The sequence below is a fragment of the Miscanthus floridulus genome, chromosome 6 (genome assembly GCF_019320115.1).
Source record: "Miscanthus floridulus cultivar M001 chromosome 6, ASM1932011v1, whole genome shotgun sequence".
NCBI classification, from domain to species: Eukaryota; Viridiplantae; Streptophyta; class Magnoliopsida; order Poales; family Poaceae; genus Miscanthus; species Miscanthus floridulus.
Window position 1 is genome coordinate 53,702,531 of NC_089585.1, and position 72,089 is coordinate 53,774,619.

The following is a 72,089-nucleotide window of genomic DNA, read 5'->3' on the forward strand; positions in this document are numbered from 1 at the left end:
TAAAATGCTAAAAAAATCCTAGGAATGGGCACATTTAGGTGCTCAATCAGGTTTTTTTTATTTTTTTTGTTTCTTCATATCCTTGTTTGGTGTAGCTCCTGTGTCGTGCTTCATATTGGTGTGATTAGTTCTATTACTTGCTGCAATAGTCACGTGCTTATTTTAACAACTAAAATGGAGCATGGTCCAAACACCATCATTCAGGCCTATTGAGTTTGTCATATGTGCTAACAGTAACAGCTTATACAAGTTTTAACCTAGATAACCTTATGTTCAATCCTTGAACATGGACATTAATGAAGGTGTATTTAGCTCAGATGCATTATTGCACCCTCAAGAAGTTCCATGTTATGAATCACATCATATAGTACCTAGATTTACCATTTTAAATTTAACATGTTTCACCACACATTTGGTCTGGAATGGTCAATGTGTTTGCCATAAATTATTTTCTTAAGTTTGTTTTCTCTTTGTGCAGTTAAGAGATTTCTAGAGCATTGTTTACTTTCTTGTGGCCTATGGCCACCCCTGGTCGATTAGTCGATTTGTCGAAAAGGCAAGAGCATCTTTGCAATCAATTAGATATCTTGACCTATAAGCACAGAAGATAGAGGGCTTGATATGGGTTTCCAACCCAAGTTATGAGAATTGTTGAGCAAATGGACATGGCTCCACCTGGTTTCAAGCTATAGACCATGCTATTTTGTGTGACTTTCCTAAAGAAAATCCAGGTTACCTATTCTTTTTGTCTTCTTACCATAACTGTGATGTTAAACCTATGCATTGCATGCATATAAGCATCCATGTATAAAAGTAAAATCTGGTCTTCCTATAATTTGTGGTCCTCATCACACTTTTGTATTGTTTCTTCTTACTGTTATCAAGTGTGACTTACTACCGTCTTCGTTGATTCAGATATGGCATCAGGATTCACGTAGGCTTCATAAGCATTGGCATAGTCTGCAACAAGAGCTTCCTAGCAGGGTGGACTCTTCGAGGACACTTTCACATGTCATGCCATTGGCTCTTTAACAAGCAGCCAAAGAGCACATGTAGCTTATGGATGTTTTGGTTCAGAACTTCTCTGTTTAGTGCATATTTTTTTCAAGAAGGGATTAGTCAGTTGTGTCCACTCATGCTTTTCTATAAGATTGCGCTTTCAACGTAGTTAATTAAGTTTTGCTATTTTCATTCCTCATATATTTTCCATGCTCCTCTTATTGTCTTTGTTTTCTCTACCGCACATCACGAAAATCACACTCAAAGCATCCCTTTTTTTTAGTAAAGGTATAACATTATTAGACTTCAATTGTTATGATTGTATTTGTTTTTTTGTTCCCATAGCAACACACGGGTATGAATCTATATATAGAACTAATAAATCTATTTGTTAAGTTTTGCCATGTTCATTTATCATATGTTTTCCTCTTATTGCCTTTGTTTTCTTTGCTAGGGCACATCACGAAAAACATACCCCGAACATCGTTTTTTCTAAATGTATAACACACATTTAGACTTCGATCATTTAGACTTCGATTGCCGTGGTATTATTTGTTGCATTCCTGTAGCAATGCACGGGCACGAACTTTGTTTTTTTGGATTACATGTCACTTTAATGTTGGTATTTATTTTCATAATATTATTATCTTATCATGTGATCCATGTATTTTCTCTACAACTAAAAAATTCCTACGGTCAACATCTACCCGGCAGGACAATAGGTCATGCGATCTTCGCTTCACCCTCGACGTGTGACTTCCCCCGACGATTCCTGACCGCATGGAACGATCACCTATCTGATTGGCTCGTGCATGCAAGGAACGCTCATGCATGGAAAGCAAACAAATCGATCACCTAGGTGATTGGCTCGTGCATGGCAAGGAAACATTAATCATGCGGTTCTCCTCCCCGCCTCTCTCTCTCGCTCACTCGGTGACCGCATGGAAGCAAGGGGAAAAAAATTGATCATCTGCCTGACTGGCTCGTGCATGAAGGAACGCTCATGCATGGAAGGAAACAAATCCATCGTGACCCAACGGGCACTGGATACCTCTCATCGTAAACCGGATCCTCAATCCACGCCAGGGCCATCATTGATGTGCCCCTCCCATCCTTCCCGTCCGCTCTCACAAATCCACGCCAAGCCATCATCGACGATGTCGGACACCACACCGCCGCCGCGCAGAAACCGGCCCACCACACGTAATGCACTAAGAGGCCCGCCGCACGCAATGCATTACCGCACGCCACGCAGAATCCATTGCAACGCACGCAATGCACGGACACGCAATGCACTAAGAGACCGATAAAGGATATATTCACAAAGAATATTGTATATAAAGAGGTTCTAACTCTATGAAGAGGTAATGCATTACAAGTCGATATATATTTTTTCAAGATATCTCAATAGTACTTTAACTTTAAAAATTAACAAACAACTTATGTGCAGGATACTTCTAACTACAGCTTTAACTATCTGCATGCTTCACCTACAAGAAGTTAGATGCCTGCATCTTAGACTTGAAAATCTTCTGGATTATCTTTGATTGGTGACCAGCTGCAACTTGATGTTCGTGCAAAGCATGTTCTCTTGGTCGAAACATTTCTCTACAACTAAAAAATTCCTATGGTCAACATCTACCCAGCAGGACGATTGGTCATGCGACCTTCACTTCACCCCGACGTATGACTCCCCCGACGATTCCTGACCGCATGGAATGATCACATGCCTGATTGGCTCATGCATGCAAGGAACGCTCATGCATGGAAGCAAACAAATCGATCACCTACTGTGATTGGCTCGTGCATGCAAGGAAACATTAATCATGCGGTTCCCCTCCCCCCTCTCTCTCTCGCTCACTCGGTGACCGCACGGAAGCAAGGGGGAAAATTTGATCAACTGTGTGACTGGCTCGTGCACTGAAGGAACGCTCATGCATGGAAGAAAACAAATCCATGGCGACCCGGGCGGGCACGAATATCTCTCATCGTAAACCGGATCCTCGATCCACGCCAGGCCATCATTGACGTGCCCCTCGTGTCCTTCCCATCCGCTCTCACAAATCCACTGCCAGGCCATCATTGACGACGTCGGAACACCACGCCGCCACCGCTCAGAACTCGGCCCGCCGCACGCAATGCACTAAGAGGCCCACCGCACGCCGCGCAGAACCCGTTGCAACGCACACAATGCACGGACACGCAATGCACTAAGAGACCGACAAAGGATATATTCACAAAGAATATTATATATAAAGAGGTTCTGAAAGAGGTAATCCATTACATGTCGATACATATTTTTTCAAGATATATCAGTAGTACTTTAACTTTAAAAATTAACAAACAACTTATGTGCAGGATACTTCTAACTGTAGCTTTAACTATCTACATGCTTCAGCTGTAAGAAGTTAGATGCCGCATCTTGGACTTAAAAATCTGCTGGATTATCTTTGATTGGTGACCGGCTGCAGCTTGGTGTTCGTGCAAAGTACGTTCTCTTGGACAAAACATTGAGAGATTAGATTCTTAATTGTACAATACGGAGTATATTGTAAAACATGTATTATAAAACACAAACTTGTTATGATTAAGGTGAATGCTCGTGTATTGCAACTTGTAAAATATCACGATTCCAATATCTATTTTAGATATAGTATAACACGCGTTCATATATATGTTATCGTGATATTATGTGTACCCGTTGCAACGCACGAACATTTAACTAGTAAGTATAAAAGTTTAGTTGTTCTGTTACAACGCACAGGCATGCTACCTAGTAAAATAATATATATATATATATATATATAATAAAAAAAGTAAAAGGAAGACAACCTCTTCGTGCGATAAAAGTTTCGCCTCGTTGGTCTGCCGCCCGTGCGATCTCCTCCCTACTCGCTTGCCTCCGCGCGTGATCTCCTCCTCCAATCACGCGATCTACGATGCCTCGCTATGCTTACATGGCGTGCGCTCCTCCCCATGCGAGATCTAGCTTCCCCCTCGCTCCCCGCATCCTCTCCCGGCCCCCACAATCAGCGCTCCGCAAAAAGGAAGCCTCGTCTCCGTCTCCGAGTGCCGCCGTCGCCCTCGAGACTCACTCATACGCCGCCGTCGTGTGCCGCCCTGACTGTACGCCACCGCATTGTCACCCCCACCCTCACTCCATCTCTGACGCCATTGCGCACGCCCCGACCCTGCCCCATTGCGCCACCACCCAGCAGCATCTGCTCCGCCCCATCCTTCGCCTTCCCGTCCCATCCCTGCCACCGCCCCTGCCCCCGTTACATGCCAGTTGCCACAGCCGCACCCTCTTGCTAGCATCGAATGACCAGGGGGCGGCATGGAGGAGAGCGGTCTGGTCGAGTTCTGTTTCGATCTGGAAAGGGCTAGAAGGGCGACACGAAGGAGAGTCGTCCAATCGAGATTCTCCTCGATCCAGCCTGTTCGAGTACTTCGTGGAGTAGGTCGTGCTGCTCTACTCATCTACGCATCCTCCAGCGAGGACGGTGAGTCAACAAAAAGGACGGTGAGTCAACAAAAACACCAATCATCAGTATGTCATCCAGGTCATGACTCTCCATACTGGTCCTGTTATTCAGAAAGTAACCGCAGGTCTGAGCTTTATTTCGGCCATTCATTTGGGTTATTCGGTTCTGAAACCTCATCGGATTGTACCTGCAGCTACTTGTTTTTGTAATTTTTACCATAACACAATGACTTCATTGCTGCAATCTGGCTGGAGTTGACCTCAGCACGTCGATTTAATAGCTGCGCTATCCCCATGCCGTCAGCGTTGTGATATGACCATCTACAACACCCGTGAGTGCGGCACATGTTGGGTGTCATCGGATCATCCCTGTTGACAGATATGTTTAGAGTTTTTGTTTAGTTTTTTCAGTACAAGAAACTAAGCGGCCGGCCATGGCATAGGCGCAGCTGGGCATGCACGCACACAGTTGGCTTAATTATGCCCCATCGTTGGTGTCCAAGGGCCAGCCCCCTCCCTGTTGGGCACAGCCTTGGTGTAACTAGCTTAATTGTATAATCCCTAACTAAATTACAATGACAGAGTCAAAAAATAATTGTTATCACTGATAATCCTGAGTCCCAACAATTGTTGTAATCCTAAATCCTGGTGCTGAAAGATGGAGAAAAATAATTCTTGCCTTACTTCTCAATCGATTTAGTCATGTAAGTCAGACTATGTAGACTGGTTATAGTATACTCCTGAGTTCATGCTAAGCTTGATAATCATGAGACTTACAGAGTGATGCTCAGACATTCCACGGCCAGGAAGATTCAATACATTCGTTTTGGAATTAATGTTTGCTGCCTTCATTTTCAATTTTTGTCAACTGATATTCAGTCGGTCTATGACATTAATATTGGCAGGAACTGGACTGCATGACGAGTAGAGCAGAACAACAAAACTGATTGGCACACAGTTGGACATTGCTACCTAAATCGAGTCATATTTACATTGGTTACTGGTGGTGATCCTCCTTCTGGACGCTTTTACGGTGACATCCACCGCCTCAATAGTATGTGTTGGGTAAACCCCTCTCCCCCCTTCCTGTCTCCCCTTCAGTTGCGCCCAGCACTCCGCTTGCCTTTTGCATGTTCTAGATGTACAGTTCACTGTCCTGTAGAATGCAATAGGACAGAAATGCGGACTATATTATGATGATAACTAAAAAATTTGCTAATTATTTACAGGAGAGCTCCTTGAGTGTATGTTAATCTTTTCACTAGTCAATCAATAACACAATTTCTGAGTCTAACTGAGGATACACAAGGGGGAAGTTTGTTTCAATGGATGCCCATTTGCTTGTTTAGCATTATATATAGCCAAAGGTTGAGCTGTTCCATTTTCCCGGATGTATCCTGACTCTTAACAATAAGAAGTCATGTTTTCTAAATTTATCTGCATTTGAGACATGATAACTAATACATTTTTCAGTTGGACTTTCAAGCACTGAATTGCATGATAGGCATTAAGACAATATGCTGATATCTAGAGTAGTTCTACATGTTTGTTGTTGATTAGTTTGGTATGGACAAAAACAACTGAATTTGGACGCTCTGGCTACATTTTCAGTTGCTGATTAGTATTTGAGTAATATCACAAATATCTGCATGTTTATTATTCTGTTTCTAGGGAATTTGTACATAGCTTCTTTGTCACTTATGTATCAGGTGTCTTTTCTTTCCCTTTCCTTTTTTAATTTTAGTTATGTTTGCTTTGTGCCTCTGCAGTTGCTTGTGATACTAATCTGATGTTGCTACTTTACAATTCATGAGATCTTTTAGGTAATGCATATCATGTTGAGATGGGGAAGCTCCTGGAGTAGGACCAGCTCTCGCTTGCGTGGCATCCAGTGCATCTGGGGCGCGCCATCAGCTTGGTACTGCAGTAGTACAGTGCTCGACCAAGCAAAGCACTTGTGATGAAGGTTGTGTTCTACTACGATTTTGACATGCTCTAACCATTCCCTCGTGTTACTCCTTTTCTCTCTTAGTTCCTTTTTCTTTCTTCTCTTTTGCTCAGATCCGAGTTACTACTTCATTCAAACTAATTTGTCTTCCTTCCAACTAATGTGGTCTTCCATTCATTTTCGATGCGAACTGATGATACATAATCATATCTACCATGCGTTCATGTCAATGCTTCTATCATTAATCGATCTGCCACAGATTTGCATGCTGCAATTTAATTTAATTTGCTGCTTGATTAAGCTCCAGTAATAACCATACATGGTTGAAACCTGAGAGATGCATCCATGAAGGAAGATGTTGGGTAAGAAATTACTCAAGCATCAAAGTCTGAACACAAGACAAAGTTGTTTTCATTTCATGATCGTACTGTACATGTCGGAGGGGGGTATTTATAGGGCCCCAGTCTTCGTATCTTACACAAAATGACTATTTTGCCCCTAACTTAAATATTTACAACCCTTTTCAACTATAAGGGCGAAGTGGTCATTTTACACTACTTCAGTCTTCATTCCCTCTATTTGGCCATCATTCTTCTAGGAAATTCTGCCTTTTGTCTTAGTCGATTTCTGCTCTGCTTTTCTTTGTCTTCGTTAATCAGCGAAGCCAAATCTTTACCCGCAAAGTTAAACTTTTGTCTTTGCTTTGGTCTTGACTTCTTCTTTATCTTGATTTCTCCTTCTTGGCGAAGTCAAATCTTTTCATACGAAGTCGAAATGTTGTCTTTGCTTTCCTTTTTTCAACGAACAGATTTCGTTTCGGAATCTTAAGAATTTAGCTCCAAAGTTTGGGGCTGTGTTTTGTGACGAAGTTAAATTCCCAACAGCAGCCCCTCGCGGACGAAGGCCTACTCTAAAGGTCTGAATTCCTCGAAGTCTGAATTTTAAAACGAAGACAGAAAACACCGTCTCGAACTTTGGAGTTTGCCAATTATATCCGTTAGACTGTGTACTGTCTATTTTTTCGATTGCAACGGTCGAATTTGAGCGCCGGAATTCGAACCATTGGGTTTGACCCGAAGCCGCCTATATATACTGCACCCCTTCCCCCTTTTTTTGTTGCTTCATCGAAGACGGGGAGGTGCTGCTGAATTTTTCTTTTAAGCAAAGTTGAATTCTTGCGAAGCCAAGTTCTTTTGCGAAGACTGCTTTTCTCTTGAAAGCTTTTAAAGTTTGATTGACTAATGTTAGTTTTTACTACTTTGTTTATTTGTATTTAGTTTTCCCCTCCTATTTTTCGTCTTTTGATATATCTCTTTTGTAGATGTCTGAGCAGGAGAAGAATGTTTCTGAGAATTCTCCAGCTAATCAATTTGGATCTGGCGAAGATTTGTCAGATGTCTCTGCGTTAGAGTCAGAATTGGTTGGAGACGACACAAGTCTTTGATGTTTGGTAAAACATTGATGGATGAAGCCGAGTTGGATTGGATGGTTACAAATAGGATGGTGGAAAAGGCTTATGTTCGTTTGTCTAAAAATGAAACAACTCCTAAGCCAGAGCCTCATGAGTGTGTTGTTTTTCGGGATCAATTCTCTGCTGGACTTTGCTTGCCTTGTTAGGATTTTGTTGAAGAAATTTTGAAGGCGTATAACATTGAGATGCATCATTTGACTCCGAATGGGATAGCTAAAATTGCTCTTTTTATCTGGGCTGTGAAATCTCAAATTGTGAACTCAAATATTGGAGCCTTTTGTACTCTTCATGAGATGCATACTCAGTTTAGGAACAAAACAGTGGATGGTAAGAATATTGTTAAGTACTTTGGTTGCCGTAGTTTTAAGCCTGCTCGTGGCGCTAAGCAGATTGCACCAGCTTCCAAGAACAAATGGGTTGAAAATTGGTATCGATATTGGTTTTATCATTCTGTTCCTTTGGTTGAAGAGAAGGATGATTCACGAAAGATTGTGAATAAGTATCCTTTGGCCGCGAAGATGACCAAGAATATTTTTGACTGTAAGCCTGAATTTGCTAGTTCGAAGAATTCTTGAACTTGTGAAAAGGCTTATATGACTGCCAATATGCAAAGTGCTCGTGATCTTTGTGAAGAATATATCGCAACTCGTGTTTGGTCTCTTAAAAAAGGCTAGAGCTTTGTACGTTTTCATAAGAAAGGTGTGAGAGAAAAAGATTATTTGTATCCTAACAAAAAGGCTTTTGGTCCAAAGAAGTATTCGAAAGATGAAGATTTTGTTTCTACTGTTGAAGTCAAGGCAGTTAAAATTTTGGGCAAATTTTTTAAGGAGAAAGATTTGATGGACAAAATTCTGGGGAAGGATTATAAATGTTTGAACATGGTTTTTGAAATTGCTCAAATCACATATAATGAAAGGTCTCCACCAACGTATTCTCGTACGGCGAAGCCATGTATAGAGAATGTTACAAAGAAGAAAAGAGCTGGTGATCAACTTACTAAGAAAACTAGCAAAAAGAAGAAGGTTTCAGCTTCTTTTGATTCAGAAAAAGTTGTAGAAGATGAAGTTTATTTAGGTGTTGATGTTGACAGTCAAGAACTTTATAGTCAGCAAGCTCGTGAAGATGAGGTGAGAATGATTAGTTTAGTTTTTAATTCTAGTGGTTTGACTCTGCCGATGTTGACTTCGCTTGGTGACTATTTCCAGAATTTGGCTTTTGATGAAAATGTTAGTGGAGGTAATTTGTCTTTGCCTCAAAAAAATGTTGGCAAAGACACTTTGCCTTCTTCACCTCCTATTGTTAATGCTGCTGCTACTGTTGCTATTGCTACTGCTGAAGTGAAGATTGAAGAAGGTGAGATTTTGGTTAAGGCTGTGCAGGAAACTGCAGAGCCGTCTTCTCAAAGATTTGTTGCTGAAACTCCACTAGGAACTGCCGGGGATGTTGGTGCTACTCTGCATGTTGCCTCGCCTCCCCAAATTATTTTGCAAGATACTGATTTAGGAGGTGGGCCTATGAAGACCGATGCTCCAAGAGTTAAAGCTCACAAGGGTAAGGGTACTACTACCGTTACGCTTGATTTTGATGATTCTGATGATATCTTTGATGAAGAGACAAAAAATGTTCGTGCTTCTCGTCTTACCGAGTCCATAATTGATGTAAATACTGGTGAAAAAGTTGCATATCAACTCGAGAAGGGTGTTTCTATGGGTAAGTTTGTTTTGTTTTCTTTGCGCCTGTTTTTTTTACTTTTTACTTTGATTATTGACTTACTAACTTTTGACTTGTCCTTTCTGTGCAGAGGAAATTTTCCCGGACCCTTCGTCTCAAAGAGAGACGACTGTGGATGTTGGGAAAATGAAAGAGGTGGCTCAGGAGCCTGCTACTCCAGCTGAAGCTTTAGAAACTATTTCTGATGGAGTGGACCCAGAGGCATACAAACGTTGTTTAGAGTACTACCAAGCTCAAGGTGTGAATTTAGACACTTTCAAATTTATTGGGATTGGCTTGGACAAACTTCGTATTATGTTGAAGAAGCCAGAATTAAAGTTGTCAAGGTGCATTGATGATGCCTTCGCAGTTCCTGACGTGGAGGCTGAACTTGTTGGTAAATCTTCCCTTGAGTTGGCAGATGCTAGTGTTACCATGATTTACAAGGTTTGTATGTTTTTGTTAGATATCGTATGTAACTTTGGCTTAAACTTTTTATGTTGATTTACAAATGTTTCTTTGTATGTTTTGACTATGTGTGTGTGTGTGTCTATATATATATATATATATATATATATATATATATATATATATATATATATATATATATATATATATTGATGTTATATTTTTGTAGAATGCTCTTTTGCAAAGGAGTTTGCGTAAATCTCTTGAAGAAGCTGCGAAGAATGCTGCGCTTCTCGAGAAAAGTTGCTTGAGGAGATCAAATCTTTGAAGTCTCAACTTACTGCTAAAGAAAAAGAGAGACTAGAGACAGTTGAAGCTCTTCATGATATGGAGTCAAAATGTATCTCTGTTAAAGCCAAGCTTGAGGCAAAGACTTAAGATTTTGAGAATTTTAAAAAAGATCTTGATAGGATTGTGAAGGAGAAAAAATATCTTGAGAAGAAGTCTGCTGAGAAAGATTAAAATTTTCATGATAAGTGCAATCGCATGTGGGAACTTTACAAAAAAAATGCTATGACAAGTTTGGAGCGAAGCTACAAGATCCTTGTTGGGAGCTTGGAGAGTTTGATCCATTTTTTGCTTGGTTGTGCCGTCAGTGTGATGATTTGCCAACTGTTATTCAGACTAGTGCTAATTTGAGTTGGGTTTATGCAACTTGCGCACTTTTCACTTAATGAAAGAGGCAAAAGATCCCTTGTATGAACAAATATTGCCGCTGACACCTGCTTCCACGTGAGGCTCCGTGCCCAGCGTGTATACCTGGGCGACCGCGACATCGGCAAGGTGTTCATGCCCATCGATGACCACCTGGCCGGCGCCGACAAGGGTGGCGATCCGAGGCCCATGAGCTACCAGGTGCGCAGGCCGCACTCTGGCGTTCCCACGGTGTCCTCTACTTCTGCTATAAGGTCACTGACGTCCCCGCCGTCGCGTGTCCCGGAACCGGAAGGCAAACAAGGCCTAGTATGCCAAGTACGTGCAGGACTCTGAGAACACGACGGACAAGATGATGGTGCTGCCCACCATGTACCCACCACCGCAGGCCATGTCGTCCGCGTACCCACCACTACAATATGGCTCGCCGTATGCGGCATACCCGCCGGAGCCTTACGCGTACGCTGCTCCGCCACAGTATGCCGAGTGCTCGCCGTCAACGCGGAGGACGCCATCGTCAACCCCAGCTATCGCCCCTGGTCCGAGGTCCCCATCACTTTCAACAGGGCCGACCAGTGGGCAGACATCTCTTACATAGGGCGTTTCCCCCTCATCCTTGATGCAACCGTCCAGAAAGGGTTTTTTAGAAAAGTGTTCATCGATGGCGGGAGCGCTTTGAACCTCCTCTTCGCCGGAGCCCTAAAGGAGCTGGGCCTCAGGATAGGAGATCTCACACCCTCCGACTCCTCCTTCTAGGGTGTGGTACCTGGTAGGGCATCCAAACCACTTGGAGAGGTCACCCTACCAGTACAGTTCGCCACGGCTAGCAACTACCGTGTCGAACACATCAACTTCTACATCGCCGACTTCAACACCGCCTACCACGCCATACTTGGTCGGCCAACTCTGGCCAAGTTCATGGCTATACCGTACTATGCTTATCTGGTGCTGAAGATGCCTTTGCCTGTAGGAGTCCTGGCCCTGCGGGCCAACCTCTCCATCGCCTATGCCTGCAAGACAGAGAGTCTCACCCTCGCTGAAGCCACCGACCTCTCCATCCAGATGGCCAGTGTGGTCACAGATGCCAAGATGGTGGCCTGCCAACGACCTGGAGATCCCATCGCTGGAGCCTCCTCGCGCCTCCGCCAAGTCTAAAGAAACCAACTGAGGTCGGCCTCGGCCTCGACGACCCCTCCAAGACCGTGAAGATTGGGGCTCACCTCGACCCTAAATAGGAAAGCACGCTCGTCTCCTTTCTATGTGCCAACGCCGACGTGTTTGCTTGGAAACCTGCAGACATGCTGGGGGTACCACGGGAGAAGATCGAGCACTCCTGGAATGTCTCGCTGACCGTCAAACCGATCAAGCAGAAACTCCGACGATTCGCGCCAGACAAGAAGGATGCTATTAGGGATAGAAATAAAACGGCTCCTAGCTGCTAGATTTATAAAAGAAATGTATCATCCTGAGTGGTTAGCAAACCCTATCCATAGTACAAGAGGGAGGGAGAACAGAGGGCGCAAACCCATAGTACAAGCATCAGCGTTGGCCGAAGCTCTGCAGATGAGATGACAAAATTGAACTCGCTCTCTTCACTGAGTTGCAGTGCGAAAGCTATATATACAACCCTACCCATCTAATCCTAGTACACAATCATGACTAGGCTGTCATGCTGCTACAGTGACTAGATGTGACAGCAGGGCTGACTTTGGCGTCTACCTCTACTGTGGCTACAGTGCGACAAGGGAGTCTTTCGGCTGCCTGCCCTTGCCGCGGCTACAGTGCAGCAGCAGGGGAGCCTTTTCGGCGCCTGCCCCTGCCGCGCGTACAGGGGAGAGCAGCAGATTACTTTACAATTATTCCCCTAATCCTGTTGCTAACCCTAGAACCTCCACCATGCCGATCATCTTCTTCAGCTCCGTGAACCGAAGACAGCCGACCAGCTTCGACGAACTCGATGACGATCTGCCCTCCATCGACACAGTCCCTGAGGAAGTGGAACTTGACGTCGATGTGCTTGCTCCGGTCGTGGAGAACCGGATTCTTCGCGAGGGCGATGGCGGGCTGGTTGTCCACCATCAGTGCTGGTGGGTGAGCTTTCACACTGGTCAGCTCGTCCAGTAGCCGGCGCAGCCACACAGCATGGCACGCCGCTGTGGCTGCCGCCACGTACTCTGCCTCGCACGTGGACAGCGCCACCGCCTTCTGTTTCAGCGACAGCCATGAGATTAGAGCCGACCCGAGGAAGACGAGCACGCCAGAGGTGCTCTACCGTCCGTCGATGTCCCCCGCCATATCTGCATCGCTGAACACAGTGAGATACTGCCCACTTCCGTCGGTCTTGGGGAAGACGATCACCTGATCCACCGTTCGCTTGACGTCTGAATAGATGACTTTGAGCTGCAGATAAGCAACAGTTGAAATGGGAAGATGAAACAAATGTAGGAGACTAGGCAGCTGCTGGACCTTCTGGAATTAGATGGCTTTTGTGCTTGGTGAAAGAGTAAAGTTCTAGAAACGAAAACTTCAGGTACCTCCTGCCCCTAAAGATTAACCCAGAAATTGCATGTTCAAACATCCTGTATATAGATTGCTGCTAATCCTTTGTAAGAATCTAAAATCTTCAATAAATCTCTCCACCAAAGGGATCCCTTCAACACATGGTTTGACAGTTTGTCAAAGCGATAATACTTTTCCTAAACAAGGTTTACCCAGGGCATGTTCTCCCTATTAAGGAACTTGTGCCAATGCTTTAAGAGCAGAGCTTCATTTTGGGTCTTCAGTTTTAGGATGCGTAGGCTCCTACCTGTCTTTGGTAGGCATACCATCTCCCATGCTGCTTTGGGTGGCTTCTTGGAATTTATATCAACTTCTCTTCAAAGATGATAGTGCTTTCAAAACTTAACAATCTATTTAATGATTGTCTTTTGCAACCAAAACATGCACATGTGAAAAGTGGGAAAAGTAGTTAGCACCGGGTTTCTATGTTAAACGGTCTGCTTGGGATAGAAACAAAGAGGTGCTGGCTAGTCTTGGTTCACAGTGAGATATCGAAGGCCAAGCACTACTCTAGAATTGATAATAACTACCGGGACGGATGCTCCATCGCTCCTGGAATTCATGCTGGCAGAGATTAATGGGTAGTGATGTGGGTGGCCTATCACTGCCAGGTTGGCAACCTAGCAGTGATAATAGGAACATCACTGCTGGATCAAAGCATCACCTAGCAGTGATACTCATAGCTTTCACTGCCTGGTTGTATCATAAACTGGCAGTGATATGTTGAGTGTCATTGCCAGTGTAGGTCATGACCCGACAGTGGCACTCATGGCACCACTGTCGGATCGGTGCACACCCGGCACTGCATTGTTGAGTGCCACTGCAGCAGGTAGAATACATCATATATAACTACACACCAAACAATTCTTATTGCCATCACATTTCTCACAAGGTAGAATACATCATATATAACTACAAAGGTTAAATTAACTTAATAGGTAGCTACATAATGAAGTCCTTACAAATTAAACTAAAGTCTTAGTACTCTTAATTACTCTCTTACACTATTAAACCATTACAATAAAGTGAAGTCTGCTCAGTACTGTGGAGCACACCCACTATTCTTTCACATCAGACTACTCATAGCAACCTCATCAAATGACATAGTCCATTTAGCGAAGATCCCCTATTGTGTAGCCAAGCACATCACTTATTTATATCAACCAATGAATTAGTTCATTCTCCCTTGCCTCAAAGGAACGAGCACACAGACTACCATAGAATGAACAAGCTGGAGGCACTGCAAATAGGCTATCACCTACAGCAAAATTCATATGAGCTGCAATCCTTTTGTCGTGGTTCTTGAACCTGTATAATACCAGTGGCATACGTGTTTCTCTGCCACTTGAGTGAGAATGGCTTTGGAAACTACACAAAGCGTACATCGAATCATGAAACTAACCTGCAAGTGGTGTCATGCAACAAATAGAATGTGAGCAATGTTGAATGGAAAAATAAAATATATACACATGCGAGCACTTCCACTATACCACATATGCGTCGTTGTCCCTAGCAGCCAGCTCAATAACTGCTGCCACATCTCCAATGCCCCTTGTGATGAGATCCTAACATAGGGGCATGTTAAAGCCTCGGGATCAAGGGTTTCTGACCGAGAGACCCTCCGACCGACCCTCCCTGGATCGTCCGGGGGCTTGGGGGCTATACCTATTGGGTACGCTCGTGCGTACCCTCCGGCAAAGGAATCGGGCCAAGCCCAAGCAAGCTCCCGATTGATGGAAGCCTGGACCTGATCCTTGGCTCCCTAGCGGTCTTCGACGCTAGCCAAGGCCCAGGATCAAGAGGGGCACACCGAGACACCAAGGTTCGAGAGGCTCCCCAGCGCTGCCCCGCAGGCACTTCTCTGTCAATCGCTCCTCCGACAAGGTCACGCACGGAGCGTGACGCAAACAGGAAAACTCCTCTGCTGGCTTCAGGGGCTTGGGGACTTCCGGGCGTGCGCGTTAGCCCATCAAGCCGGCCGCCTTCGCCACCAAGAAGCCTCCAGAAGGTGCACCTGGTGGAGGCCGGACCAAGCTGACACAGCCTGATGCCCAACGTGTCAGAACAGAGTAGACGGACGACGACCAGAGCTTCTACAGCTCCACGACGTTGTCACGGACCACACGATGCCACTGCAAGACCCTCCTGGATTCCGGCGCATGTAGACCATAGGCTCAACTCCCTCAAACCGCCATGTAGCCATCCTATCTCGATATATAAGGAGAGGTCGGATCCTAAAAGGGGGAGTATGATTCGAGACAGATCATTCGAGTCCTCACCGTTCAGCTCATGCTCTGCACCGAGAGAAGTGCAACCCAGAGAGGGGCGCTGACAGCTCCTCCACTGCACACATCGTCTTCCTCCACTCTGACAAGGAGAAAGGCTCCACCGGCGGCGAGGCTTACCGAGGATCAACAACGAGCAATCCCCTACCACTGTTCTTGAGTAGGGCCTCGATAGCCCAAACCAGGCTAAACCGTCGCATCCCCTCTGTGATTATTGTGTTCTTGAGTCCACCCAAGCCACCGGAGGCATGCACTCTGACACCTGACAAACAACAATGCTTGCCATAGTTTCGACCCCCACGATAGCTAGCACACTAGGTAGAGGAGCGCGTCAAGTGTGATTCTTGTTTCTACGATGGCCGGAGCAAGCAATTATATGGTTGAGATGGCGGACTAGAGGGGGGTGAATAGTTCTTTCTAAAATTAATCGCATCAGCTAACCGAAAACAAATGCGGAATTAAAATTAACGGTGTAGCCAAGACTACACCTATCTATCTAAGTTCACAAGCACCTTATAAAAATCCTAATTAGACAACAAAGGTGCCGGGCTAGCTAGAGCTCACCTAACCAATCTAGATTGCAAGGTCACAGAAACCTATTCAACTAGTACTTCACACAACCGAGGCAGCTCCTACATAATCTAGTAAGAAAAAGCATAAAGCCACCTAAGCTCACTAGCAATGCTTAATAACAAGGCTACACAAGCCAAATTATAGAGCTCAAGGCACTTAGCTACACAAACTAAGAAATATAACTAACAAGGCTACTCAAGCTAAATTAGTTATGCAAGGGAGCTACTTCTATGCTACACAAGCTAGAAGGTAACTAGCAAGCTACACAAGCCAACTAACTACAAGAGCAACTACACAAGCACACTGTACAAGAAAGTAAATACAAGCTTGTGTAACGGGGACGCAAACCAACGAGAAGAACAAAGTTGACATGGTGATTTTTCTCCTGAGGTTCACGTGCTTATCAACACGCTAGTCCACGTTGTGTCGACCGCTCACTTGGTAGTTCGGCGGCCAATTGGCATCACCCGCCAAGCTCACACATTGGGCACCACAAGAACCGACCCACAAGTGAGGGTAGCTCAATGACACACTCTACTAGTGTTGCTCTTCGCGGCACCCGCGGGGTGTGCACGGTACCCCTCATAAATTCTTCTCCGGAGCACCGCACAATCTTCTTTGCGTGCTTCGACGGAGACCACCACCAAGCCGTCTAGGAGGTGGCAACCTCCAAGAGTAACAAGCATTAACAGCTTGCAACTCGATCACCTAGTACCACTCGATGTAATCTCACAATGTAATACACTAGAATCACTCACTCGTAATGGATTCGCACTTCTCATAAGCATAAGTGAGTTAGAGGCTTCTCAAACCAAGCACACACAAGGGCAACACATCCCCAAGGTGCTCAACCTCAGCCAAGCCCGAGATCCAACTCTATTTATAGCCCCCCCAAACCAAATAGAGTCGTTAGAGCCAAGTAGTACATTTCTGTGTGGTCACCGGACAGCAACGTGCGGGCACCAAACAAGGGGATGGCGGTGCCCAACGATCGAATTGCATCGGACAGGTAGGGGTGGCGGGAAGAAAATAAAAATAAAGATCTGATTGTGGAGCGAGACACTTTCGTTCCAATTATTGGCTCTAATTAAGATATACTCCGTATAGTTTTCTATGAACAACAGATATCCGTTAGCCAGGTGGCCACAAAGTTATAATAATTATTTAATTATTGAAAGTGTGGATGAGCGTGCCGGGGACCTCCACGGACCACGGACCACATGACGAATTTTATATAATTCATTCAATTCACAGTCCAATCCATCGGAAGCATGGATATAGATACATGGACCTTCACTCCACCGTCGAATAATTATTGGCCAAACAACGGTGCGGGGTAAATAATTGGCCAAACTCAGCTCGTTTTGTGTTGCATATCCTTGATCACCACCACCACGTACCAAGCATAGTAGAGCGTTGACCTCTCCTCGATCGCTGCCACGGGCGAAAGCTGAGCCGAGCAAGCAAAGATGGCGCCGGTGAAGGTGTTCGGATCGGCGGTATTCGCCAACGCGGCGAGGGTTATGGCGTGCCTGGAGGAAGTTGGCCTCGAGTACGAGGTCGTTGAGGTCGATTACACGGCCAAGGAGCACAAGGGGCCCCAACACCTCTCCAAAAACGTACGTAATACAGGGTCTCTTGTCAAGATTTCATCTTCGTCGATGCTTTGACTACTCGAACTACAGTGGAACCTGAGGTCGTTATTTATACGGTATACATGCTGATGCTTACTTGCAGCCGTTCGGCCAAATCCCAGCGTTTCAGGATGGGGACACGATGCTCTTCGGTATGCTCGCAATCCAGTTCAATTCTGCCACAGAAACGCTACGTTTCTGCCACAGAAACGCTAGCTTGCTTATTAACTCTTTGAATTTCCAGAGTCCCGAGCAATCGCAAAGTACGTGCTCCGGAAATACTCCAAGCCAGCTCAAGCCGACCTGCTGCGAGAGGGCAACCCGGAGGAAGCCGCGATGGTGGATGTGTGGACGGAGGTTGAGGCGCACACCTACTTGCCCGCCATCGCGCCCATCTTCTACGAGTGGTCGTGTACCCTGCCAGGCTCGGCACCTCGTCCAACCAGAAGGTCGTGGAGGAGAGCCTGGAGAAGCTCAAGAAGGTGCTCGAGGTCTACGAGGCGCACCTGTCGAAGAACAAGTACCTCTATCTCGCTGGAGACTTCTTCAGCTTCGCGGACCTCAACCACTTCCCGTACACCTTCTACTTCATGACGACGTCTCATGCGTCTCTCTTCGACTCGTACCCCAGCGTGAAGGCGTGGTGGAGGCGCCTGATGGCACGGCCGTCGGTGAAGAAGATCAGCGACGGTATGGTGCTCAGGGCCTGATATGGTATAAGCGACGGTATGCATGCGCTTGGTTCGTTCCAATAAACTCAGTTGTAACTGGATTGCATGCCTTTATTTGGCAGAGTTATTTATGTGCATGTGTATTTGATATTCTGATTATATTATATTAGAGGACATTTGCTATTATAGCTAGTGTTGGCGTCTGTGGCTATACTTTGACTGATACATACATGGCTACGAACAAAGCGGGGGAAAGTGTGGTTGATAAACAAGAAACTTTCGTCTTTTCGATGTCTTCTCCCAGTAAATCCATGGTGGTGTTGTGCATCAGTTTGACTTCGTTTCATTTAAGTACTCCATTCTTTCTCGTTTCAAAAAATAGTACTCCATTCTTTCTAAATTATAAGTACTCCATCCATTGAAAATGATAAGTTCTTTTAACTTTTCTAAGTCCGTAGCTTTTTCTATATATATCTAAATATATTGTATATCTAGATGCATAAAAAAATTATACTTAAAAAAACCAAAACGGTTTATAATTTAAAATGAAGAGAGCACTAGTATTGTCCTCTTATTGCATGTTTGCCACATTTACAAGAAATCCACTAGCCAATGAGACATAGGAATCGTGACGTGACGACTAGGCTTTTGCTTTTTGAAAGACTTTATTAAAGACAAGACAAATATAGTTTTCTCCTCTATCTCTAACAATTCACGTGGGTAAATCCACATTTGCATAGACGGACCTAACGCCTGCCTCTGTAAACGAAATACTTTTTTAAAAAAAATCCCCAGCCTTGATAGCCCACCAAGCTCGAGTCATCGCTGACACTCCCCACCAAGCCTATGCCACCATCGATGCTGCTTGGTAGAACTAGCCATGGAGACACTACTGCTCCATAGAAATCACGGTGAAGACGCTGCTCCGTATAAATTAACATGGAGACTCATGGACACCCCTGACGCTGCTGATGAGTTCAATCTAGCTTGAGAGGACGAGACTAAATTGACCGTCGAATCAATGCATTACATCTAGAGATAAAGAAAGAGAGAGATAGAGTGAGTGAGAGAGAGGGTGACACTAGTGGAGAAAGGACTTTCGGTTCAGCACATTAGTCTCGGTTAGAATTGGACCCGGGACTAGTGTAAGCATTACTCTCGGATCCAAGTTTCTTGGGTGTCACCGGGCTAAAGGGTCTACTTTAGTCCCGGTTGATAACACCAACCCGGACTAAAAGTAGACCCTTTAGTCCTGGTTGGTGTTACCAACCCAGACTAAAAGGTCCTTTTAGTCCCCAAAGCCCTCCGACGAGTTAGTTCAAAAGGAAAGTATCCCACCAAAAGTCACATTTGCTGTGTATGTGGAGTGGAAAGGTACGCTCGAGGCAATACATGAGGTCTTGGGTTCGAATCTCACACGAGGCACGAAGGTGGGAGACATTATTTTTTTATTATCCTCAGAGGACCTTTAGTCCTGGTTCAAGGCAACCAGGATTAAAAAGTTATGCTCTTTAGTCCTGGATTCGTAGTCCCGGTTGAAAAACCAGGACTAAAGCCCGTTTCCAACCTAAACTAAAGTACATCTATCCACTAGTGTGAGATCAGAACTGACATCAGTGCCGATCCAATGCTACCATCACTAGTCGGGACAAGTAGCATGCACGCCGATGTCAGAATGGGAGTAGTATGCCAATGCCGCCACCCGCGCCCATGGAAGACGTGCCAAGCTCCCTCATCACCGCCTATGGAAGGGGAGGCTCGGCCGCCACCCCCTACGTAGTTGGAAGTTGAGCATGGCCCCATGCCTCCATGATCCACTCTGCCCCACCTTATCTGATTGTTCAGGTGACACCTCGGCCCAGTAGACGTCCCTAGTGACACAACATCGATGGATCCAAAAGAACCGAAGGGAATGGAGGGAGTAGCGAATAATAATGCTAAGGGTCTCATGTTGGAGTGGTAGATGAGAGGGAGGGGTGCAGGTAAGACTTAAAGGTTACGATTTGGTTATTAGGCCAGCTGTGGGCTTGGTTTTAGTAGTAGAGGTAGGACTGCTTAGAGATCCGTCGTGAAAAATAGGGTTTATTTTCGGATACAGGACTCTTAAGATTTTTCCGTCTTTTTAATTAATTGCCAGAGATATTGCTATCTCCTAAAATGGTCGGCTACCTCTAAAATTTACTACTAGGGATTTTGAAGACATAAATTTTTGGCAAATTTTGCTATGGGACATTAGAGAAACATGTAATTGGTCAATACACACCGCCAGACCGAGAATTACCAAAACACACCGCAGATTTATGGTTGTGTGACAAAAGACACCAGACTAATTATTTTATTTTTTCTTAGTTTTGGGGAGAGAGAAGGTGGTGAAAACGTCTTCTTTGCTCTCATCTTCAACCTCCGTCCCTTAGTTGATTATTTGCCATAACACACTAGCGCCGCTGATTTGGTCGTTCATGGACCGGCGAGATCTCTCGACTTGCTGCCCGGGTCCGCCGCCTCTTACGATCTACACCTTCAACGGTTTCTTGGATCGTACCTTCCCCGTGGTAGCAAAGAGGCCGGAGAGACGGAACAGAGAGGAGGCGCTCCATCCCACCGATGACCCACATGAAGCGGTGGCCGCGCCAAGGAGCACCGCTGCCACGCCGAGCAACCACGAGTTGGTGCGTCCTGTGCCCCGCGCCACCGCGAGCTGCTGTGGCCTGAGCCTGGCTGCACGCCACCACGAGCTGCGGCACCCTTTGCCCCGCGCCGCAATGAGCTGCTGCGGCCTGCGCCTGGCCGCGAGCCCCCACGAGCTGCTGGCCCCGCGCGTCCGCAAGCTGCTATGACGCACGGCGCCGCGGCATGTGCCTAGCTGCCCCCCCCCCCCCCCCCCCCCGTGAGCTACTAGCCCCGCGAGTTGCTGCGCCCTGCACCGCGCTACGCCTGCTCGGCCTGCGCCCTCTCCAAGCCCATCCCCAACTCGTCAGCGGCGGTAATGGGGCTTCCCAGCTCCTGTAGCTCCAGTCATGGTCGCGCGGCGGAGCATGGTGTGGGAAGCGCAGGAAAATGGAGCTGAGGCACCAGCGGCCGGCCACGGTCGAGCGTGGGAAGGAAAAGAAGACATTTCCCCAATCTTTCTTTCCCAAAACTCAGAAATAAATAAAATAATCTGTGCAGTGTCTTTTGACAAACAATCACAAATTTACGGTATGTTTTGGCAAATTCTCAGTATGACATTATGTACTGACCTAATTACATGTTTTTTTAGTGTTTCACGGCAAAATTTACCTAAATTTTTGGGACCATCTGTAAATAATAGATGTTGTCTTCTAAGATCGTTCTTTTAGTGACGTTCAGTTATGGACAAACAAGTCGACGTGTTTCTTTTAAGTCAAACTTCTTACCCTCTTTTTCAGACAATTTAAAGGTCGCTGCCTATACAACATTGATAAGGGTTAAGGTAACCACTCCCACTAAGTTCGCACCTAAATATTCAAGTAGATGACCCAAAATATTGTTAATGTACGGTTTCGTTCCACTGGCTGTCAGACTAGAATATTGACGTTCGAATAAAACAAATGATCCAACGACTCCAGCCTTCCACTATATCGCTCATTTTCTTAACACAGACGTGTGGATTCCTTAAGAGATACAACAAATCAGAAGCTGACTTGATCTGTAGGAATAAAGTATGTATCTGTGTTGTCTAATTTATGATGTTGCTAATCAAATCATTCTAACCTAAACAATCTTCACATAATTATCATGTTCAATCATGGAAACAGATGCAAACAGCAGAGACATACTTCTTATGGGCCGTGAGGTGTGGGAATTTTTGACGTGGCATACTCTCTTTTGTGTATATTTGATTATCTTGTAATAAACTATAGCCATAAAATCATACAACTTGTGAATCTATACGATTCTAATGTTAATATATAAACTAAATACTTTAATCGGTGTTTGAAAACTTTAACAAAATTTGTCCAAAAAGTTAAATTGACTACTATATAGCCGACTTGGCTTGGTGGCGTGACACTTCTTATATCCTGAGTTCAACTACCCATACAATTCTGGGGAACTATCTTTTATCCCAGCGATGCATCTTCGCAAGCCAACGGTTAAGGAGCTCAGTAAATTATCTCAGCTGCTACCATACCGGAATAAACAGGCTATCTGCGCTACCCATCTAGTAAAATCCACAGCGGTTTTCCCCCAATCTACAGTAGTCGTTGTATCCTCCGCCACCTCCTTTTCCGAATCACCCTCCACCACAGAATCAGTTCAATGCTCAATTCAATCAGAGAGGGGGGGTCAGCCAAGAGGGGCACGGCAGGGAAATAGAGGAAGACAACCTCAGCAGCATAGGGGGGCAAACCAGTCTCAGCACCAGATTCAGCAAGAGCAAGCTGAGGGATCCCAAAATCAAACTTAGCAGAAGACTCCCAACTTGCAAAATCAGGGAGAACAGATGGTGGATAATGAAGGTGAGAAAGCTCTGGGGGGCAAGTCCTTGTATATCTGCTATAACTGCGGGAGCCTGGTTAGTTTAATGCTTCATGTACCAAACCCTGAGTTTGCTTTGTGTGCTTTAGAAAGGATCACATTGCAGATAGGTGCCCCAAGTGGAAGGATGCTCATATGGCAGTGCAGTATATGGCAAGTGCAAACAAGGGTTTAGATTTCTTTCATGTTGCAGAGGAAAACGAAGACAGATTCAAACTTTGAACAGGATTTGGCAGCTATGGTATATTCACTATAGAGGAGGTGGAGATGGACCAAGACAACATTGTTAAGAACTTGAGAGCATTGTTTGCTAGAGAATGGAATTGGCAGCCGAAGAAGCTTGATGAGTTTAGGGGGTGTTTGGTTCTATGGACTAAATTTTAGTCCATGTCACATCGGATGTTCGGATGCTATTTAGGAGAACTAAATATGAGTTAATTATAAAACTAATTACATAAATGGAGACTAATTTATGAGACGAATTTATTAATCTGTCATTAGCACATATTTACTGTAGCACCACATTGTCAAATCATGGACTAATTAGGCTTAAAAAAAATCGTCTCGCAAATTAGCCACAATCTGTGCAATTAGTTTTTTTTTTCGTCTATATTTAATACTTCATGCATTTGTCCAAACATCCGATGGGACAGGAACTAAAATTTCCCTGTAGGAACCAAACACCCCCTTAGTTTTCTAGTGAGATTCCCTTCTGAAAAGAAGTGGAGAGCTTTGTCATCAATAAGGTGTCCTATTTCTACTTGTAGAATGGAACTGTCGTGGCATCTCTGAAGGTGTGGAATGGAAGCATTGAGCCTATTGAATATTGGAAAAAGTCTACTTAACCCCACACCTTTTATACTTGGTCTACTTCACCCCATCAACTATGAAACCGTCTATTTTACTCCCTGAACTTTCCAAAACCGTCTATTTTACCTCTGGGCGGGTTTTTTTGACAGCGGTTTACTACAGTAACAGAGGTTGCTACAGTAACAGTGTTTTGAATTTTTTTATTTTCTGTAACTTTTTGAAAAATCATAGTAAATCATAGAAAAATCATAAAATGAAAAATCTAATTTTATTGGACTCCACATGAGTAGATCTACATAGTGAATATATAATATGGTATGCTTTAGTACAAAATTTTTACTGTAGCTTTAGATTAATTGGAAAATCTAATTTTGTCTGTAATTAATTGGAATAATTCATAGCTGCAGCTTCTATGGTCCAATTATGGTGAAAATTTTTATGGTACGCTAATTATTGTATGCTTGAACTATAGTAAAAATTTCGTACTTCATTGGACTATGTATAACTTAGTTATAGATAAATTCTAATTAATTATAGACAAAATTGGATTTTCTAATTAATCTAAAGCTACAAAAAAAAATTGTACTAAAGCATACCGTATTATATATTCACTGTGTAGATCTACTCATGTGGAGTCCAATAAAATTAGATTTTTCATTTTATGTTTTTCTATGATTTACTATGATTTTTCAAAAATTCACCGAAAATAAAAAAGGAAATTCAAAAGCACCGGTACTGTAGCAACCCCATCGTTAGTGTAGCAACAGCTGTCGAAAAACCTCCCCGGGGGTAAAATAGACGGTTTTGGAAAGTTCAGGGGGTAAAACAGATGGTTTCATAGTTCAGGGGGTGAAGTAGACCAAGTATGAAAGGTGGGGGGTTAAGTTGACTTTTTCCATTAAATATCTCAGTGAAGTTTGGGTCTAGTTGAGGGGAATACCACCAAAATGGTGTGACTGGAAAACTTTAAGATAGGTGGCATCAACTTTGGGTAAGCTGGTAGAGATACTGGCGATCTCTGTTTGGAAGGTTTTTTTTTTTTTTGACATGATTAGGATCAATGTCGAGTGCAGTAAAGTACCAAGACAGAGAATTATGGAGATGGCTGATGATATCTACTTGTTTAACTTCAAGAAGGAGAAAATGTCGTAATTTGGAACGTAGGGAGTAACTCTTATCAATTCCTCACCAGAATCCGGTAACATTCTAACTGTTTGGTAAAACTTCGTATAATCCGCTCTAAGGAAGTTAGAAGCTGACTAAACAAGCCCTAAACATCCTTTAACTGCCACCATGTCACATATAATCAGGCATATGACACTCAGGGAATATTTCTCCTAATATCCCTATTCTAGTACACGACAAACGTTATCTACTACAGTCCTATATCATCTATTTTTTTAGCCATCTAGGCGTTTTGCGATAGAGATATAAATGATAACCTGAAATATATGGAGTTTAACCTTTTAAAATCATAGATGTGTTAGTTTTACCTTGCAGGAAATTCAATTTCCGAGTTATGTTATGTCACTGATGAGTTAGCTTTATCTATTAGGAAATTCAATTTCCCAGTCATGTTACTGTCACTGATGTGAGGTATACTATAAACTATGACCCGAGTAACAGATCACGGAAGGCAGGGTCTCCACATGTCCTTTCCTTAGAACTAGATAATGAAGTTGGAAGGTGAGTAGTTTACCTCACTGGTATCATAGAGGCAATCATGATCTGAGTAGGAGACCAACTACAGTGAACTCAACACATACATCTTACCAAGAACAGGTCCTCCGAAAGATCCAATCTCTTTATTTCTTGTGGATTCGTCTCTACCGAAATCGGTACTTTTAATTCAGCTCGGTGCGCGCTAACATTACTTTTAAACTAGAATAGCAGCAGAGTCTTGGTAGTTCACATATGTCCAGTTGTCAAGTCCTTGGTAGTTCACATCTGTCCTCCTCCACTACTTGTATCAGCAGCCACTGCTGGTCTGCTACATGGATTTGCCACTCGCTTATATAGAGCATAGAGGAAGCTTCTGCCCAGCATTCCTCGCAGCCTCTACTGCAGTAGTCATCAGTCATTCATTCATCACCCACAAACCACAATCATCTAAATAAAGGCTAGTGAATTGCATTAAACAAGGCTGACGAGCATGGTGCCGCCGGTGAAGATATTCGGGCACCCGATGTCGACGAACGTGGCGCGGGTGTTGGTGTGCCTAGAGGAGGTCGGCGCTGAGTATGAGCTGGTGACCATCGACTTCCTCACCGGCGAGCACGAAGTTCCTGACCACGTCGCGCGAAATGTAATAACCCGATTCCCTAATTTCCTTTAAAACTCGCATACTTCTTTACTATGTCCAGTGTCTTATTAGTTTGCTCAATATTAGTAGTGGAAATACAGTGTAGTCAAAATAGGATAATAATTACTGTACGTACCTAATTACGAGAACGTTTGCCTGCAGCCGTTTGGGAAGATCCCTGCTCTGCAAGATGGCGACCTTATCCTGTTTGGTAAGTTATTAGCTAGCATCATCAAGCGGTTGCCTGTAGATACTTCGGACTCTCTGCACAGTTTTCACCAATCAAACGATGATCGCTGAACTCGTGAGTTTTCAGAGTCGCGCGCAATTGCGAAGTACATCCTCCGCAAGTTCAAGTCAAGTGAGGTGGATCTCCTGAAGGAGGGGGACATCGCGGCGGCGGCCATGGTAGACGTATGGGCTGAGGTCGAGGCGCAGCAGTATTACCCTGCCCTCTCGCCCGTAGTGTTCGAGTGCATCATCTTCCCCGTCATGCGCGGCACCACCACCGACCAGAAGGTCGTGGACGAGAGCCTGGACAAGCTGAAGAAGCTGCTAGAGGTGTACGAGGCGCGCCTGTCGGAGCACAAGTATTTGGCCGGGGATTTCTTCAGCTTGGCGGACCTCAACCATTTCCCCTTCACCTTCTACTTCATGGCCACGCCGTACGCATCCGTGTTCGACGCGTATCCTCGCGTGAAGGGGTGGTGGCAGAGCATCATGTCCAGGCCGTCCATCAAGAAGATAGCTGCAAATATGCCGACCAAGTTTTAGGTCGGTTTCGCATCTGTTGATCATGAAATAAATCAATTATGCTTCCTGTGGATAAAAGAGTTCTGTGTTCTTCTTCTTCCGTACGTGTATTTAGTATTTAACGTGGCGGGCCTCGTAAATCTGTTGTCGAATCTATACACTATCTGTTGAAATATGTGCCTAAAATACATTCTAGATTTTATTTAGAGGAAAAACTCATAGATAAAAAATAATGCAAGCATATAAAACAAGTAAACAGGCAACATACTGACTAGAATAAGATTGCGCAAGGAAAATTACTCAATGATCCCGCGCAGAACGTAGTCGAACGTGATGAAGTAGATGTTGTAGATCACCAAGAGGTCAGCGTATAGACGCTGCCCAAAAACCTGATTGCCGACCCGTGCAGCAGTCTCGCGGCAGTGGTTTCGGAGATCCCGCTCTCTTCAAGTCCGGTGCACGCCAAACTCAAAGGTCGACGAGGCGCAGCAGCGATAAGCTTAGCACAGTGAGTGGGGAGGTGAGCGTGTAAATGTGTACCCTTCAACCAGGACGTCTCCTAGTTTTATAGGTCTTCATAGTGCATCAATTCCCCTCATCAAGCAGTAAAAACTGCCTAATTGAATGACACAAAATGCTGCAATCAAATATCAGAAACTGACACACCTTATTACTGTTTAAAACGACAGTTTCAATCACATTGAAGCGCCATTACGCTTAGCATAAAAAATAGAAACTGCACAAATAATAGCCTGCTGTACACGTATTTTCACGCGAAAAATACGCGCGAGCTGCGCGTGCGTGTAGCAACAGTCTCTTTCTCTCTCATTTTCACCTATTTTGCATAGAGAGGAGACTCTCATATTTAAGCAAGGCAACCTCTCTTTGAATTAGCAATATGGGACTATAGGATGTGCATGCTTTGGAATTTTTCAGATTGGACCAAATATGGGCCTAAATCCAACAATCCCCCACCAATTCCAACACTGCTGTACTGAACATTCTTTATATATACCAGATTTTCAATATAAGTCCCGTACGGGTTGAACTTACACCTAGATCAACCAGGTCCATCTTCCAGCAGCCTTGTGAATGGACTAAGCCTTGAATTCATAGCTTTTTGCTATCAGATTTCTCTTGAAGATCCAACTGGTACTAAGCTGCAAGAACGCCAAGTCCAAACAGAGCTTTTAAAGGTCTTGCTCCTCGATCTTCTCATAAGCTTTCCAAAGAGTACCCCACTCTCATGAACTGCGACCTAACTAGTTTAGCTCACATAGGTGTATTCATTTTAGGTATCCTGTAGGACGATACATTTTTCCTTGGTGGACACTAGAATATATTAAGGCATAATAGTCAGCCTTCCATACAGAAGAGAGTACATTTCATGGAACATGGGTAAATTTTTTTTAAAAAAAATAGTCTGTACTCCCTATTACAACAGTAACTTATTTTTCTCATTTTCCAAATCAAGGATCCTATCAAAGGAAATGAGTTACCATTACTTTGCAACTAAATGGGTCTCAACCCCATGTCCATGTTTGCAACAGAAATCGCTATCCGTGCAAGCCCTTTTGTAAAGGGATCTGCTAGATTTTTTCTCACTGCGAATATAATTCACAGCAATTACTCCGGAGTTTTTCAGCTTTCTAACAGATTTAAGCCTCCGCTTCACATGTCTCGAGGACTTTGAATTATCCTTAGTACTCATAACTTTGATTAATACCGTTTGGTTGTCACAAAACATAAGGATTGCCGGAACTGGTTTCTCTACCAGTGGCAAGTCCATGAGTAGCTCTCTTAGCCACTCGGCCTCAACAGTAAGCCGTGTCAAGTGCTACAAGCTCAGCTTCCATGGTCGACCACGTCAAAATGGTCTGTTTACATGACCTCCATGTAACTGCAGCACCTGCTAGTGTAAACACATAGCAACTCGTGGCTTTAATTGCATCTACATCAGAAATCTAGTTGGAATCACTATATCCTTCCAATATAGATGGATAACCAGTATAGTGAATTCCATATTCGATTGTACCTCTCAGGTAACGTAGCACTCTCTCTAGTGCATCCCAATGATCCTTCCCTAGATTGGAAGTAAAATGACTTAATTTGCTCACAGCAAAAGATATATCAGGACGTGTTGCACCAGCGAGATACAAGAGGGACCCAATTATTTGTGAATATCTCAAATCGTCCAACCCTTCGCCTTTATTTGTCCTTAGCTTTACACTAGCATCGTAGGGCGTAGGGGATACTTTGGCATTCTCAAAGCCAAAGCGACACAGTATTTTTTCCACATAATGAGATTGATTTAGAATAATCCCATTCTCATTTTTGATCAACTTAATATTTAGGATAACACTTGCTTCTCCTAGATCCTTCATGTCGAAGCACGAAGATAAGAATGATTTGACCTCAGTCAATCACGGCAGTGTTCTTCCCAAATATGAGTATATCATCCACATACAAGTACAAGATCACTGTTTGAGCCCCACCATGGCGATAATATACACACTTATCTGCTTCGTTTACAACAAAACCAGCAGAGGTTAAGGTTTGATCAAATTTTTCATGCCATTGTTTGAGTGCTTGTTTTAGGCCATATAATGATTTTAACAGTCTGCAAACTTTACCCTCCTGTTCCTTAGCCACAAAACCATCAGGTTGCTCCATATAGATTTCTTCCTCCAACTCTCCATTAAGAAAAGCTGTCTTCACATCCATTTGATGAATGTGTAGACCGTAGGAATCATCTAATGCAATGAGCACCCTAATGGTGGTTAACCTGGCCATAGGTGAATAGGTGTCAAAATAATCTTCACCTTCTTTCTAGGTAAAGCCTTTGGCCACAAGCCTCGCTTTATATTTTTCAATCGTGCCATCTGGTCTCATCTTTTTCTTGAAAATCCACTTACATCCAATAGGTTTGCACCTAATAGGACGTTCAATGATTTCCCAAGTCTCATTTATCATGATGGAGTCCATCTCGCTACGGAACTGCCTCTTTCCAATAGTCAGCATCCGAAGACACATAAGCATCAGCCAAAGTCGTAGGCACGTCATTCACAAGGTATACAATAAAGTCATCTCCAAAAGATTTCTGTACCTTTTGTCTCTTACTCCTGCGCGAAGTGATGTCTGAATTGTTATCCTCCTCATTATTCTCTCGCAGAGGTATGTTCTCAACTTGTTCAGAGTTAGGAATGGCTGCATCCAGATTTTCTAAAGTACTACTACTCGGTCTCATAGGAAAGATATCCTCAAAGAAAGTAACATCCTTAGACTCCATTATTGTATCTACTGTAATCTTTGGAGTATCGGATTTAACTACCAAGAATCTATAGGCAGGACTATTCTGAGCGTATCCTATAAAAATGCAATCGACTGTTTTCGGCCCAAGTTTCCTTTTCTTCGGCTCTGGAATGTTGACTTTCGCCAAACATCCCCACGTTCGCAGAAAGTTGACACTGGGTTTTCTGCCCCTCCATGCCTCGTATGGAGTTATGTCACTTCTCTTGGTGATAACTCTATTGAGCACAAAATTTACAGTCAAGATTGCTTCCCCCCACCACATCTTTGGCATGCCGGCACTCTCTAATAAGGCGTTCAACAAATCTATAAGTGACCGGTTTTTCCTCTCAGCTACACCATTTGATTGTGGTGAATAGGGTGGTGTGAATTCATGGATAATCCCATGCTCAGAACAGAAATTAGAAAAATCATTAGAGATATACTCTCCTCCCCGATCATCTCTAAGTCTCTTAATCTTCTTTTCTAACTGGTTCTCAACCTCTGCCTTATATATTCTAAAATAGTTCAGCACTTCATCCTTAGACTTCAGCAAGTAAACATAATAGTAACGTGTTGCATCATCAATAAAAGTAAGAAAATACTTTTTTCCTCCTTTAGTCAAAACACCATTCATCTCACATAAATCAGAATGGATCAAATCTAGTGGTGCCAGATTCTTCTCAAACTCTAATGCCTTAAAAGGTTTTCGAGGTTGTTTTGCTTGCACACAAGTTTGGCACTTAGAATTCTTGACTATATCACATTTAGGAATTAACTCAGATCTGGACATTCTAGCAATTGTATCAAAACTAACATGACAGAACCTTGAATGCCATACATCAGTAGAATTTTTATTCAAACTAGTAGTAATATTCAAACTATAACAAGAATCCATAGTACTTAGGCGGAACAAGCCACCGCTGTCATAGCCTTTTCCTATAAAAGCCCCAAATTTAGACACTACAACTTTATTCGACTCGAATACTAGCTTATAACCACTCCTACACAGGAGAGACCCACTCAGCAGGTTCTTATTTATCACAGGTGCGTGCTGGACATTCTTCAATTGGATGGTTTTCCCTGAAGTGAGCTTCAGATCTACTGTACCAACACTAAGAACAGAAGCACGCGTTCCATTTCCCATTAGGATGCTGGAAGTCCCTGCTGCCTGATATGAAGAAAATAAGGAAGCATCAGAACACACGTGAACATTTGCACCAGTATCAACCCACCAGTTGATAACTGAAATGCAGAATAAACAACAGGAGATTTACCGTACCCTCCTGAAGTCGAGGCCTCGCCAATGGTCACATTAGTGAACTTTTTGCTCAATTTAGTGGTCCTATCCTTGTGGTTAGGACAATCGTTGGCAAAGTGACCAGGATTACCGCACACAAAACAGGTGAGATTCTTTAGATCCTTCTTCTCTGTTTTCTTCTTTTTAAAGCTAGTAACCTTATTCTCCTTGGGACCCTTCTTCTTGTTAAATTGGTTCTTGTTTTGAACAAAATTGGCACTATTCTGCACTGTTCTTCACCTGCACATCTTTTGCCCTTGCCTTCTCTTCCACATCAAGAGCAGCAATGAGATCTTCAATAGAAATCTCTTCTCTTTTGTGCTTTCGAGCTGTAGCAAAATCACACCACTCAGCAGAAAGTTTAGCAACAATCGCTGCTGCAACAAACTTTGGAGGTAAAGCACATCCCAAATGTGCAATCTCGCCAACCAGAAGCTGGAGGTCGTGTGCTTCAGTTACAATTGATTTAGCATTGTCCATGCTGAAATCAAAGAACTTTTCGCACACATACAGCCAGCGACCGGCTTCGGCTTCTGCATATTTTTGCTCCAAATCTTCCCACAGCATGGTGGCCGATGAGTAATTCATATACACATCATAGAGTTGATCCACCAAAATGGTGAGGATGCAGCCCAATGCGGTGTTATTCGCATTCTCAAACTGCATGGTCTATTCCTCTGTGATGGGAAACATAGGGTATATCACCCACCACAGCCCCAATGACATGAGCCAAAACTTGGCCCTTGTCTACCATCTACGGAAGTTCTCACCTCCAAACCTCTCAAGTTTCATGGCATCAGATGCATTATTTGCCATTGCTAGATCACAAAATTAGGCACAATCAGGTTTTTGGAATGTTGGAAATATGTACCTAAAATATATTCCAGATTTTGTTTGGAGGAAAAACTCATAGATAAAAAATGATGCAAGCATATAAAACAAGTAAACAGGCAACATACTGACTAGAATAGGATTGCGCAAGGAAATTACTCAATGATCCCGCGCAGAACATAGTTGAACTGTGATGAAGTAGATGTTGCAGATCACCAAGCGATCGCATGTAGACGCTGCCCAAAAACCTGATTGCTGACCCGTGCAGGAGTCTCACGGCAGTGGTTTCAGAGATCCCACTCTCTTCAAGTCCGGTGCACGCCGAACTCAAAGGTCGACGAGGCGCAGTAGCGAGAAGCTCAGCACCGCGAGTGGGAAGGTGAGCGTGTGAATGCGTACCCTTCAACCAGGACGTCTCTTGGTTTTATAGGCCTTCATAGTGCATCAATTCCCCTCATCAAGCAGTAAAAACTGCCCAATTGAATGACACAAAATGCTGCAATCAAATAGCAGAAACTGACACACCTTATTACTATTTAAAACGGCAGTTTCAATGACATTGAAGCGCCATTACGCTCAGCATAAAAAATAGAAACTACACAAATAATAGCCTGCTGTACACATATTTTCACGCGAAAAATACGCGCGAGCTGCACTGTACGTGTAGCAACAGTCTCTTTCTCTCTCATTTTCACCTATTTTGCATAGAGAGGAGACTCCCATATTTAAGCAAGGCAACCTCTCCTTGAATTAGCAATATGGGACTATAGGCTGTGCATGCTTTGGAATTTTTCAGATTGGGCCAAACATGGGCCTAAATCCAACACTATCTTCTTGTGTCAACAAACTAGCAGTTCATAGAGAGTGAATAGCAGCTTCTGGACCATGAAAAGCCTGATCACGTCAACTTGGCGAATACGCTCCACGGGATGTGGCTGCTTGGGGCAGCCTCTCTGGCCCTGGTGCCACCATCGCTTGCTGATATCCTAGCTGCGGTGATTGCCTCCCCTGCTCATCTCTCCTACTTGTCTCCACTTCTCCCCTGTCCTCGGTTGGTTCTCTTTGATCTCCATTTTGGCTATGGCTCTTCCTAGCCTTGACTTCTCCCTGGGCCCGCCTGGTACGCATGACCATTGACCACCGCCGCTTGTGCCTTCACTGGTGGAACTACCGGACCACTGCCGACCCAAGGCCATTATCCATTTTCTTTAAAGGAATTGGGCAGGAGAGTTGCCAATTATATTAAAAAAAGGAATAAATCTAGACTGGACAACTAGCATAACGACGACAACAACCTGTAACAACTATGAAACCAATGTAAGCCACCTAGAACAACTCCAAAAAAGAATTGGGACCTCTGGGAAACACACAACACAACACCTTCAAAGCACAACTCAAACAACCCAAACAAACAATTACAACTGGGAAAAGTCTAACGAAGAGGTAAAGAGATCCCCAGCACAAGGTCCTAAAAAGCACGTCCTTTCGCATGCACAAATGAGCTGAGGACGTCCGATGGCAGTAGTTGCTTCAAACATTCTGCATATCCCTTGATTACATCCTCATCAAGCTTCGCATCATTCCCGATAATGCCTAAATTCCTTAGTATGTTGTGTTTTGCAAGCCAGGTACTTGGACTAAGTGATGATTTGTCAAAAGATTTATGCCTATGTGTCACGATTGGCAAGACGAGGAGGCAACACCTTAAGTCTAAAGTTAGTGGCTAGTATATAGCAATAGGCCAAATTATTATGTTTTTACTTTAATAGATGGCTAGGCTATTGGGCCAGGCCCATTAGTGATTGTATATATATATATATATATATATATATATATATATATATATATATGAGGGAGACACCTAATGAGAGACTAAGTAGGTTTAGGGTTAATCCCTTATTTCTTCTCCCTTCCCCTCTCTTCCCTGTGCCGCCTCTCTCCCTCTCCTCTCCTCTGCGCCACCCCCTTCTTTGTCCTCTACACCCCCACTGCCTTCCCCTGCTAGGCCATCATCCAGCCAGCCGGGGTAGTGCCCCAGTAGCCGGCCACCGCCGCTAACACTAGCCAAGCCGCCGCCCTACACATCACTGCCACCCTCAGCCACTCCCAGCAGTCGTTGGGAATAACTGACGTGTTACATCTGGTATCCAGAGCCACATCGTGATCAACTCCATGGAGAGGATCCACGATGTCACCGATCGTTGGGCAAAGATATTCAATTTTTTTCTCCAATCAGGTGGAAGAACAGAAGTATGTGCCACCCTCAAAACGGTCCATACTACCGACTCCTCCACTAGACCAAAATTTGCCTTCCCACCTAGAACCGATCAACATAGTGCAGACAACTTCACTAGAGGCACTTCTCCAACGGTAGTTCAGCAAGGATTCCTAGAAAAGAGATCAACAACAATGGAGGCGATCATCAAACTCCCACAAATTATCATTCCTTGAATACAACGGGAACGATGAACTGTCATAAGGGCTCTACAAATGGAACATTTTTTTGCTACCTAGAATACCAAAGAGGAGGAATGAATATAGCTAGTGGCTTTTATCTGCACAACAACGTCCTAACTTGGTTCATTAGATGGGAGCAGGAAATAGGGCATCCAACATGGCCTCAATTTTCTCACGCTATCGACAGGCGCTTCGGTCCACCAATAGACCACAACCACCTCGGCGACCTTACTTGCACCTATCAGACCGGAGCATTTGATGACTATACAAATCAATTCCTCCTCACACTGACCAAGGTAATAGGGTTGTCTACCGCTCAACAAGTCATCATTTATACAACAGGATTGGCATCAACGCTGCAAATAGATATACAACTTCAGCAACCACCAGATCTAGAATCAGCGATAATAATGGCTCGTAAACTCTATATATCATGCAAACAAAAAGAACATTCACACTCCTTATAGCATGAAGCCCAGGACATTCAGATATCACTCAACGCCATCATAGGGATCACCACCAGCCAAACTATCCTAGTATAGATTTCTGTCAATGGCCGTGATTTCCTAGCATTACTGGATTCTGGGTCTACACACTTCATTGACTCAGACATAGTAGATGACCTCCAGATATCATAGACAAATGGACCAAATTCTCTATTAGTGACAGTAGCAAACGGAGATCAATTTCTAATGTGGGCATATACAATAATCTTAGAGTGCAGATTGAGACTGAAATCTTCAACATTGACTGTTATAGCATCAAATTGGGAGGCTATGACTTCGTGCTAGGCGTTACTTGGCTAAGCTCACTTGGTCCAATCATCTGGGATTTCAACAACATCACTATGAAATTTTGGCGCCATGGACGTCGAATCATTTGGACCAGCTTGGGCAAATCGTGCCCTAATCAACCATGGATTCACACACTTAGTCCTATAGCAACAATGGAGGCACTACTAACTACTTTTTCACAATTCTTTTGGGATCATCAAGGGCTGCCACCTCAATGCCGATATGATCACCGAATTCATCTCAAGGACCCGAGTAAACCTACAACTATTAGACCTTACCACTACCCGCAACTCCAAAAAACTGAATTAGAGAGATAGTGCCATGATATGCTGACACAGGGAATCATAAGGTACATCACTTCTCTGTTCTCATCACTAGTAATACTTGTCAAAAAATAGGATGGATCATGGTGCTTTTGCGTGGATTACCGAGCCCTCAACGACAACATTCTCAAGGATAAATTCCCAATACCGGTCATCGATGAGCTACTCGATGAATTGGAAGGGGCCAAATTCTTCACTAAATTAGACCTCCGCTCCGAGTATAACCAAGTACGCATGCATTCAGATGATATTGAGAAAATAGCTTTCCAGACCCATCATGGCCATTTTGAGTTCCTGGTTATGCCATTCGGTTTGTGCAATGCTCCTTCTACATTTCAAGCACTTATGAATGATATATTGGGTCCCTACCTTCAAAAGTTTGTCTTGGTTTTCTTTGACGATATCTTAATTTACAGAAAAACTTGGGACCAACATCTAGAGCACATCCAACAAGTATTCACAATTCTTTAATCGAGTGTAGTATTTCTCAAAAAATCTAAATGTTCATTTGGCCAAACCATGGTGGGATATTTAGGCCACATTATATCAGATTAGGGAGTGGCAGCCGACCCAGAGAAAATATAGGCTATCGCCTCTTGGCCCCAACCGAAAACAATGAAATAGCTCAAATGATTTTTAGGATTGGTAGGATACTATAGAAAATTCATCAAAGATTTTGGAACCATTGCCAGACCTCTCACGCAGCTATTAAGAAAGAACTGTTTCAGGTGGACAGAATTTGCAACAACAGCATTCAAGCAACTCAAATATGTTCTCTCTATAGCACCAATACTCCAACTACCTGACTTTAATAAACCATTTATTATGGAGTGTGATGCTTCTTCTATGGGATTTGGCGCGGTGCTGCATTAGGGAGTAGGACCAATAGCTTTCTTTAGTCACATGATTGCTCCACGACATGCTAAATTAGCTGCTTATGAAAGAGAATTAATCGGTCTAGTGACAACAGTTAAGCATTGGAGACCTTACCTATAGGGCCGTACATTTATAATCAGGTCAGATCATTATAGCTTGATGTACATACTGGACCAACGACTATCGACAATTCCACAACATCAATGGGTGAGTAAATTATTGGGATATGACTTCTCAGTTGAATATAAACTGGGCAGACACCATATAGTGGCCGACGGTTTGTTCCGGAGGGAGACCACAGAACCATTACTAAATGCATTATCAGAGATCCAATTCCTGATATTCAACTAGCTCAAAGAAGAAGCATCCACCAATGTGGAGGCCACCAAAATTGTTGCTGCCATCACCAAAGGGCACCTTTCCCCATCTTGGAAATTGGAGGACGACCTCATACTTTATAAAAAGTGGGTACACATTCCTACATCCTCCCTAATTCTTCACGATATACTTCACGCTATTCATGATACTACTCATGAAGGATCAGAAAAAACACTCCATAGATTCCGACTGACTTTTCACACTCCCAAAGCTAAGCAGACAATTCAACAATTTGTCAGAAATTGCATGATATGCCAGCGCAACAAGACTGAACACCTTCATCTAGCTGGATTAGATCAGATTTGGGAAGATATATCCATGGATTTTATTGAGGCCTTACCAAAGGTGGCAGGTAAAATAGTCATTCTAATAGTGGTGGATCGTTTATCCAAATACACTCACTTCATCCCTCTAGCACACCCGTACTCAGCAACCACAGTGGCTCAACCTTCTTCTTAGACATAGTTTGGCTCCAAGGAGGAGGCAACGCCTTAAGTCTACAGTTAGTGGCTAGTAAATGGCAATAGGCCGAATTATTATGTTTTAACTTTAATAGATGGTTAGGCTATTGGGCCAGGGCTATTAGTGATTGTAACCTCCCTTATATATATGAGGGAGACACCTAATGAGAAACTAAGCAGGTTTAGGGTTAATCCCTTATCCCTTACCCCTTCCCCTCTCTTCCCTTTGCCGCCTCTCTCGTTCTCCTCTCCTCTGCGCCGCCTCTCTCACTCTCCTCTCCTCTACGCCACCCCCTCCTCTCCTCTGGACCACCGCTGCCTTCCCCTGCCAGGCCGTCACCCAACCATCTAGGCTAGCGCCCCCAGCAATGGGCTGCTGCCGCCAACACTAGCCAAGCCGCCGCCCAGCACATCACCATCGCCCTCAGCCACTCCAAGTAGTCGTTGGGAATAATCGATGTGTTACACTATGTCTTTGTAACACCCCTTGGTGTTGCGAGTTTGCTTATTAGCACCAAGATTTAGGTCCGAGAGGGATTAGCCTAATAGGTTTTTGGGTTTTAAAAATATATAACGCACGTGAGATGATAAGCGAATGCTATGTGACTCATTTTTGAAGGCTCAAGTAAATATCTGAGTTAACTTACTTGGTGCGTAAAAGTGCTAATGAAAATCCTAACGAGAAACATGGGATAGGTCGTTTTAATTGTTTGGCATGAAAAACAATTTATATAAACAAAAATAAAATCTAACTTGTGTGTAATACTTAAGTAAAGATGATGAGCAAGTGGTGTAGTAGAAGAGGCAACTTTAATTTGTGAAAATAAATAGTTTTAACTAGTTCTCTTGGGAGCTCAAAAATCAAATTTGGCGTTAAGATAAGCTCTTTTCTTTAAGTCGGTAAACACTTGAACTATTGTTTAAAATACTATTTTAGGCGAATTATATTGAACAAAAATAGCTAAATGGTGTATAAATATTTTGCTCCTATGGGTTAGTATAAGGTGTGGACTATTGCATGAAATACTTGTTGGTTGAAATTAATAAGGTTTAGGACTTTTAAAAATGGTAACAAAAGAGTTAATGTCTACTTAGTCCCAACTGAAATCCTTAACCTCTCTATGTACAGAAAAGTAGTAAGGCAATGCTATTTTGATGTTTAATTTCTAACAAAAATGTTTAAACACTAGCTGCATATTTTGGTATTGTTGATTGCATCAAAGTGAGTGCTTGAGCATGGCATATGTTGAAGTTGTGTTGGGTGTCACGATGCTCTTGTAAAAATTGCCCAAACCTCCTTAGAACGCGATATGAACCATGATTTGGTGCTCGGTTCACGAACTTGCGTTCAACATGGTAATCTTATCTTGGCGTCTATCCATCTTTCTCTTGGGCCATCCTCTGGTCGTAAGCATTGTTTCGCTAGTTAGATGTTAGCACCAGCTACAAATTAGTGGAATTGGTCGAGTCGTAATCAAGATGCTAAGTAGTTTTCACTTGCTTTAAAAATCGTGGTTGGCATCATGGGCGTGGTCACCATGCGTGCGTGCACTGCTGACGCCGAACTCAGGCCGTGGCTGGGCTGTTGCCGCTAGCTGGCTCATGTGCCTGGTCGGTGCCACGCAATGCCCGTGGCCTCACGTTGGACATCCTGGCTGACTATGGCCTGGCCCTGCTATCACTGTGTGTGCGTGCCACCCTCTGGTCATCGAGCCATGCGCGGGGATGAGACAAGGCTACAGCTACCGTCACCTTGCCATCATGGCCCTCGCTTCACCCCTCATTTCACCTACCGCATTGAGGCTCTGGGCAGGTGCCAAAGGCCGCCATGTCTGGGCCAATGCCCTTGGTCGCAGGGGCGATGGTGATGTCCCTCTGCCGCACTTGTCCCCTACTAGCCGATGCTAGTGCGACCTGGTCGGGTCCGGCCACTCCTAATTCAAGCGCTTTGCACCAAGCCTCTAGGTCTCGTTATCTATGCACACGTGCTCGTACTACTGCATTCGATCAGGGTCACCCTGTCTTAATCCACTCGGGCTCACTCGTGTGACCTCCCCACATCCTGCACCATGTGTAGAGCCATCCGTTCCTTCCTGTTCCTAATCACCAGCTTAGGCTTCGCAACACAATTCCCCACATTAGCGGGCACACATGGCCAGACCACCACATCGCTCCCCTGCTTCAACTGTTAGTGTGGCGTGCACCACGATGAGCCATTGATGCTTATCCGCCACTTCTACTCTACCGAGCATACGTAGGTTTGTCAGAACAGTCACACTATCACCGCAGATAGCTGCTTGCCACTGCAGCCCACGATAGTGCGCCTCCAAGTCCCTAACTGCCACCCATCCTTACGCGTTTAGCTATAGATGGTGGTCGGCCCCTTGATTATGTCGTAGCGAGCCTAGTTTGCTCGGCGTAACCGCCTTATGCCATCGGACCGCTTCACCAGCACGATAGCGCGCATGGGGTTTTGAGGGATCTCCCTATGGTAAAGGTGAAAACATTCGAGGGTTTGCTTGCAAAGTTACTGATGGTAGAAATATTGCGCATAGTAGTTGTATTAATCTCTAAAAGCTCGGGGGCCTTTCTGCAAAACAGCTAACGCGCACGGGTGCCCCCATCCTTGGGCCACACTGGGCCACCATGATGCTCATGCAGCCATGCCGCGCTGGGCTGTCAGGCTAGATGGGGTTGGTGCCGGCCCTTTTCGTTTTCGAAAGCATTTTTTAATTTAGTTTCTAAGGTAAACTTGTAAATGCAATATAAATTTGTGTAGTTGGCCAAAAATTGTGAAACTAATTTTGTTAGGTTCCTAAAATCATGATCTATCTGTTAGTATATTTTGTTCACATAGTTTTATAATATTTCCAGGAGTTATCTAATTAATTTAAGATGCTTAATATTGTAAGATATAAACTTATAGGAATTGTCAGTGATAAATTGGTGATAGTGTTGGCTCTGAAACTTTCACAGTAAATTCCTCACATTATTAGGTGCTCACTAGTAATTTTTGTAGCTCCATAATAATTAGTTTACTAAGGTAGCTGAATAAGCCCTAGTTTGAAAATATATGTTTAATCAATAAAATGCTGAAACACCTTGGGATTTTAATACTAAAATATTTTTCTGGAGACAAAGCCTTACTTGACTGATATGGATACATAGACTAGTACGTTAGTCATTAAATCTAGCTCATAGCTTGTGGAGCGTAATCATATATTTAAGAGTTGTGGTTACCGATTGATTAATCGTGTCTCTACGTTGCATCCACGAATATCATAATAGGGACAACGATGGATCATGGAGTCGATGGAAGTAGTGGAAAAGATGGTGACTCAGTGATCGTGTCACCATGATGGAATGCTAACTTTTGGTTATATCTTATCCAGGCAAGCCCCTGGTGCATAACCCCTATTATTCTGCACTTTATTTTATGCTTGTGCATTAAGTTTTAAGGAGTTGAATGAAACCCACTTGCATATATATATATCCTTATCCTATGAGTCCTACTAGTATGTCAGGATCGTGTAGATTGCTATGCTATAGGAGCCAGTAGAAGTTGAGTGATTATCTGTCACTCGTGAGAGATAGGAAAGATATTATTGTTGTTATTACATTACTATCACATAGGAATATATATGAATGACAATTGGAGACTCGGGCGGAATGGTACTTTGGATCTAGACTTGGTTAGGCATTCGAGCGAGGCTCGGATTGCACTTGTTCCACTTGTGTCCATTGAGGACCGTCCTGTTGCTGTGGATGGAAGTCAGGTCATAGACTTATTATCTTGAGCACATACTTGCTTATGGGAGCAGGAAGGCTCATTTCGCTCTTGTCGTGGGTTCCAGGCTCTTTCTAGACTGACTGATTTGAGGCGGGGAAAGGTGAAGGTCTAAGCACCATACTAAGACTAGGTCTCAAGTGTGGGGGCTTAGAGTCCAAGTTTGGATGAGGACCTATACCCCTTGATAGGAGTGGAATGGGTTGGTCTTGTTTGTGCTTGGGGTACAAACGAGGTGTGTGTTGCGCGGTACCCTAGTTGGGATACATTGATTCATGAATCACCATTTCTAGTGAGACGGTACCAACTTGGCTATGGTCTAACACCGTAGTAAGAACTAGAATATGAAAGATGGTAAAATGGTTCTGATTGCTCACCACCTGCTTGAAAGTAGCATAGTTGCTTACATAAAATGGTTAGTTGATGAACTAATGATGACTGCTAATAAAATTTACTATAAGGATGCACATTTAGTAATGCTTCTGACAGATGCAATAACCCACAAGCCAAATAAGCCTTGCATATCCTTGGAGTCTTTTATTTTCCTCCTGTCGGGTAAGTCTTGCTGAGTACAATCGAGTACTTAGGGATTTATTCCCCCTGTTGCAGGTCATAGGAGAATACTTAGAGCTGACTCTTGTGTGGGGAACCTGCTAGTGGGGTTAGAGAGGATTCCTTTCCCGCTACGACCATTGTATTTATTTATTACCCTCACTAAAGGTTTTTATAAGAAAAAATGTAAAAATCTGCTAACATCTCTTGTATAAAAATGTCTACTATATTAATGCTCCACCATGTCATTAAATTAATCTTTACTTTCTCTATAACTCTAATAACATTGTTATATTTTGATGTTATAATCAATTGAGGTAATATTCTACTACTGTAATAAAGTGATGTAAGAAATGACTTAAGAATGTTGTAAGCTTTATTCTCTCATTTATGATCTTGATGGAAAAATATGGATTTTTGAGTTCTCCCCTTGGGGTGTGCTCAACGGAACTACGTAGTTTAGTATCCTCTCTTGAGTACTTAGTGTCTAATAGAAGACAAGTACTCCAGAAGGCATTAGATTAGGTGGTTCTGCCATAGGTGGTATCAGAGAATAAATGAGATAAAGCTTCAAAATCCTTTTCTAAACTAAAATTTGACAACCTAGTTTTGCAAAAAGTTAGGCATTTAACTATGAAGTATATAAGTAGCCCTATTGCTATAGTTAAGCATCCAAAATAGGTTTAACTAGGCTTTCTTCGGTGGACTGAGTGTTGCGTAATATACGATCTTTAAGTCAATTGCGTTAGTAATACCTTAGTTGTCATGACGGTATTGCTAGTAGATGCGCCCTTCATAGATCTCCCGTGAGTCGTATTGTGCATTACTAATCGGCCCTTGTTCGAGAATTACTGCTGAACTGTGGCTTTGTGCTTCGCGTTCACCGGTGGTTCATGCCTTCCGTGATCCATGTCTCTCTGTACTCATTTCTGCAGCTCTTGTCAAAACCTTGCCCTACAGCCAGTACTAGTCATTAATGGCCTCAGACATCGCTCACCTCGAACACACAAAAAATTCAGCCGATTCATTTTTAGTGGCCCTATGTGCAGGAAGTAAGATGGACTGCGCCATGACCACTAACTGCTTTGCCATTATAAGCAAGGTCTGGCCTAGCCACTGGTACCACCACTTGGTGCACTCTAGCTCGCCTAGCTTTTCCTTTTGAGCAAGCTTTCCACTTAACCTTCCCTTGCAACCACCCACCTAGGAATGGTAGGAGCCTAGGTTAGAAGTTACTGCCTAAACACGTAGGGTTTTCCCAAAATCCTATATGCCACCCTGCAAAAAACTCAGAGTCAAAGATCATCTCAAGTATGAGGTCTATGAGTATGAAAAGCATGGCACTGAGCGGTGTGAAGTTACCTTCTATATTTGAAGAGTGAGGAGTTCCCCGATATCACTAAAGCCTAGGAATGTGACCGCAACTGGATTTCGCTTAGTCGACACCTACCAAGTTGTGGCCCACAAAGCCTTGTGGCATCTTTGCCAGATCTATGAAGAGCCCATTGCTCATACCCCCATGAGGTTCTTTCCACCTTTAGAAAAGAATTGATAGGTATCGGGGCTCGCATGGAGGCTTTGCAAGGGCGGGATGCATAACTAAGATAGCCCAACCATGGTGCACTTCACCACATACCTGCTTGCTATGGATGAGCAGTACAACCAGCAAGCCTCAGAGCTAAGGAAGTGCCTTCAGGTGAGCCGAGGAAGCCGAGATCTTCTCTAGGATGCTCTAGGTGTAGCTTGCTGAAGCACATGCCAGTGTAGCAGCCAGCAGAGAGTTAGGAGACTACCATGTCGAAAGCCCTAAAGGAGGCTGAAGATCAGCATGTCCATCAGTTGGGAGAGGCCTACCTTGCCACCAGGGCCAAGCGTAGGACATTGGCCACTGAAAGGTAGGATCCCTTGATCTTAGAGGGAATCCTTGTCCACTCACCAGAAAGAAGGAGTACCGGTGTTGTAGTACCGCAAGCACCTGCCACCCTTAGAAGTGTCAGAAGTAGAGCCCTTGCTTCCTCTCACTCAGCCACTGCCTAGAGAGGAGGCAGATCCATAGCCAAGACTGGTAAAAGAATCTGTCGAGCCCAGGAATGAAGATGTGTGGTCCGACAAAGTAGATTAGTTCCTTGGGAAGATGTACCCGTAGTTAGTGGTGTCTTTCATAGCTATCCTCCAGTATTGTAATCTTTCTATTGTATTTCGGCCATAGTTGTTGAGATTGTCTGGTCATAGGGGAGCTGAACAATGTGTCGACAATGGGAGAGTGAGGGCATGTATGTTGTACCAGCATAAGGATGTTTAGAATGTGCATTTTAATTATTTTGCTATGTGTTATTGCGTCCATCTACCCTTAGGTCTCCTTAGACGTGCTTAGGGTTTTAAAGGATGACGTTAAGTGGGTTACAAGAGAAGTTACTATTAAGGTGCGAGCAGATCAGCCATGATTGAATAACATAGGACACTGTTTCAACTAATTGTGGATGTCCCAGCAGAACACTTGAATCTCTTTGAATCAAATCCATTATGGGATTTGAATTCCTTGTCCCTTGTTGCATAAGGAGCCCTTGTTGTTTCAATCTTCCCTTGCAATACCCCTCTATTTCTGTGGTCTATGACCCCACTGCCTTCATTGCATGTAAGTTGCACTACTACAAAAATGAATTTGCGCAGCGTCACCAAAATAGCCTCCATGGCGGGCACAATTTTTGCCCGCTGCGATTAATGCCATGATTTACCGAGGCGGGCCGGTTTTATTTACCGAGGCGGACGTTTTTGTCCGCCACGGTAAATAGATTTACCGTGGCGGGCGTCTTAAGATGTCCGCCACGGAAAATACCCTATTTTCCACAGCGGATGTCTTAAGGGTGCCCACCACGGTAAATCGATTTACCGTGGCGGGCATTTTATAAGGCCCGCCGCAGTAAATACTGCCCGATCCAGAGCCCAGATACGATCCAATTCTGAGGTCGCGTATATATACAAGAGCCTAGGATTTCACTGTGAGTCCTCAGCGCCACACCACACTTCTCTCCTCGCCCCTGCCCTACCCCTCCTCTCTCGCGCCGCACAAATCTCTCTCCCCTGCCCTACACTCCTCTCGGTGGATCTCCTACCTCCGCTCCTCTCTCCCCGCGATGCGCCCCCTCCCCTCCTCTCCTAGCGGCGCTCGGCTCGACGAGGCTGGGCGGCGGCGAGGTGCGCTCGCGGCGCTCCGGCTCAGCAAGGCGCGCGCGGCGGCGCTCAGTGAGGCGAGCAAGGCAGGGAGGTGGCGAGGCGCGCTCGACCTCGCGAGGCGCGCGCGGCGGTGCTTCGGCGAGGTGGAGGCGAGTAGGGGCGGCGGTGAGGCGCGCTCGGCGAGGGCCCGCACAAGCGGCATCTACGGTGGATCCAGGGCGCCCGGTATGTCTCTCCCTCTCTCTCCCACCCTCTCTCTCCATCTCAGTCCTCCTCATCTCTCTCTCTCTCATAGCGAGGTGCTGCGTGGCGCAGGGACGGGCACACGGCGTCGGGATCCAGGGCGGCCGCGTCGACTCCCTGCGACGTGGATCCACACGACAGCGGATCCAGGGTGGATGCATGGATCCAGGCCGGCCGCCGTCGACTCCCTACTCCCGCGACGTGGATCCACATGGCGCAGCATGGATCCATGGCAAGACGGCCCCAACCTGCGGCGTCGGCGTAGATCCGGCGGCGGATCCGGCGAGGAGAGACCCCAGCGGTGGATCCAGCGAGGTGCGGTGGCTCTAGTATTGGGCTGGGACGGGCTCATCGATGGGCTCGAGATGGGCTCACCGCAGGATCCTATTTTTTTTGTTTTTTTAAACGATTAACCGCGGCGGTCATCCTAACGTGCCCGCCGCGGTAAACCGATCTAAACCGCAGCCAGGCAAAGCGGTCCCACCGTGGGAAGGCCACGATTTACCGTGACCTTTTGGCACTGGCGGACTCGTTTGCCCGCTGCAGGAAAGCTAATCCGCCCGCCGCCAAAAACGTTTCTGTAGTAGTGTTGGTAATAGTTGCCTAGTTAATAGCTTATGGTGCCATGATGAAACCAAGGGCCCCTATGGAACAACTGCCACATAGTGATGCTGCTCGGCACGCACTGGTATCGAGGTTGTTGACCAAGTACCTTTACCAAGTTACACCACCATATTGCTCTTGATACAAAATATTCTTCCTAGAAATATTTATGTGTTCGAACGAGAAATCTACAATGGGTTCATGAAATAGTGTTCCCTCAAAGTAAACAAGAGAATATGGTTTTGGAGGAAGCATGTATGTCATGATCTCAGTTCATACAAAGGTTGGTGCATATTATGGACAAGGAAGGGAAGGAAAAGAAGAGCAATAGGGAAAAGTTAGTCCTCGGGTAATAGAGAGTGATTGGAAAATCCTGAGTGGATGTCATATCCCAAGCCCTATGTCTAGCTCACCCGCACTATGCATGCTAGGTCACTATTGCTGCGTGCCCTACAGACGCCATCAATGTCAGGGTCCACTAGTACCCCATTCTCATGTAACCACAGTATTATGCCGCATCCACCGTACTCATGCACTGTGTGCTTCCCCTTTTCCCGACATCCTATTGGCTCTCGATCCTCGTCCCTCATCCCCATATCAGACCCCCTTCTATTTTTCTCTTTTGGGGACATGGCTACCTGCATGCCTCCCTCATCGAGCGAACCCCCACCTCTCCTTTTTCCTTCCTCACTCAAGCTCACGCAGGGAGCACACCATGGCCGACCTATTCCTCACCTCATAAACCATTAGTGTCTTCCATCCACACCACCTTCACTCCTGGTGCAGCTGCACGACCACTTCCATCCACCAAGCTATAAGATGTCCTTGCTCTCCTCCATTCATCCCCATCCCCTCGAATCCGAAGCAGAGCTGTGAGATCCAATCGTCGCTCGTAGAACTAGGGTCACCTAGTCAATGGTGATTGTGTAATCCGAGAAGAAGGGATATGGTTTTTGTCGAAGAAGTTTAAGTCCACCTCTGGTTAGTTTTGTCTTAGGGTTCACGATGTTTGAGTTTTCAGTCTCCTATTTCTAGATCTGTTGGGCATATGCCATGTTTTGGATAATCATTTTCTTGCTATTTCTCCATTGTCCTCGTCTATCCTGACTTCTAGATTAAACCTTGGTTGTACTAGGTTGCTCTTAGTCATGTATCTCTAAATCTCGGTGTGATTTAGTGTTTGACGTTGTGTAATCTTCCGTGTAATTTTAGATCTGCAAAGTGTAATCGCATTTTCCCCTTTCTAATTCTTGTTTTGAATCCTAGGACAAGATTCTTTTAAGGGTGGAAGATTGTAACACCCCTGGTGTTACGAGCTTGCTTAGCACCGAGATTTAGGTCCAAGAGGGATTAACCTAATAGGTTTTTGGGTTTTAAAAATTTATAACGCACATGAGATGATAAGCGAATACTATGTGACTCATTTTTGTGGACTCAAATAAATATCCAAGTTAACTTACTTAGTGCATAAAAGTGCTAATGAAAATCCTAACGAGAAACATGGGATAGGTCAGTTTTAATTGTTTGGCATGAAAAAACAATTTATATAAACAAAACTAAAATATAACTTGTGTGTAATACTTAAGTAAAGATGACGAGCAAGTGGTGTAGTTGAAGAGTCAACTTTAATGTTTGAAAATAAATAGTGTTAACTAGTGCTCTTGGGAGCTCAAAAATTAAATTTGATGTTAAGATAAGCTCTTTTCGTTAAGTCGGCAAACACTTGAACTATTGTTTAAAATACCATTTTTGGCAAATTATATTGAGCAAAATAGCTAAATGGTGTTTAAATATTTTGCTCCTATGGGTTAGTATAAGGTATGGACTATTGCATGAAATACTTGTTGGTTGAAATTAATAAGGTTTAGGCCTTTTAAAAATTATAACTAAAGAGTTAATGGCTACTTAGTCCCAACTGAAATCCTTAAACTTTCTAAGTATGGAAAAGTAGTAAGACAATGCTATTTTGACATTTAATTTCTAACAAAAATGTTTAAACACTAGCTGCATGTTTTGGTATTGTTGATTGCATCAAAGTGAGTGCTTGAGCATGGCATAGGTCAAAGTTGTGTTGGGTGCCACGATGCTCTCATAAAAATTGCCCAAACCTCCTTAGAACGCGATGTGAACCATGATTTGGTGCTTGGTTCACGAACTGGCATTCAGCGCGACGATCTTATCTTGTCATATCTCCATCTTTCTCTTGGACCATCCTCTGGTCATATGCATTGTTTTGCTAGTTAGATGTTAGCACCAGGTATAAGTTAGTGGAATTGGCTGAGTCATAATCGAGATGCTAAGTAGTTTTGGCTTGCTTTAAAAATCATGCTTGGCACCATTTCTGATGAGGACATCAACACCAATGATACATCCACGCCAATACAAGTACCAGTTTCTTGTCCTATTACTCGTGCCCATGCTCGTCAACTTGATCATCAAATAAGTTCACTCTTGAGTTCATGTCCATCATATTTAGACCACGGAGACGTGTGCACTCTTCTTTTGGTTAGGAACCAAGGAGAGGACCGAAAGGGAAAAGAATTCACGCAGGACTGGATTCCGACTCATGGACAACTCCAACTTGTGATGGTCACCACGGTCATATATGGACTCAGATTGGGGCGTTCAAGTACTTCATGGAATCCTTATGATGTCTATTTTCACATGGATCTAGAATCAAGTCCATATCTATTCCGAGGCGGCCACAATGAACAATTTACTACCGAGAGGTTTTCTGTCGAAAGGTGCTGCGTCACCTTAGTTTGTCCAATGGGTTGTGTATCAAGTCTGGTCCATTAGGGATGCATCCTAGGGTTGGAGCACGACCCCAACACTTTAGTGGTCATCCCTCATACCCCTTAGCCACAACCAAGAATAGTTGGATTTTGTTTAGATCAAGTTTAGCTCTCGTTACTTACTTGTAAGCGCGCGTGCTGGATCAGCCACCTGTCTTCTTGTCTCCGGAACCCCACCTTATTTGAGATTGAGTTTGAAAACCTTCATCTTCATCTAGTAAGTTCAGTACTTGTTATACTTGTTCTTGCTAGTTCTTTGATTGCTTGTAGGATGAGTGCCCTAGTGGCTGGGCGACACGCTCTATAAGATCATGGCAGCCATTGGAGGTGGTGTATTTATTTGCTAAGGCATAGCTTGGAAGGCTATAGTCGGGCTGTGAACATTGTCTCCATACACCAATCGAGTTATCCTAGGCCCTCTCATCGAAAGTTCAGGATTCAACCCTAGCAGGTTCATACCAGTTGGTAATCAGAGCAAGGTTTATCGGTGAGAGACTTCGAATCCTTAGCTATTTTTAATTTTTCCTATAGTCTAGAAAAGCCAAAAAAAATTATAGGTTAGTTTACCCACAATCCTATAAACCTTTTGAGCCTTTGCTTGCACTACTTAGTTAGGGCTTGTTGAGTTTTCGGTTTGCATCGGTTGTGTCGAGTTGCTGGTCTTAGTTTTAGTCCTTTAGAGTTTTGAGTTCTTGTCACGTTCTAGTCACAGCCATGTGCTACCATATAAACCTTCTGTTGGTTGAATCTCTCATACATCCTTGTGTTCAAGTTTGAGTAGTAATTTGAGTTTGTTTTGAGACTGAATCCCACATGGTGTTGAAGTTCGAGTTGGAATCGGTTTTGAGTCTGAATTGATAGCTGCCTTGTTGCAGTTTGGAGTCCGAATCTGAGTACATCTTTGTGCAACAGTAGTTCATATCTATACTCAACCTCTCCATGTCCAACATATCCATATTAGCTCAAGCTTACTCCAGATTCCTAATCTTGTTAAAGACCGAATTAGGAATCGGTGTGGAGTCTGAATTGGTTGCTGCGTCGTGTTACCAAATCTTGTTGCTGTTTGCACTTGTGCTACATATATTGAAGTGTTCCAGAAAGGCAGCAAAAGTCCATACCTGTACTTGACTCCTCCACATTGTCCATACATATTGGCTCGATTTTTACTCGATAGAGAGTATCTATTTTTTTACCGGAATACCCCTATCCTTTTGGAAAAAGTTTGTGTGGTGTGTGACTCTTGTGAAGTCTTTTTGTTTATATAATCAGTTCTGAGGCTCCCCTAAAAAAAGAAAAAAAGAAAGAAAAAAGGAAAGAAAGAAAAAGAAAAGAAAGAAAAAAGGAAGAAAAGGGGCTGTTCGTTGTGCTTCTCCATTGTTTCTGGTGGTGTGTTGTGACTTCCTTTATGTCCAGGCTCACGCCTCTATCACTGGTCTAGTCTAGGACCAGCATAGTACCACCATTGAATGATTATTCAGCTTCCTTTTGTGACTAACGTGGTGCTAGTACTTCCTTGCTTCAGCCCACCTACAGCTCCACATATTTCGACTATAGCTTGATAGGTGTTGTTGTTGCAGCACCGATACACTTCATTCCATGGTTGCAGACTTGTTGGCTGCCGTCCCCTCCTGTTGAGCAAGGTAAGAATTGGTAAGAGCTTGTGTAACGGGTTGAGAGTGAGCGTCTTGCTGTAGCGAGATCCTAATAACTGTAGGGCCTATATTTCTTCACCTATTTTCTTATTGTCCTTGTCTTTTAGACCATGTCAGGATCACAGGATGTTAATAAGATGCCACAATCTCCTTGCACTAAGGGCATCATTCAACATTTTACAAGACAAGTGTAGCTGCATACAGAAGGACTTGATCAAGATTTATAGGTGACCAATGACAAGATTGGGCAATTGGAGGCCACCCAACTTGCCACCACCACCAAGCTTACATGATTGGAGGCATCTGTTGCCTGTATGGATAGAAGCCTTGCTGCTCTTCTAAAACATTTTGATGACTTCCACATGAAAGACAAAGAGCAGCATAATGAAGACAACAAGGACGAAGAGTGACTCAAAGATAATTATGATGTTGATTATATTGCTGATACTGAACATGATGCTCATGACATTCATGACTAGTATCGCCTATGCCATAATTGTAGAGGTATGGGTGGTCACCACCGATGCGAGGTACCCAATAATAATGATGCTTTCAGTAAAATTAAATTTAAAATACCTCCTTTTGATGGTAAGTATGATCCTGATGCATACATTTCTTGGGAAATTGTCATTGACCAAAAGTTTGCATATCATGAATTTCCTAAGAATACATATGTTAGAGCTACTACTAGTGAGTTTACTAACTTTGCTCCTGTTTGGTGGATAGAACATGGCAAGAAAAATTCTAATAACATACCACGAACTTGGAATGCTTTGAAACGAATCATGATGGCCAGATTTATTCCTTCTTACTATGCGCATGATTTGTTGAATAAATTGCAACAACTGAGATAGGGTGCTAAAAGTGTAGAAGAATATTATCAAGAATTCCAAATGGGTATGTTGCATTGTAATTTAGATGAGGATGAGGAACCTCCTATGGCAAGATTTTTGGGTGAGTTAAATCATGAAATTTAGGACATCCTTGCGTATAAAGAATACACTAACATAACTTGTTTGTTTCATCTTGCTTGTAAAGCTGAAAGGGAAGTGTAGGGGTGATGTGCCAGTGCCAAGAATAATATTTCTACAGGGAAGACTAATTCATGGTAGCCCTGCACGACTACTACTCTGACTACATGTACTCCTATACCATCACCAGCGACAAGCCTTGTGCTACTCCTGCAAATTCAGTGGCTGAAGACGATGCAGAAGCCTGCTGCGAGTGCTTCATCCATGGCATCTACAGGTAGAACAAGAGATGTTCAGTGTCATCGGTGCAAGGGATATGGACATGTGATGCATGACTATCCAAGCAAGCATGTTATGGTCATCAAAGATGATGGTGAGTATTCCTCTGCTAGTGATTTTGATGAAGATACACTTGCTTTGCTTGCTGCTGACCATAGCAGGTAGTGAGGAACAAACGAAAGAGCAGATTGGTGCAGAGGATGCAGATCATTATGAGAGCCTCATTGTACAGCGTGTGCTTAGCGCACAAATGGAGAAGGTGGAGTAAAATCAGTGGCATACACTGTTCCAAACAAAGTGTGTCATTAAAGAGCGTTCATGTCAGTTTGATATTTGATGGAGGTAGCTACAACAACTTGGCTAGCAGCGATATGGTAGAGAAGCTTGCACTTACAACCAAACAGCACCCACATCCATATCACATTCGATGGTTCAACAATAGTGGTAAGGTTAAGGTGACGAGACTGGTACGAATTAATTTTGCTATTGGATCATATCATGATGTTGTTGAGTGTGATGTTGTGCCTTTGGAAGCTTGTCATATTCTGCTAGGTAGACCATGGCAATTTGATACAAATTGTATGCATCATGGTAGATCAAATATGTATTCTCTCATACACCAAGATAAGAAAATTGTTTTGCTTCCTATGTCTCCTAAAGCTATTGTGCGTGATGATGTTGCTAAAGCTAAGAAAACTAAAACTAAGATCGATAAAAATGTCAAATCTGTTAGTAGTAAGAAAGATGAGATAAGATTGAAAGGATATTGCTTGCTTGCTACTAAACCTAATATTAATGAATTGGTTGCTTCCACTTCTGTTGCCTATGCTTTGGTATGAAAGGATGCTTTGATTTCAGTTTACGATATGTAGCATTCTTTGCCCCCTACTGTTGCTAACATTTTGCAGGAGTATTCGAATGTTTTTTCAAATGAGATACCAGTGGGACTGCCATCAATACGTGGGATTGAGCACCAAATTTATCTTATTCCTGGTGCATCTTTACCAAATCATGCAGCCATACAGGACAAATCCTGGAAGAAACGAAGGAAATTCAGTGACAAGTGCAAGAACTAGTCGACAAAGGTTATGTGCATGAGTCCCTTAGTCCTTGTGTTGTTCCTATTATTTTAGTGCCTAAGAAAGATGGAATATGGCATATGTGTGTTGATTGTAGAGCTATTAATAATATCACCATTCGATATCGACACCCTATTCCACGTTTGGATGATATGCTTGATGAACTGAGTGGTGTTGTTGTGTTTTCCAAAGTTGATTTGCATAGTGGGTACCACCAGATTCGAATGAAATTGGGAGATGAATGGAAAACTGCTTTCAAAACTAAATTTGGTTTATATGAGTGGTTAGTCATGCCTTTTGGGTTAACTAATGCACCTAGTACTTTTGTGAGATTAATGAATGAGGTTCTACGTGCTTTCATTTGAAAATTTGTTGTAGTCTACTTTGATGATATATTGATTTACAGCAAATCCATGGATGAACATCTTGATCACTTATGTGTTATTTTTAATGCTTTACGAGATGCACGTTTATTTGGTAACCTTGAAAAGTGCACCTTTTGCACCGATTGAGTGTCTTTTCTTGGCAATGCTGAGTCCACAGGGAATTAAAGTTGATCAAGCCAAGGTAGAAGCTATATAGGGATGGCCTAGTACCAAAGACTATCACATAAGTGCAGGAGTTTCCTAGGACTTGCTGGTTTCTATCGCCGTTTTGTGAAGGAGTTCAGTACCATTGCTACACCTTTGAATGAGCTTACAAAGAAGGGAGTGCCTTTTAGTTGGGGCAAAGTACAAGAGAACTCCTTCAACATGCTGAAAGATAAGTTGACACATGCACCTCTCCTCCAAATTCCCTGATTTTAATAAGACTTTTGAGCTTGAATATGTTGCTAGTGGAATTAGGACTGGGTGGTGTTTTGTTACAAGAAGGCAAACCTGTTGCGTATTTTAGTGAAAAATTGAGCGGACCTATTCTGAATTATTCTACTTATGATAAGGAATTATATGCTTTTGTTCGCACATTAGAAACATGGCAGCATTACTTGTGGCCCAAAGAGTTTGTTATTCATTCTGATCATGAATCTTTGAAGCATATTTGTAGTCAAGGGAAATTGAACCATAGATATGCTAAGTGGGTTGAATTTATTGAATCTTTTCCTTATGTTATTAAGCACAAGAAAGGGAAAGAGAATATTAATGCTGATGCTTTGTCTAGGAGATATACCTTGCTGAATCAACTTGATTACAAAATCTTTGGATAGAAACAATTAAAGACCAATATGTTAATGATGCTGATTTTAAAGATAGTGTTGCTGCATTGTAAAGATGGGAAGGGTTGGAACAAATTCATCTTTAGTGATGGGTTTGTGTTTAGAGCTAACAAGCTATGCATTCTAGCTAGCTTCGTTCATTTGTTGTTGCTGCAGGAAGCGCATGGAGGTGGCTTGATGGTGCATTTTGGAGCTAAGAAAACAGAGGACATACTTGTTGGTCATTTCTTTTGGACAAAAATGAGAAGAGATGTGGAGAGGTTTGTTGCTTGTTGCACGACATGTCAAAAGGCTAAATCACGGTTAAATCCACACGGTTTGTATTTGCCTCTATCTGTTCCTAGTGCTCCTTAGGAAGATATTTCTATGGATTTTGTGTTGGGTTTGCTAAGGACTAGGAAGGGATGTGATAGTGTGTTTGTGGTTGTTGATAGATTTTCTAAGATGGCATGTTTCATACCCTGTCATAAAATGAATGATGCTACTCATATTGTTGATTTGTTCTTTTGAGAAATTGTTCAGTTTGCATGGTGTGCCCAATACAATTGTTTCTGATCAGTGATGCTAAATGTCTTAGTCATTTTTGGAGGACTTTATGGGGAAAACTGGGGACTAAGATTTTGTTTTCTACTACATGTCATCCCCAAACCAATGGTCAAACTAAAGTTGTCAATAGAACTTTGTATACTATGTTAAGGGCTGTTTTAAAGAAGAACAGTAAGATGTGGGAAGATTGTTTGCCTCATATTAAATTTTCTTATAATTATTCATTGCATTCTACTACAAAAATGTGCCCATTTTAGATTGTATATGGTTTCTTGCCTTGTGCTCCTATTGATTTGATGCCTTTGCCATCTTCTGAAAAACTAAATTTTGGTGCTACTAAGCGTGCTGAATTGATGTTAAAACTGCATGAAACAACTAAAGAAAACATAGAGCGTATGAATGCCAAATATAAGTTTACTAGTGATAAAGGTAGAAAGGAACTAATATTTGAACCTAGAGATCTAGTTTGGTTGCACTTGAGAAAGGATAGGTTTCCTGAATTGAGAAAGTCTAAATTGATGCCTAGGGCTGCTGGACCATTTAAAGTGTTAGAGAAAATTAATGATAATGCATATAAGCTCAATCTACCTATAGATTTTGGGGTTAGTCTCACATTTAAGATTGCAGATTTGAAGCCATATTTGGAAGAATAAGAAGAGCTTGAGTCGAGGATGACTCAAAAACAAGAAGGGGAGGATGATGAGGACATCAACATCAACGATACATCCATGCCGACACAAGTACTAGTTTCTAGTCCTATTACTCGCACCCGTGCTCATCAACTTAATCATCAAGTAAGTTCACTCTTGAGTTCCTATCCATCATATTTAGACCATGGAGATGCGTGCACTCTTGTTTTGGTTAGGAACTAGGGAGAGGACCGAAAGGGAAAAGGATTCGCACAGGCTGGATTCAGACTCTAGGATAGCACCAACTTGTGATGGTCACCACGGTCGCATACGGACTAGGATAGAGGTGTTCAAGTACTTCATGGAATCCTTATGAAGTCTATTTTCACATGGATCTAGAATCAAGTCCATATCTGTTCTGAGGCAGCTACAATGACTGAATTACTACTAAGAGGTTTTCTGTCCAAAGGTGCTACGTCGCCTTAGTTTGGCCCAATGGGCCATGTATCAAGTCGGGTCCATTAGGGACACAGTCCTAGCATTGGAGAACAACCCCAACACCCTGGTGGTCATCCCTCCACCTACATATACCCCTTAGCTGCCACTAAGAATAGTTAGGTTTTATTTAGATCAAGTTTAGCTCTCGCTACTTGCTTGTAAGCGCGCATGCTAGATCAGCCACCCGTGTTCTTGTCTCTAGAATCCCACCTTATTTGAGATTGAGTTTGAAAACCTTCATCTTTATCTAGTAAATTTAGTACTTGTTATACTTGTTCTTGCTAGTTCTTCGATTGCTTGCAGGAACGAGTGCCCTAGTGGCTGGGTGACACGCTGCATAAGATCATGACATCCATTGGAGGTGGTGTATTGGTTGCTAAGGCATAGCTTGGAAGGCTATAGTCGGGCCGTGAACATCGTCTCCATCTGTCAATTGAGTTATCCCATGCCCTCTCATCAAAAGTTTGGGATTCAACCAGTTTTGGTTGCTAAGGCATAGCTTGGAAGGTGGTCATACCAGTTTTGGCCGTTGGCCCCATGGGCACGGTCATCACGTGTGCTACTGGCGCTGAACTCAGGCCATGGCTAGGCTATTGCTGCTAGCTGGCTCATGTGCCTAGTCGGTGCCGCATGGCACCCATGGCCTCGCATTAGTCATCCCGACTGACTATGGCCTAGCTTCGCTATCATTGTGTGCACGCGCCACCCTCTTGTCGCTGAGCCATAGGCGGGGACGAGACAAGGCTATGGCTACCATTGCCTTGCCATCATGGCGCTCACTTCACCCCTTATTTCACCTACCACATCGAGGCTCTAGGTAGGTGCCAAAGGCCCCTATGTTTGGGCCATTGCCCTCGGTCGCAGAGGCAACAATGATGTCCCTCAGCCACGCTTGTCCCTGCTAGGCGATGCCGGTGCAACCTGCTTGGGTCTAGTCGCTCCAATTCAAGCGCTTTGCGCTAAGCCTATAGGTCTCGTTGTCTGTGTGCACATGCTCAGTACTACTACCATCGATCGGGGTCACCTTATCTTAATCTTCTTAGGCTCACTCGTGTGACCTCCCCATAGCCACACCGTGTGTAGAGCCACCATTCCTTCCTCTTGCTAATCACCAACTCAGGCTTCATAGTACAATTCCTTGCATCAGTGGGTGGCATAGGTATTCCGCTAGGCGCCCTATTTTCCTCACGCCCGTCCAATCACTACCAACCGGCAATTTGGTGTTTTGCTCGCCACCGGTCGGGGGTGCCGTCGAATCAGTAGGTTGGGAGGTAAGGCATGTAGGAGTGGTAGTAGTTCGATTGCTCGTAACCCTGAGCTTGACTTGACTCCCTCCATCCGGTGCTCATGCTACTTTGGCCAGGGTGCTTGTCAATGGAGTGTGGATGTGTTGGTGCCACGCTCGGAGCGTCATCGCGCGGTGCAGGCGCACATGGCCAGACCACCATAGTGCTCCCCTACTTCAACCGTCATTAGGGCATGCACCACGGTGAGCCACTGATGCTTATCCACCACTTCTACTCTATTGAGCATACGTAGGTCCATTGGAATAGTCACACTATCGCCTGTGGATAGCCGCTCGCCACTGTAGCCCACTACAGTGCGCCTTCGAGTCTCTAACTGCCACCCAACCTTGCGCGTTTAGCTATAGATGGTGGTCGGCCCCTTAATTTCATTGTAACCGCCTTATGCCGTCAGCCGCTGTGCCAGCGCACATAGGGTTTCTAGGGATCTCCCTATGGTAAAGGTGAAAACATCCGAGGGTTTGGTTGCAAAGTTACAGATGGTAGGAATAGTGCGCATAGTAGTCGTATTAATCTCTAAAAGCATTAGGGGCCTTTCTGCAAAATAGCCAACATGCGCGGGCGCCCTCGGCCTTGGGCCATACTGGGCCGCCGCGTCACGCGCACAAGCTGCGCCACGCTGGGCTGTCGGGCCAAAAGGGGTTGCTGCTGGCCCTTTTCCTTTTTCTAAGCATTTTCTAGTCTAGTTTTAAGGTAAATTTGTAAATGTAATATAAATTTGTGTAGTTGGCCAAAAATTATGAAACCAATTTTGTTAGGTTCCTAAAATCATGATCTATCTGCTAGTATATTTTGTTCACATAGTTTTATAATATTTCTAGGAGTTATCTAATTAATTTAAGATGTTTAATATTGTAAGATATAAACTTGTAGGAATTGTTGTGATATATTGGTGATAGTGTTGGCTCTGAAACTTTCACAGTAAATTCCTCACATTATTAGGTGTTCACTGTAATTTTGGTAGCTCCATAATAATTAGTTTGCTAAGGTAGCTAGATGAGCCCTAGTTCAAAAATATATGTTTAATCAATTAAAATGCCAAAACACCTTGGGATTTTAGAACTAAAACATTTTTCTAGAGACAAGCCTTACTTGACAACAGTGGATACGTAGACCAGTACGTTAGTCATTAAATCTAGCTCATAGCTTGCGGAGTGTAATCATATATTTAAGAGTTGTGGTTACCGTTGATTAATTATGTCTCTATGTTGCATCCACAAATATCATAATAGGAACAACGATGGATCATGGAGTCGACAGAAGTAGCGAAAAAGATGGTGCCACGATGATCGTGTCACCATGATGGAATGCTAACTTTTGGTTATATCTTACCCAGGCAAGCCCTAGTGCATAACCCCTATCATTCTACACTTTATTTTATGCTTGTGCATTAAGTTTTAAGGAGTTGAATGAAACCCACTTGCATATATATATATATATCCTTATCCTATGAGTGCTACTACTATGTTAGGATCGTGTCGATTGCTATGCTATAGGACCCAGGTAGAAGTCGAGTGATTACCTATCACTCGTGAGAGATAGGAGAGATGTTATTGTTGTTATTACATTACTATCACATGGAATATATATGAATGATAATTGGAGACTAGGTGGAATGGTACTTTAGATCTAGGACTTGGTTAGGCATTCGAGCGAGGCTCGGATTGCACTTGTTCTGCCTATGTCGATTGAGGACCGTCCGTTGCTATGGATGGTAGTCGGGTCATAGACTTATTATCCTGAGCACATACTTGCTTATGGGAGCGGGAAGGTTTGTTTCGCTCTTGTCATGGGTTCCAGCTCTTTTCGGACTGACTGATTGGAGGCGGGGAAAGGTGGAGGTCTAAGCACCATACTGAGACTAGGTCTCAGGTGTGGGGGCTTAGAGTCCATGTTTGGATGGGAACCTAGACCCCTTGAGAGGATTGGAATGGGTTGGTCTTGTTTGTGCTTGGGGTACAAACGTGGCTTGTGTTTTGGGGTACCCAGCTAGGATACATTGATTCACAAATCGCCATTTTTGTGAGACGGTATCAACTTGGCTATGGTCTAGCACCATAGTGATAACTGAAATATGAAAGATGGTAAAATGATTCTGATTGCTCACCACCTGCTTGAAAGTAGTAGAGGTGCTTACATAGAATGGTTAGTTAATGAACTAATAATGACTGCTAATAAAATTGACTATAAGGATGCACGTTTAGTAATGCTTCCTGCAGATGCAATAAGCCACAAGCCAAATAAGCCTCATATATCCTTGGAGTCTTTTATTTTCCTCATATCTAGTAAGTCTTGCTGAGTACAATCGAGTACTCAGGGTTTTATTCTCCCTATTGTAGGGGATTGGAGGATACTTAGAGCTGACTCTTGTGTGGGAAAACCTTCTGGTGGGCTCAGAGTGGATTCCTTCCCCGCTACGACCATAGTATTTATTTACAACCCTCACTAAAGGCTTTTATAAGAAAAGATGTAAAATCTGCTAGCATCTCTTGTATAAAAATGTCCACTATGTTAATGCTCCACCATGTCATTAAATTAATCTTTGTTTCCTCTATAACTCTGATAATATTATTATATTCTGTTGTTATAATCAATTGAGGTAATATTGTACGACTGTAATAAAGTGATGTAAGAAATAACATAAGAATGTTGTAAGCTTTATTCTCTCATTTATGATCCTGATGGAAAAATATGGATTTTCGAGTTCTCCCCTGGTGTGTGCTCGACGGAACTGTGTAGTTTAGTGTACTCTCTTGAGTACTTAGTGTCTATGGAAGACAAGTACTCTGGAGAGGCATTAGATTAGGTGGTTCTGCCACAGTCTTGTTGTCGGTGTCATTGGTGGATTCACTATACTGGAGAAAGGTGGTGAACGGTGTCCTTTGGAGGTGGCTCGACCTCCAACAGTAGCCAACTAGGACCAACCAAGGAACTAGCCAACTAGCTCCTGCTGGCTAGTGGTGGCCTCACAGCACTCAGTGGCAGCGATGGAAAATAGAAGTGGATATCTGAATTACCACCCAACTTTCATAGACGATAAAACTTGTAATATAGATATATGTATTCATATTAATTTCTAATGTGGATATTATTGTTTGTATCTGAATTTGTTTTTTAGTATTTTTCCCTTTTCAATTCTAGGTCCATATTTGACAAAAATATGAAATATCCAATATTTATCCATATCCACAAAGAACAAGGTATAATAAATCTATTTAAAAGTTTTCTCTCCATGACTAGTGACTAATTATTTGTTTTTGATATTATAGCAAATGTATCGGTGCATTGCAATGGGAGAAAAAGGACTATCAAATATTCATGGAAAAGATTATATTTTACCTTTTATATAAAATTTAAAAACTATAATTTATTTTATGATGATCATGACACTCATAATATAATTTAATGATGGCAATAATGCAACAATATCCAAGTATGTTCGTATCAAATTTAAAATACAATCTTGATAGATTTTTTCTCCCGTTACAAAGCACATAAATATTTTCATACTATTTATGCGTTGATATGATATAGTTAAGCGGCATTTTGTTATGTGACACTAGACAAGGGTGGAATTGGCTAGATAGCGCCGCTAAAAACAAAAATTAGTAAGTACATTATGAAATCATGATTATTTGTTATAGGACACCGCAATGATTATTTTATTGATTTCTTAGATCTAAGGAGAGAGAAGGTAGTGGAATGTCTGTTGTTCGAGGCCTTAGCCTTTGAACACTAGGGTGCCGCTATTGCTACCGAAAGCGCAATGATTCCGAATGGAAGGAACAAAAGTAGGACGAAAAGAAGTTTATGTATTGATCACGGGAACAGTCGTTTTTCTCCTCCTTTACAAAGCTTACTCTGGAGGCTATTTGTACATGACCATATCTTTTATAAGGACCAAAGTACCCTTCTAACTACTACGATGCCCGGGTATATTCCTCCTCTTGGGGGCACCCTCTGGTCCAATCACCATCCTACCTCCCTCGGAAGTCAGCTCCCTCAAGTGGGCCCATGGAAGCCGACCGCTTGGCCCATCTGGCAGGGCGACGAGAATGACAAAAACCTACAAATAACCAAGTCACCCCTGCATCGATTAGCTATGGACCTGTTGAAAGGTTTCTATTGACCCTACTAACAACAGTGTGTAGAAGAGAACTGCCGACATCTTTTGCCACGGGTTTTGCCATCTCACCTTCTGGAACGGGTTTTGCGAAACCAAGGGCGGAAGGTCTTTGTACCCTAATCCCTAAATGTTGGTTGAAGATTATTGGAGCCTATCACCATACATTTCACTGATTGCCAATATGATCCTTACAGCGGCACGTTGGCCAAAACCTTCAGCGCCCTCTGGGCACAGATCTGAAGGAATCAACGCTTGGCATTCGCCGTCTGTTTCACCATATGGCCTTTCGCTTCCTACGCGAAACATTTGGCCGATTGGTACAAAGGTGAGGGGGCCTAGACCCTAAGGCCTCCCCAATAGTAGCCCCTTGGTGACTCCTTTCGCCACCCACGTCGAGAGGGGGCGCCGCATTCTTGCCTGATGTTTCGATGATCGACGCCTTCCGCTAAGGTGCAAAGCGGTGAACTAACTATGTTTTTATTTTTAATTTAATTTTTATTATTTTATTATTGCTGCTGTATGAAATATTATTTTATTAAAATTGATGTGGCATCTGCTTATTATTTTTATATTTTATTATTTTTTCTATTGCTTGGAACGTGAATCGACACGACGCGTAGGGTAACGGCTAGTTAGCGTGCCTCTCGATTTTTGTGCCGAGCCTCTTGGCCTTCAGTTGGCCGACTGTATAAGCCCCACTTATGCACTAGCTTGAGTTGCGCTTCCTTTGCTCTGTCTTCGACGCTCCTACTCGAAAGCAACTGAGCTTTCGGCTGATCGTTTCGTGCCTTGTTGTGAGACTTCGCTTCCACCTCGTTCATAAGGTGAGACCTTTTTTCTTTTGCTTTTGCTTTTGTCATTGTCTTTACTGTTCATTATTTGCTATTACTTTTTCTTTATTTCCATGCTTTCATTTCGTTTTGAGTTTTCACCATCTCTTTCGATGGCTGACACGGTAGGGGTTGCTTCGCCCTCCGGCTCATCTAGCAAAAATGAGAGCAGCTCAGGAGTTCAAGCCAAAAGGCTACTGATAGGGCAGCTAGTAGTTCTTCTAATTCGTCAGTTTCGACTAGCACTGGCAACTCTAGCTCTTCTTGTCGAAAACCTAGTGAACCTCAGGATGTGGTTCCGGGTGACGCTGAAAATGTCTTGCCGATTGCAGAAGAGGAACCACAAGCGTCGACTGATTCAGCACAAGTGTCTATCACTGAATCTGTTAGTAGCACTCCAGCTCCAGCGCCAGTTGGGAATAATTTTATATTGGGCTGATCTCGTGTGAATCATAAGCTGATACAAGAATATGTGAACAAGGGCTACCTAGAGCCATATATCTTGGGTCATCCCCTGTTTTGCCCTCCTAGTAATGAGATAGTGCCTCAGCCAAAACCCTATGAGGCTGTTGTCTTTTGCGACTTCTTTGTCGCTGGCCTACACTTTCGTTTGGAGACATTTGTTTCGGGTGTACTTGATCGGTTTGGGATGCAACTTCATCAGTTGACTCCCAACGCTATTGCCCGCCTGAGTGTTTCTGCCATGGTCATGAAGATGATTGGTTCCGAGCTGCTGGTGGACACTTTTGCTCATTTTTACAAGATTCAGTATCGCCAAAACAAGTTTTGGAACCCGGATATAGATGAAGAGGTATATTCAGATTTCAGGGCCTACATCTTTGTTTTGAAGAAACTAGAGGATGGCAGAGGGCTCATGCCAACCTTTCAGAACAAATGCCCATAATGGGCTCAGTTTTGGTTCTATCACCGTGTTTGCAGGAACTCAAAAGTCGAGGAAGCTGAGGCGAAGAGGAAGGAAAAGGATTAGCCATTGGTTTCAAAGCTAACCCCACTTTCGGGTGTCTGTATGCCTTCGTTTTCAATGTCTCGACCGAATGAAGTGAGAAGCGGAGAAGCTTTTGTCCTCACCTCACAAAGGCAGATCAGTAGGGATCTAGTCGAGGAATGGATAGCTCTTGTCCGGAGTCCGCTCTGTGTTTACACAAAGTTTGATAGCTTTGCTGATTTGAACAGCTACAAGGGTTTGATTATGGCATGCCAAAAGCCAAGAGGATATAAGACTGATGAGTCTTTCGTCGCTTATGTCAAAAGCCAAGCCAAAAAGATTTGTGGCGCTTATCTTGGTGAGGAACAAGAAGCTAAGAGAGCCAGCCTTGGATCGAAAAGGAGGCTGAACCGCATCTTTTATTTAATGGGAGTGGCATATGAGGACTATCCTATTCTAGAAGAGAAAGTTGTGAAAGATGCTGGTACACATGCTTCAGGGTCTAGTCACCGGTTGAAACGCGCTGGCAAGGCTGCTAGTAAACATAAAGCCCACGAGCCCCCTGATGTGCAGATTGGGCGCGAGCTAGCCAAACCTATGGAAAGGAAAAGTCGAAAGGTTTCTTTCCATCTTGGCGAATTTACCAGGGAGACTAGTTCTAGTGATAGGGTGAGTTGGGTATGGAGTAACGACTGTGTTTTTTTGAATGATGGTTTCTTGGATTTTCTCTAACTGCTCTCGTGTTTCATTGTTTTCCTTTACTCTGTTTTAGGACCACTCGCCTCTAGGCCAGGACCCTATGGCCCCTCCTAAGGTTTCGGCTGCCGCTGTGAACGCTTTTAATGATGACCTATCAGTCATCGATCACCTAACATTCACCCGGGTGTCGAAAAAGCACAACTGCGGAGTCGACGCCGCGCGCTATTTGCGACGATGGCTCGAAGCGACATAAGTCTGTTTCGTTGTGGAAACCCTTGGAGAATAAGGTCACTGACGCTGCCAGCAGTAAGGAGAAAATCTTCTCTTTGTCGACGAAAGAGAAAGCCGTAGAACTGGCTAGAGGTAAGACATGATTCTACCATGAATCCATTCGGTTGAATCAAGACTTGGTAGAGGTGCGGCTCCTAGGTTTCGGCCGTTTGGTCCTTGCATGGGTATTTTTGTCACTAACCATTCTAGGTTTTAAGCAAAAAGAATGAGGGATGACAACGCTAGGTATGTCCAACCAATCATTATGCAACATTGAATCACATCCCTCCAAACTTGATCGTGCCTTGCAAAATTCATGCTGGGGAATAGACTTCTCTAAAAACATCTCTTGTCATGTTGCTAAATTATTTTGGTTATCTCTACCTTTAAGCCATGCTCAATTTGCTAAATATCAATCATGTTTTTTCATCTCCATTTGAGTAAATCTCTATAATGCTTTCATACTACCTTTGTTTGCTATAGTATGCTTAAGGTTTGGAGTATGTTCATACACCTTTTAAATTAGACATGATGCTTAGTTTAAATAGTTTTCCTAAATTAAATTAGATACGGTGTCTAGTTTGATTCTTGAACCAAAAGATGTGCTGATTTTACTTCCAAAGCCTTTTAAATTAAGCATGGTTCTTAGGTTAAAATGCCTTCCTAAATCAAATTAGACATGGTGTCTAGGTTGATTTTTGAGACGATAGTATGGTTTAGTAGATGATGGATATTTTGTTAGACTAACCCCTGTAGAAAACTCTCAAATCCAATCTAGCTAAGTCAAGGGATGAATTCATATCAGAGTTGAATCAAGCTGAGGAAGTGGACGAACAAATCGACAAGCTATGAGCAACATCAAAGACAACATAGCATTCAGTCTTCCTAAGACTCAAGCTAGGATGCTGATGAGAAGCATGATGCAACCCACCTCGTATTAGATAGAATACGCTTGCTTCCATTATCTTCAAAAGGACCAGCTCGCACATTGGCAACAAGGACCAAGATGGAAAGATCAAAGACCAAAAAGATGGCATGACAAAAGAATGAGAAAGAAAAGGAGCAATCTAGGACACAAGAAGCTCATGATGAACAACTCAAGATGGGCTAGCCAAACAAGGAAAACTTCAAGCAAAAGGGAAGGACCATCATGAGTCATCTTGTAGCATCCGGTTTTAAGGACAAAATCAGATACACACCATATGTGAGCCTAGGAAGTCAAATATCACATATAGCTACAAATAAAGGTAATATCAAAAGACAATGCTCAATATATAACATACTTTGTATAAAGGAAATAACCTTAGACAACAAATAGTGGAAAGACAACTCTGATCTTCGGGTGAAGACTCGAATTCCATAGGGACAACTGGCTAGTTGACCACCAGCCTAACTCCTCCAGACTAGCAATCAGGTACCCATTCGGGATTTTTATCCAAATAATTGAAAAATAAAGCAAGTGTAAGTACATGTCGTACTCAACAAATATAACATGGGGTTCATGAGGCTCAAAAGGTTGACACTGGTTTAACTGCGATTAGCTTTTTATGAGTCATCTTTTAGCAATTGGGTGGCAACAAGTTTATTCACAAGCCCATATAAACAAATGATCAGGTAAACATGAATAATGAATAGCATAAATAGTAACCATTAGTGGGCATCTTTATCATCAGGATCATTAGTGTTCATTATCTATTCTATAAATGTTCCAAGGCCACTCGTGACCATGAGCACGGCTGATATACCAGTTTTACACTCTGCATAGGTTGTACACTTTCACTGTGAGTCGTGATTTACCCTTTCACCCGAGGTGATCAGCCTCTTGACCCACTACCAAGGAAGGTTGGCAAGGTTCGCTATAAAGCCTTTCAAAGGTTCGTCTAACAAGTTAGGACCGCTAAGGTTTCCCCATCAATAAGCATGAGCCCCCCCTCCAAGGAGTGACTAACAAAATACCAAGAAACCAAAGTGCACCCTCTTGGTAGGCCAAGATCATACAAATTGGAGCCCCTCTTGCATCATAAAGGTAACCACTAACAAGCTAGAAAAGGTCCTCATACTGAGCTAAAGCCAGAGCCATATAGCCCTCACAGCTGTACTGTAAGTCCTGGATGATCACTTACAGATAAGTCCTTAGGGAGAGGAATCTAGTGCACCATAAAACAGTCCAATGCTCTAGCCCCCTAGTTCCATGTTGCTAAAAAGCACCTTTTAATGTTTATTGCATATACCAATAGTCAAGTTATAAGATCATGGTCTTTGATTGAGCACTACCATCATACTACCCAATGCAATACCCCATAGGTAACAAGGTACAAGGTAACAAAGCACTAGGAAATCCTTAGTGGTAGTCAAGGTAGACACATGTAGTTTGAATTAAATGATTAAAGGTGTATAGGACAACAAGGATGATCCCATGCTATACTTGCCTTAAAATTAGATCCTTCTTCAAGTCCAAAACTGCAAAGATCTAATGCCTGATTCACCATGTATAACTCACCGATTGGACATGATCATAAAGCACCACAAAAGCATCCATACAATCATACACAAAGCAAACAATAGATCTAAATTAGAACAGTACACCAATCGTAGAAAAAATAAGTAAAAGAGTTTGAAACACGATTCTACGCATCGCTACGAACACAGTCGTGAGAGGCACGCTAATCGGAGCTACAGTTTGAGAGAAATGGCTATCGAAAGATCTACTCATAAGAGAAAGTATAAAACTATAAGCTTCATGTGTTTTAACTATATAAAAGCTTATATAAATTTAATTAAGTCAAATTTAGATTTGAATTATAAAACTAAAGTAAAATAAATCATATTTTATTTATAAAATTCAGTTGCATAATCTTTATTCCAAATTAGAGTTTAAACCATGAAATTCTAGAAATAGGGACACGAACCTAACGCAAGTTGAACGGATCAAATCAGAGTTAAAACAGAGATTTTATGGCTAAAACTAGATTAGTGGTAAAACTGTAACTAGATGAAAACGTATTTTGGATCTAAACCGAAGAATCTACGCTTTCAAAAGAAGAAAGCGCATGCTGAAAATACACTTTGGACCACGGGTTTGAAAATAGAAAACTGGAGGGGCTCTTTAGAAAGAAACCAAGGATAGCGGGTTGAGATCCAGTTAATTATAATGGCCTTTATGCAAAAGTACAATCGAAAGGGTATGTTCTAATCCTGACCCTTGATCTTGGATCTGACATGCTGAGAGCGGAGAGTGGGAGATGGGGATTGCCAGCATAGTACCTAGACGGTGGCGCCATGGCCGGACCTCACCGATGGCATCGGCTTCGATGTTCCTAGGTCAGCACAGGGCATAGGAGGACTACGGGGAGCAAGAGAAGCTCGAGGCTAGCTCGATGGAGGGTTTGGAGGGAGCTACGATGGCACGGTGGTGACCTTAGGCATGGGTAGGTGGCATGAAGCTCATGGCTTCTAGGGTTTAGGGAAAGCGGTGCTGGTGCGGCTACTATTTAAGAGGGGAGAAGGCATGGCACGTAAGGCAAGGCGATGGCGGGATGGACGCGAACTCCTAGGTGGCGGCGGTGGAGTTCAGATAGGACACGACCGGAGGTGGAAGATGCAACTGACGTGTGGGCCCATGATGGCAGTGACTGCATGAGGGAAAGGCGGGTGCACGGCTCCACGTGTGGGTCTATGCAGTGACTAGGCTGTGGCCTGGTTTGCTGGGCCAAGAGGGAAGGAAGGGAGCTGGGCCAAGCACCAGGGGAGAAAGGAGAGAGCATGCTAGGCCGGCTCGGGAAGGAGCAAGCTGGGCCACGCGGAAGAGCAGGCCAAGCCAGAGCGGAAGAGCGGGAAATGGCATGGAAAAGAATGGGCCGCCTCGTGTAGAACGGGGCTGCGGCCAAAACCGAGGAAGGAGAGGAAGAATACATAATTTTTCTATTTTCTTTTCCTATTTCAAAACCACATTGAAATATGAACCAAATCAAGTTTGAATAGGGTTTTCAAATATACTTTTCAATTCAAATAAAAGTGAGCAATTTTGGTAAGTTTTCCAAAAATAAATTTTATAACCTTTTAAATCCTTTTATTTTCTAATTCTCTTTTTCTTTCATTTCTTTTACTTCAAAGCGATTCAAACCTTTTCGAATCTTGATTCAAAACCACTCAACCAAATCAAATGCAAGGGCATGTATGCTCAAACATGTTGCTATCTTATGATGAATTTTAAATTAATGAAAAATATTCTTTTTCCTATATTTCATGAGCACAAAAATATAGAATTAATTTATTTTAATCCTATTTTCAAAAGACACAAATTTTGGGGTGTTATGATTCTACCCCCTTAAGATGAATCTCGTCCTCGAGATTCGAAAGACAGTGGTAAAAAAGATATGGATACTCTGCCTTTATTCGATCCTCATTTTTCCAAGTTATATCTTTCGTTAAGAGCCATTCTAAGATCGTGGTTGGCTAATCTGCATAAGCATGATCGTCTCTCATATTGAGATCCTCCAATGGTGTTTGCTCCTTTACACTAACATATGAAAACTCAGTCCACATTACTATCCTCATAGGATGCACCTTCTAATAGGTCATTCTCATATTCCTCAGGTGCAGTTTGAATACCCTTATACTCAATTCTTTCTCCTGACAGTGTGGTTAGAAGCATCGAACGCTGGGCATACTTAATCACTCTTTTACAAGCAGATAACCATCTATTTCCAAGGATAACATCAATGTCCATTAACTCTAAGACTATAAGGTTTGCCTCGAAGTTCTTCCCTTTTTTGTTAAGACTAACTTTTGGGCATAAGCAGTTTGCCTTCTTTTCTCCTCCTAGCGAGTTAACTATTAGGGATTTCCTCATCAGAAGCATAGTTGTCTTATGTTCTTCCACATATTCCCTCCAGATGAATAAATGAGATGCACTAGGGTCAAATAACACCATAGCAGTGTCTGAGCTTACTACAATCAAACCATAAATGACCTCCTTAGCTCCATGAGTGGTAATCAGATCCACATTGTTCAACCAGCCTTGAATGTAGTTTCGCTTTAACTTATTGCCTTGTACCTGCTCCTTATGAACGTTCTATTCTGACTCCTGCTGTTGTTGATTCTGGCTTCGATTACTCTCAGCAAACTTCTCAAAATAATCATTCTTATAGTGTTCAATCTCACCACAATCATAACCTTCCTTACTAGTAGAAATATTTGTCGTTATCAAGGTGATAGTGGGAGATGACAGACATGGCACTTGAGAACTAAAATGCTACACTTCATCATTAGGTTGATGATACTGATCTTGGTCATTACTTACAAGCAGATTCATAGGGTGTGACTGATATTCTGGTTGTGTAGTGAAACGAAGATGCGTATTTCTTAACTATCGTTGAAGGTCACGCTTTCTCTTCTTCTCTTCCATCTCTCGACTCTTGTTCTCAATTATAATTGCTCTGTCCACCAATGTTTGATAGTCAGCATACACCACGGTCATCAGCTATAGTTGCAAACCATCATTCAGTCCTTTCAAAAAGCATTTTTGCTTTTTAGCATCACTATCCACCTCTTTTGGAGCATAGCATGACAATTGAGTGAACTGGTTATGATACTCACACATTGACATAGATCCTTGCTTCAAGCTGAGGAACTCTTCTTGCTTAAGTTCTACCTCACCTAACAGGATATGGTAGGACCTAAAATTATCCTTGAATTCCTGCCAGGTGATAGTAGGAGCATTGTTGGGACAACCATACTCAAATGACTCCCACCAATCTTAGGCAATTCCTTGCAGTTGACCGGAAGCATAAAGCACCTTTTCATGGTCATCACACTGAGCTATGTCCAATTGTCGCTCCATAGCTCTAAGCCAATCATCAGCTTCTAGTGGTCTGCTTGTATGAGAGAATGTCGGTGGGTGTCCCTTCATAAATTCACTATGCTTGTCAATAGGTGGTGCTTGATGCGGGTTGTTCAACACACTTCGAGCAATAATCTGTACTAACTGAGTCTACGTCATCAAAGCTTTCTCTATAGATTGGGAATTAGATGGCGGTGGATTAGAATTGGCAGGATTCCTTCCAGCACCTTGTGAAGCACTTCTCCTGGTAGCAAACATCTGTTTTCAACATGTATGAATTAGAACTCAGTCATTCATAACATCCTTAATTGTAGCTTCAAGAGATGACAAGATAGGATTGATGGCAATTGAGACAAGAGAACACCAAACCCCAGAGATAACTAATACTTCCAAATGAAGCGCCAGAATGTAAGAAACTTCATCTTACAAATCCTTCAACTTAGCTACCTCCCTTAAGAAAAGATCAACTAGGGGACACAAAAAGGATAGCTTGCATCTTCTTCCAGATGATCTAACTAGTATCAAGACATTCTGACATCCCAATGATACTCTTGTGTATGGGCAAGAAGAAGAAATATGAAATTCCTCGCGAGTAGGAAAACAATAGAGCAGTAAAACAGTTGTAACTCTCATTCTGTTAATCCAATGAAGCTGTAGCTTATACCATTGGAAAGATTATAAAATTCTCCACAACTTCCCTATAGAACACTTTTCCAAATTCTATAGTTTAGATAGACAAAAATAGTGTACAACAGAAACTGCTCCAGCTTTTAAACAGCATGGTTGCATCGTCTTGTGATTTTCATAATTCCAAAACCAAAATAGATATGAGGGCAATTCTTATGGTCACAAAAAGATACCAAAGTCTACTATTGTCCACAATTTTCTCATGATTTTTGGTAGTCCAAAAGCAGAGATATAAGCCGATGAGTACATGCTGCTCCAAAAAGATAGGATAGAGGAAATAGAAGATAACCAAAACCCGACTATTTATTTCATTAATCCTTATACCTTTGGCCTATAAGCTAAATGAAATTGTGGGAACACCCAACAAGATCATTGCAATCATTACAAAGATTCAAAACAAGCAGAAGCATAATTACAATTCAACAAAGCACTAAAGGTGCACAATTCAATCATTGACTCAACATGCGATACTATCGCCCTCATTGTATTAGGGGTAACAATCCTAAGACTCCTCTTTAGATTATGCAAGAAGGTGGTGAGGAATAGTTCTAGAACCATATCAAATCAAGGAGTGGAGATGAGAACAAAGACTTCAAAATAAGCACCAAGGTAGAGATGAATAGCAAGGGTAGAGATATAGTAGAGAAGAAAATATCAAGGTTCATAGAGCAAGGATTTTTGTAGCAACTTATAAACCTTAAAATGACCAGTTTCTATAAAGCTTGTGTCCTACAGTCAGCATTGCTCTGATACCACTTTGTAGCACCCAGTTTTAAGGACAAAACCAGATACACACCATATGTGAGCCCAGGAAGTCAAATCTCACATATAGCTACAAATAAAGGTAATATCAAAAGACAATGCTCAATATATAACATACTTTGTATAAAGGATATAACTTTAGACAACAAACAATAGAAAGATAACTCCGATCTTCGGGTGAAGACTTCATTTCCACAGCAACAACTAACTGGTTGAGCACAAGCCTAACTCCTCTATACTAGCAATTTGGTACCCATCCAGGATTTTTATCCAAATAATTGAAAAATAAAGCAAGCGTAAGTACATGTCATACTCAACAAATATAATATGGGGTTCATGAGGCTCAAAAGGTTGACACTAGTTTAACTATGATTAGCTTTTAATGAGCCATCTTTCAGCAATTGGGTGGCAACAAGTTTATTCACAAGCCCGTATAAACACATGATCAGGTAAACAAGAATAATGAATAGCATAAACAGTAATCATTAGTAAGCATCTTTATCATCAGTATCATTAGTGTTCATCATCTATTCCGTAAATGTTCCAAGGCTGCTCATGACTGTGAGCATGGCTGATATACCAGTTTTACACTATACAGAGGTTGTACACTTTCACTGTGAGTCATGATTTACCCTTTCACCTAAGGTGATCAGCCTCTTGACCCACTACCAAGGAAGGTCAGCAGGGTTCACTATGAACCCTTTCAAAGGTTCATCTAACAAGTTAGGGCCGCTAAGGTTTCCCCATCCATAAGCATGAGCCCCCCTCCAAGGAGTGACTAACAAAATACCAAGAAACCAAAGTGCACCCTCATGGTAGGCCGAGATCATATAGATTGGAGCCCCTCTTGCGCCATAAAGGTAACCACTAACAAGCTAGAAAAGGTCCTCATACTAAGCTAAAGCCAGAGCCATATAGCCCTCACAGCTGTACTGTAAGTCCCGGATGATCACTTATAGATAAGTCCTTAGGGAGAGAAATCTAGTGCACCATAAAATAGCCCAATGCTCTAGCCCCCTAGTTCCATATTGCTAAAAACATCTTTGAATATTTATTGCATATACCATTAGTCAAGT

The 72,089-nt window shown here is 43.1% G+C and overlaps 2 protein-coding genes and 1 pseudogene across 7 annotated transcripts; all 3 read left to right on the forward strand.

Annotated features, from left to right (window-relative positions):
- Positions 1-3,863: 3,863 nt before the first annotated feature.
- LOC136458289 (uncharacterized) lies at positions 3,864-10,669 on the forward strand. 6 transcript variants are annotated; one of them, XM_066458258.1, is made up of 5 exons: positions 3,864-6,449; positions 7,753-9,612; positions 9,704-9,871; positions 9,983-10,059; positions 10,250-10,669. In XM_066458258.1, the coding sequence occupies exons 2-5, from the start codon at positions 8,742-8,744 to the stop codon at positions 10,346-10,348; spliced, it is 1,215 nt and encodes a 404-aa protein (XP_066314355.1). In that variant the 5' UTR covers positions 3,864-6,449; positions 7,753-8,741; the 3' UTR covers positions 10,349-10,669. The 6 variants fall into 6 exon arrangements, with proteins under 6 accessions (XP_066314355.1, XP_066314350.1, XP_066314352.1 ...); XM_066458253.1 differs by having other exon boundaries at positions 3,864-5,548; positions 6,307-6,449; positions 9,704-10,059; XM_066458255.1 differs by having other exon boundaries at positions 3,864-5,537; positions 6,298-6,449; positions 9,704-10,059.
- A 6,826-nt stretch (positions 10,670-17,495) lies between these two features.
- Positions 17,496-18,593, forward strand: LOC136458291 (probable glutathione S-transferase GSTF1; annotated as a pseudogene).
- A 6,937-nt stretch (positions 18,594-25,530) lies between these two features.
- On the forward strand, positions 25,531-26,881 carry LOC136458292 (probable glutathione S-transferase GSTF1). The gene is made up of 3 exons (XM_066458259.1): positions 25,531-26,068; positions 26,228-26,276; positions 26,382-26,881. The coding sequence occupies exons 1-3, from the start codon at positions 25,916-25,918 to the stop codon at positions 26,837-26,839; spliced, it is 660 nt and encodes a 219-aa protein (XP_066314356.1). The 5' UTR covers positions 25,531-25,915; the 3' UTR covers positions 26,840-26,881.
- The last annotated feature ends 45,208 nt before the right edge of the window (positions 26,882-72,089 follow it).

Bases quoted from the DNA above. Each gene is read 5' to 3' on its own strand.
- LOC136458289 (XM_066458257.1), top strand. From the start codon at position 8,742: ATGGACAAAATTCTGGGGAAGGATTATAAATGTTTGAACATGGTTTTT. The intron at 9,613-9,703 runs GTAAGTTTGTTT...CTTTCTGTGCAG, and splicing joins CGAGAAGGGTGTTTCTATGG to AGGAAATTTTCCCGGACCCT. The intron at 10,060-10,249 runs GTTTGTATGTTT...ATATTTTTGTAG, and splicing joins GTGTTACCATGATTTACAAG to AATGCTCTTTTGCAAAGGAG.
- LOC136458292 (XM_066458259.1), top strand. From the start codon at position 25,916: ATGGTGCCGCCGGTGAAGATATTCGGGCACCCGATGTCGACGAACGTG. The intron at 26,069-26,227 runs GTAATAACCCGA...GTTTGCCTGCAG, and splicing joins CTGACCACGTCGCGCGAAAT to CCGTTTGGGAAGATCCCTGC. The intron at 26,277-26,381 runs GTAAGTTATTAG...GTGAGTTTTCAG, and splicing joins TGGCGACCTTATCCTGTTTG to AGTCGCGCGCAATTGCGAAG.